This window comes from Choloepus didactylus, chromosome 15 (genome assembly GCF_015220235.1).
Source record: "Choloepus didactylus isolate mChoDid1 chromosome 15, mChoDid1.pri, whole genome shotgun sequence".
Taxonomy (NCBI): domain Eukaryota; kingdom Metazoa; phylum Chordata; class Mammalia; order Pilosa; family Megalonychidae; genus Choloepus; species Choloepus didactylus.
The window spans coordinates 79928219-79999959 of NC_051321.1; the positions used below are offsets into that span (position 1 = coordinate 79928219).

General features: G+C 42.6%; 2 protein-coding genes and 1 long non-coding RNA gene across 4 annotated transcripts; 2 read left to right on the forward strand and 1 right to left on the reverse strand.

The window, feature by feature from the left end:
• Positions 1–15054: 15054 nt before the first annotated feature.
• Positions 15055–37113, reverse strand: LOC119510621. The gene is made up of 4 exons (XR_005211985.1): positions 36807–37113; positions 30459–30566; positions 30072–30174; positions 15055–15961 (listed from the first exon to the last, which is right to left on the reverse strand). It is a non-coding gene; the product is annotated as an uncharacterized LOC119510621 (long non-coding RNA).
• A 168-nt stretch (positions 37114–37281) lies between these two features.
• On the forward strand, positions 37282–52835 carry GHITM (growth hormone inducible transmembrane protein). Of its 2 annotated transcripts, none has more exons than XM_037804964.1 (9): positions 37282–37399; positions 39611–39775; positions 40751–40850; positions 42108–42219; positions 42646–42787; positions 45677–45785; positions 49649–49837; positions 50298–50469; positions 51408–52835. In XM_037804964.1, exons 2-9 carry the CDS (start codon positions 39647–39649, stop codon positions 51490–51492), a joined length of 1038 nt encoding a protein of 345 aa, XP_037660892.1. In that variant the 5' UTR covers positions 37282–37399; positions 39611–39646; the 3' UTR covers positions 51493–52835. The 2 variants fall into 2 exon arrangements, with proteins under 2 accessions (XP_037660892.1, XP_037660893.1); XM_037804965.1 differs by lacking the exon at positions 37282–37399 and adding an exon at positions 38187–38260.
• Positions 52836–61130: 8295 nt separating this feature from the next.
• Positions 61131–69437, forward strand: C15H10orf99 (chromosome 15 C10orf99 homolog). The gene is made up of 3 exons (XM_037805386.1): positions 61131–61230; positions 62859–62939; positions 68552–69437. The coding sequence occupies exons 1-3, from the start codon at positions 61161–61163 to the stop codon at positions 68635–68637; spliced, it is 237 nt and encodes a 78-aa protein (XP_037661314.1). The 5' UTR covers positions 61131–61160; the 3' UTR covers positions 68638–69437.
• The last annotated feature ends 2304 nt before the right edge of the window (positions 69438–71741 follow it).

Consider the following 71741-nt stretch of genomic DNA (forward strand, 5'->3'; position numbering starts at 1 on the left):
AAAACTGATTGTGTTTTAAAACTTCAACTTTCATATGAGACCAAGGGAATAGATATGTATTTGGTACAGGATCTAAATTTTCTAAACGGTACAACTCTACAGTCGATTTGTTCAAACACCACAATTGCATGGAACTTTGAACAGGAAGTGAGATACGGTAGGTTAGTATAGGCTGGAGTGAAATAGTGACACATTCTAGAGTAATTTGGGCAGATAATAAAAAACATATTTACAGCCTCCCCCTCCCCAGCCCCGAGGATCTGGGGGAAGGTGCGGATGTGTTGGACATCCTCACCTGGACTGGTGTTGATGATGTCACAAACATTGGGACTGGCGGTTTGATGTGCTGAGCCCTCGAGCAAGGGACTTGCCCTTATGAAGCTCATTACCACAAAGGAGAGTCTAAACTCGCATATAATGGTGCCTAAGAGTCTCCCCCTGAGTACCTCTTTGTTGCTCAGATGTGACCCTCTCTCTCTCTAACTGAGCCATCTCGACAGGTGAACTCGCTGCCCTCCCCTCTACGTGGGACCCGACTCCCAGGGGTGTAAATCTCCCTGGCAACGCAGAGTATGACTCCCGGGGATGAATGTGGACCCGGCATCGTGGGACTGAGAGTATCTTCTTGACCAAAAGGGGGATGCAAAATGAGACGAAATAGTTTCAGTGGCTGAGAGATTCCAAATGGAGTCGAGAGGTCACTCTGGTGGACATTCTTATGCACTATATAGATAACACCTCTTAGGCTTTAATGTATTGGAATAGCTAGAAGTAAATACCTGAAACTACCAAACTCCAACCCAGCAGTCTGGACTCCTGAAGACAATTATATAATAATGTAGATTACAAGGGGTGACAGTGTGATTGTGAAGACCCTGTGGATCACACCCCCTTTATCTAGTGTATGGATGAGTGGAGGAATGGGAATAAAAACTAAAGGACAATGGGGTGGGATGGGGGGATGATTTGGGTGTTCTTTTTTTACTTTTATTTTTTATTCTTGTTCTGGTTCTTTCTGATGTAAGGAAAATGTTCAGAGATAGATTGTGGTGATGAACGCATAACTATGTTATCATACTGTGGACAGTGGATTGTATATCATGGATGATTGTATTGTGTGTGAATGTATTTCAATAAAACTGAATTTAATAAAAAAAAAATCAAAAAAAAAAGTAAAAAAAATAGACCTCTCTGAATACAGTTTATTGGACAATTTTGACTTAAGTACCTTGAAAATATTTTATGTGTTTTTTTAAAATAAGGAGCAAAACAAAATCAAAGCAACCCCTCAAAATACTGACTTAAGTATGAATCAGATATGTGGCTCAGCCACACAGAGAAGGCATTCTGGAGACAATCGGGAAAAATTAAATGCAGATTAAGCTGTGGCAAAATTTTTGTGAGGTGGGATAATAGAGCTGTGGGTAATTTTTCAAAAAAATTCTTTATCTGATAGCAAAAAAATCTGAAGTATTTACAGGCGACATAATAAGATATCTGGGATTGTTTCAAAATACTCCAGCAAAAAAAAATTAATTAAAAAATATGCTGGGGGACAGATTAAACAAGATTAGCACAATTGTAATAATCAGAGAATATAGGAATAGATACATGGAGGTTCGTTATACTCTTCTATTTTGGGGTATGCTTGAAATTTTTCACAAGAAGTTAAAATTTTAAAGGGAAAACAAACAGAGACCAAGAGTGTAGCAGGGAATGTCCCAGACCAGTGGTGACACAGGGGCAGTGGTGAATTCTGAGCAGACTCTTCCAGCTTTCTTCAGTTGCTGCCCATTTCCTGGGCCAGCTTCTCCAGTCTTCCCAGCCATTCAGGGAACTACCCAATGTCCTTCCAATACAGTTTTGTTTTCTGCTTAACTTCCTGTAATGCAACTAAGAACCTGAATGGAATTAGTTAATATGAAACTGAGCAAAAGATGGCAAACATGTTTGAGAAGGGCTGCCATTTTCCACTCCTAAACCCACGGCTGGCTTTAACAATTGCTCATTGTAATTGCTTTCCTATTATGCTTGTGTACAGACTCAGAATCCTTCTCAACACAGCTCTCCAGGCAGTCACTGGCTCCCATAGCTGCTCTGCTGGTTTGGATGTAGTATGTCCCCCAAAATGACATGTTCTTTAATGCAATCTAGTGGGGGCAGATGTATGAGTGTTGATTAGGCTGGAATCTTTGGTTTAGGTTGTCTCCATGGAGATGTGACCCACCCAACTGTGGTAATACCTTTGATTAGATTATTTCCATGGAGGTGTGGCCCCACCCATTCAGCGTGTGTCTTAGTTGAATCACTGGAGCCTTATAAGTGCTCAGACAGAAGGAGCTCGGAGCTGCAGCTTAGAGAGACATTTTGAAGATGGCCGTTGAAAGCTGAAGCTGACATTTTGGAGAATGCCATTTTGAAACGCAACCTGGGGGCAAGCAAATGCCAGCCATGAGCCTTCCCAGCTAACAGAGGTTTTCTGGATGCCAATGGCCTTTCTCCAATGTAGGTACCCTATTGTTGGTGCCTTACCTTGGCCTCTTTACGGCCTTAAGACTGTAACTCTGCAACCAAATAAACCCCCCTTTATAAAAGCCAATCCATTTCTGGTGTTTTGCAAAATGGCAGCATTAGCAAACTGGGACAGCTGCTGATAGGGGAATTGAAAAATATTCACCATCCCTAACCCAGGCAAAGCATAACAAACAGGAAAATCTGCCACTCCCCCTCTACAATGTAATGCATTTTCAAGCTGATTATAGATGAGTTTTAAATTATTGGGCCTGCCTACTCTCTTCTCCATCTTCTGTTTCCCAGTTGCAAAGTTATAAATGAAGTACACATTAAATCTGGTACGAATTAATATTGGTAATGCCTCAAAAGAAAATTGCATTGTAAGAGAATATCTGAAGGCTTTAAAATCCCTTTTGTTCCATCTTCTCTCTGCATCATCTAAATTGTTTGCCACAACCACAAACCATCCCCTAATACACACACACACACACACACACACACACACACACGCCCACAAACCCATGCCTCACTTATGTTTCACTGAGGGCTTTTTTAAAGCTGCTAGACATCAGCAGGGCCTTGCCTGTCCTCTCTGCATGTGTGGACAAAAAGGAAGATCAATGGTGATGACCAGTAGAAAGGATAGGAGAGCAACTTTGCCACCAGGAAAAACGGGTTCAGCACCAGTGCAGCAAGCACAGCAAAGGGATCGATGGTAGAGGAAATGTGAGAGAGAAGGCTGCTCCCCACACTCTTCTCGGGGCTGGAGAACAGGGTGCTCAGTCGTGGCTGCACACTTGAATCCCCAGGAAGCCCTTCAAACCCCAGGTCCCCCCCAGACCAATTACATCAGAATCTCTGCAGTAGGACCCAAGCATCAGGACTCTTTAAAGCTCTGCAGATGTTATCAACAAGCATCTAAGAGACTGTGTGTAAGCGTCTAAGAAGAAGAGACTGTAGAACTGACTGTGAGACTGAAGTTTTAAATGAATGGGAGTGGGTCCTAAAACTGGAATAAGATCTCTTAATCATCAAAAGTGGCTGAAAATTGATAAAATCAGGATGAAGGATGGTTCAAGAAATTTGGGGACACCCCCATCCCTAGATAGAAGTTACCAGATTTGGGAAAAATATAACTCTTTTGTGTTTATATCCCCCAAAGAGCCAAGACTCCTCGATTGCATTAGTTATGCATAAATGGTTGTTAAAAATTACATCTAAACTCACAGGGTGTAGTAAGGCTTCAAGAAATCAGTGGATGCTTTATGAGGGCAGAAATTCTGTTTTATTCAGTATCTAAAATCTTTGCCCAGCACACAGTAGGTTCTCGAAAGTATTTGTTGAATGAGTCGTCATGGGCAAGTGCTCATCAAATGTAAGCATACGTTAAAGATCGGCCTCCATAGTCCACCAAATTAATAATCAGCTCTTCTTAGTTTGGGTTCCTCCAAAGCAGAGGTGGAAGCTAAGGATTTGGGCTCAGGTAGTTTATTTGGGAGGTGTCTTCATTTCCACAAACTGGGTGGCTTCCGACAGAAATTTATCCTCTCACCATTCTGCAGGCTACAAATCCGAAGGCGAGGTGTCTGCAGGGCCACGTCTCTCCTTGCCAGTGGCCGGCAACCTCAGTGTTCCATGCTTGTGTCTGTGACTCCAGGTTCTGCCTCCATCTTCATGTGGCCTTTGGGCCATGTGTCTCTTCCCATCTTAGAAGACCATCAGACATGTTGGTTTTGGGGCCCACCCTGCTCCAGTATGAGCTCGTCTTAACTAATGACATCTGCAATGACCCTATTTCCAAATAATCTCACTTCTGAGGAACTGGGGGGGGGGGCGTTCAGATGTCCACATATCTTTTGGGGGGATGCAATTCACCCTAAGAGGTGATCCCAGGAAGCCACAGCAAGAAAGAGGGAAGAGTGAGACATGGAAGGAGAGAGACCCTATAAAGGCTGCTGGAGTGAGTGATGGAGGTTCGATGCTACTAGACGAGCCGTGCAGAAGCAAACCTTAGGACTGTCCATCCAGGCAGGAGGCCAGAGCTTTAGCCACAAACTCCCACCCCCACTGGCTGTTGGCTACCACGGTGTGCTGGTTTGGATGTATTATGTCCCCCAAAACGCCACTCTTTGATGCAGTCTTGTGTGGGCAGGAAACGTATTGGTGTTGATTGGGTTGGAGACTTTTGATTGGATGTTTCCGTGGAGATGTGATCACTCAATTGAGGGTGAGATCTTTCACTGGATAATTTCCATGGAGGTGTGGCCCCACCCATTCAGCATGGGCCTTGATTAGTTTACTGGAGCACTATATAAGCTCAGACAGAAGGAGCAAGCTTGCTACAGCCAAGAGGGACACTTTGAAGAATGCACAGGAACTGAGAGAGAAGCTGCAGATAAGAGACAGTTTGATGACAGCTGTTGAAAGCAGACTCTTGCTCCAGAGAAGCTAAGAGAGGACAAACACCCCAAGAGCAACTAAGATTGACATTTCTGGGGAACTGCAGCCTAAAGAGGAATGTCCTGGGAGAAAGCCATTTTGAAACCAGAACTTTGGAGCAGACGCCAGCCACGTGCCTTCCCAGCTGACAGAGGTTTTCCAGACACCATTGGCCATCCTCCAGTGAAGGTACCCAATTGTTGATGACTTACCTTGGACACTTTATGACCTCAAGACTGTAACTTTGTACCAAATAAACCCCCTTTTATAAAAGCCAATCCATTTCTAGTATTTTGCATTCTGGCAGCATTAGCAAACTAGAACACATGGGGACATTGTCGGAAATAAAGCGGTGCCTGTAAGGGAATAAACGCTCTCTCGGTTCTGGAGGAGAAAAGAATTTATTTACAATCTTGCAAGATGGGGCGTCCAGCCAAACACGCGGGAGGCTGGCGCGCCAGAGGAAGAGAATGGCGATGTTTAAATCCCCTACTCCTAATTCGCAAGTCCCTCCCCTGTTTCCCCATTGACTGGGTACTACAGAGGTTACAGCCTATCCGAGAACACTAACTAATTCATCTTTTGAGATTTTAATTTGTACAGCCAATCCCAGAGAGCCAACTAGCTCATTATTGAGATTTTGAACTGATTAGCCAATGCCCCCCCAAATTTTTATTTTTTGCTGTGAGTTCCCGCCTCTGATACTACCTCATGTCTCTTTACATCAGGCAGATTCTCTCTTCTCTTTGTCTGGGGCTTGTTTAAACTGGTTTTGCCTCCATTTCCCTTATTCCATGCTGTCTCTATGTGAAAACGAAACTTATTCCTTTCTTACAGATTCCCTCCTCTTTCTTTTTTAAACACTTTTAGTTTTCACATTTTAGATTCTCAAATTTGCTAAGGGCTTTTTCACATTCCTCATCATACGGATCTTTCTTATTTTTGATTCTAGTGGTTTTGATGGGTTTTTGAACTAGCCTTTGAGCACACAGGATTATGTAGCACCCAGCTGTTATAAACATTTTGGCTGGAATGATAAGGAAAATTAAAATAGATGTTGCAATTCCTTTCCATTTCTCGAATCAATTTTCCAACCATTCTATGAGTGGGTTGTTAATGCTAGAATTCTTTTCTAGTTTCTGAAATAAGGCTGTTAAGCCTTGTAGGGCTTTGGTGATAGTTCCATTAGGCGCGGTATTATAGGGGATGAATGTGCGACAATTTCCCCCAACTATAGCACAGATGCCTCCTTTTTCAGCTAGCATCATGTCTAGGGCCATTCTGTTTTCCCATGCCATTCGGCTAGTGGCATCTAACTGTTCTGCTATTTCTTTAATGACATCCCTGGTATAGTTGATAAATTTTAGCTGATGATTGACATTTTTATTGATGGTGACCCACCAGAATAAGGACGATTTAAATTCTGCAGCTACTTGATTTTTAGCTTTAAACTCATTAGGAACTTTCTGGGGAACCCCTATACTATCTACAAACATTTTTTTATTGAAGGAACTAGGTACACTTTGTACATTTTTCTTTTCTCCTTTGCCTTGGGTTGGTACTTTTTTATTACTTTCAAATGCCAGGGTAAATGAGATAGCCAATTGAACCAGAGCACAGGTTCCTCCCCACCTTTCAGGTAGTGTTGGCCAGAGGATGCCCTTCCCACAGTACCACCAGAGGTCTGCTCGGGGTATAGTTAGGCTGGAGAAGTTGCCAGTACTATCCTTGCTCACATTCCACACCTGTGTACACAGAGCCATGGTACCAAGATCCTGGAGCCCTTCTTCCCATCTGGAGAGACAGGCAGAGTGGTTTCCGGGACCGAGGTGAGACGCTGGTATGGCTTTGACACTTCCCTTCTGGACTGGAGGGAAAAGGGAGGACAACGTACTACAACTTTCACCAGGAGTAGCATTTTGAAAGAGGAGTGTTATACATTTAAACTCCCTTTCATGCTTTTTCATCCCCAAGGGGAAGGGCATAATCTGAACAGTGGGTTGTTTGGTTGTACAAGCATAACAGTCACTTCTGTTTAGACTCTGGATGGTATGTTTGCCCGATTCTACCCAGGCATTTGTATTTCCATAACCTGTCTCTATTTCTGTGGTTTGCTTTAAGTCTTTGGTCTTAAGTGTTCTAATGACCTTGGGGTCAATTTGAACTGGAGAGTTAAATTCCAGCCAAGTTTCCCTTAATGGTTTTTCCTCCAACCTGGGTAAGACCCATCCCTCATACTGTGTGGTCCACCAAGCAGTGTCCCAAGAATAACAGGGGTTAGGTGTCTCATAAGTTATACTCTCAAATGTTCGCCCCCCAACAATCTTGCTTTCTATTTGAACAGTCTGCTTACATAAATGCTTATATTCCTCACTCAGTTGTTGCTGACGTTTTAGATTTTTACAGCTCATTACTTGACAAACATCAAATTGTACAGTTTGAGACTTTAAGCCTTTGACTACACTTATAACCAGCTTAGCAGAACCTGTTACTCCTTGAATATAGAACATTATGATCAGTATAAGCAATTTCATCATTAAGCTATACACAGAGCACAATGCAAACATAGGGTTTAATTCAGCCCTTCCTCCCTCCTAGTATGTTCTTTCAACTGTTGCCTATTTAAAGTGATCCTTAGGGGATCTGAGGTAGGAGTCACTTTCCAGGATTCAGGTTGAGTTGCTGGATACTTATCGTCTGGTTCAGGCACCGGTCCCTTCACTCGTGTGTAATGAGTCCAGCCTCTTTCTGCCGTTCGGACTGCCGTCTCAGTTGTCAGCAAGACCTGATAGGGTCCTTCCCAGATCGGTTGAAGTTTGGATTCTTTCCACGACCGGATCAGAACCCAGCTGCCAGGCTGATGTCGATGGGCAGCAAATTCAAGAGGCGGGGTCTGAGCCAGCAGTCCACAGTGCCTGAGAGATGATAAAGTAGAAGACAAGGCCAGTATATAATTCTTAAGAAAAAGATCTTTTGTGTCTAGGGAGGGGAGCTCTCCAGTCCACCTGGGGAAAGGCAAACCAAAAAGCATTTCATAAGGGGAAATTCCCAGTTCTTTTCTAGGGGCAGTCCTGATTCTTAGTAGAGCTATAGGTAAGCACTTGATCCAAGGTAACTTTGTTTCCAAAACTAATTTAGAAAGATGTTTCTTTATGGTTTGATTCATTCTTTCCACTCTCCCAGAGGATGGTGGATGCCAGGGAGTGTGGAAGTCCCAAGTGACACCCAGGCTTCTCATGACATTCTGCAACACACAGGAGGTAAAGTGACTGCCATTATCAGAGTCTATATTTTCCACTAACCCATAACGGGGAATGATTTGTTCAAGGATAACTTTAGAAGTTCCCAATGCTGTAGCTGAGGATAGAGGGTAGGCTTCCACCCATCCAGTGAGGTGGTCGACAATTACCAAAATATATTTTAAACGACCGATTGGTGGCATTTCAGTATAATCAACTTGAATGCTCTGGAATGGTCTCAGGCCCGGCTCTCTTCCCCCTTGTACCTGTTTTCTTAAAACCTTTTTATTAATTTTTTGACAAATTATGCACCGCTCACAGATTTGTTTAGCAACTGTATAAAGGCCTACACATCCAAATTGTCTAAGTACTACATCACACATGGCTTGTACCCCCCAATGACTCCCCTGGTGTAGGACTGCTAATATCTCCCTCATTATTTGTTTATTTAACATTTGTCTGCCATCTGGGAGAAACCATTTCCCCTGATCATTTAAGGTTGCTCCTAACTGTTTCAACTCTTTTACTTCTTTGGCAGAGAATGTAGGGACCCCAAATTCCTTAGGGATAGAGGGTATTAGGATCATTATTTTTAAAGGGGGGTAGAGAGAGGCCTCCTTAGCCTTTTCATCAGCCAACCTATTGCCTTTTGCCTCAAAAGTAGGTCCCTTCTGGTGTCCATTTATATGCACCACTGATATTTCTCTAGGTAAGAGTAGATTGGTTAATACTTGTTTCACCAATTCCCCATGAACCAGTTCTTTTCCTTTGCTATTGATTAATCCCCTTTCTTCCCAGATCTTTCCAAAGGTGTGGACTACCCCAAAGGCATACTTAGAGTCAGTGTATATTGTACCATCCTTTCCTTCTAATAATTTGAGGGCTTGATTTAGTGCATACAATTCACAAGTTTGAGCTGACCACTTATTGGGCAATCGGCTAGCTTCTTTTACTTCACAAGTTATCCCATCCACAACTGCATAGCCATTGTGCCTTTCTCCTTCTAGGACTTTGGAGGATCCATCTATGAACAGTCTTTCCCCCGAGTGCAGGGGAAGATCCCTTAGGTCAGGTCGGACTCGAGTTTGGTATTCAATTAGGTCTAAACAGTCATGCTCAGGGGTCTCTACTTGCTCAGGCCCCTTCCAGAGGAAGGAGGCCGGGTTTAGGCTATGATCTGTTGTTAAGACCAAATCATCTTTTTCCATTAGGATTGCTTCATATTTTAAGATTCGAGAATCAGTTAACCATTTCCCTGCCCTTTGAGACAGAATAGTTCTCACTTGATGAGGAGTACTAACTACTAATGCCCCTCCAAAGGTTAATTTCCTGCTTTCTTCTACTAAAAGGGCAGTTGCTGCAATGGCTTGAACACACCCAGGCCACCCCCTAGAGACTGGATCTAAAACCTTCGAAAGGAAAGCCACCGGCCTTCTTTGGCCTCCCCAGATTTGGGTTAGGACCCCCAAAGCTGTTCCCTTATCTACTGTAACAAACAGGTGAAAGGGTTTTTCGAGGGAAGGAAGTGCTAGAACAGGAGCTTGCACCAGTGCCTGCTTGAGTTCATTTAATGCCTTTATTTCCACTTCCTCCCATTCTATCTTGTCAGGCTCTTCCTCTAGTAATTTTTGGTATAGCTCTTTAGTTCGAGATGCAAAAGAATCTATCCACAATCTACAGTACCCTACCAATCCCAGGAATTTTCTTAGCTCTCTTTTTGTTTGAGGAAGAGGCAACTCTACTATGGCCTGGATTCTTTCTGGATGGATTTTTCTTTTTCCTTCACTTATGAGGTGGCCTAGGTACTTAACTTCCCTTGCTACAAATTGCAGTTTACTTTTAGATACCCTTAATCCTTGTTCCCCTAAAAAGTTCAGTAGATTTTTCGTAGCTTGAGCCACCACTTGCCTTTCTTTACCTGATATTAATAGATCATCTACATATTGCAGAAGGGTGATTTCAGGTGGGACTGGAAATTTTTCCAGTACCCTCTCTAACTCTTGCCCAAAGAGATTGGGGGACTCCGTGAAACCCTGAGGTAAGACCGTCCATCTGTATTGCTGCTTTCGCCCATTGAAGGGATCTTCCCACTCAAAGGCAAACAGGTCTCTACTTTCTGGATCAAGGGGACAGGCCCAGAAGGCATCCTTTAAATCTACTACACTAAACCACTTATGATGGAAGGGAATTTTACTCAGGAGAGTGTAAGGATTAGGAACTACAGGGTGTCGAACCTGGACAATTTTATTAATGGCCCTTAGATCCTGCACCATTCTCCAGCTACCATCTGGTTTCTGAATGGGGAGAATGGGAGTATTAAAAGAGGACATACAGGTTTCCAAGAGTCCATCCCGAAGGAGACCCTCAATGATGGGTTGGAGTCCCTGTCTTCCTTTAAGAGGAATAGGATATTGTTTCTGGCACACGACCTCCCCTTCCTTTTTTAACTTGATTTTAATTGGGGGAATTTGCAACCCTCCCCTGTTTCCTTCTTTTACCCATACCTCCTCCTTAATGTCTCTTTCATCTTCTTCAGTGAGCAGGGCCAAAACCTCAATCCGTCCATTCCTTACCTCTAAATCCAGTCCCATAGGTATTATTAGGTCTCTTCCTAATAAATTACTCCCAGCTTCTGGGATGTGCAACAAGGGAGCTATGATTTGATTATTTTCCCAACAAATGTTAGTAGGTTCAAGAATGGGAACTTTAAATCCCTCCCCTTTTACCCCTGTGACGGTGAGGGAACTGCCAGAGAGCCTGGCCCCCTTTGGAAGATGATTTACAGAGGAGCAAGCTGCTCCAGTGTCTACCAAGAATGTAATTTCCTCTTGATATGGGCCCACCTTTAAATTTACTAAAGGCTCCCGGTGGGCTTCTGAGATGAGGAGCCTCTGACTCTCCTAGTCTTCAAAATTCATTAGCGGTATAACTCGACCCTCCTTCTGTAAGTCTGGGCACTCCCTTTTGAAATGGCCAGGCTTTTCACAATGATAACACCCTGCAGAGTTCTGCATTTTCCTTGCTCCTTTTTTTAAATCAGCCCAGCCCCCTCCCCTATCTCGCCTCTGTCTGCATCCCCCATTTCCTGTTTCTAATCTTTTCTTGACCAAGTGGTCAACAGTGGCTATCATGACTTTAGCCTGCTGCTTTTGTTTTTCGTCCTCCCTTCTTACAAATACTTTCTGTGCTTCCCTTAATAACTCCTCCAATGGCTTATTCATCCATCCATCTATTTTCTGAATCTTTTTCCGAATATCAGGCCAAGATCCCTTCACATAGCTGACCTTTAACATTCCCTGGGCTACAGGGTCATCAGGGTTCATACCTGAATATTTCCTTACTTGTTCTCTCAATCTTTGTAGATAAGCAGAGGGAGACTCATCTTTCTCTTGATTTACCTCAAAGGCCTTATCCAAATTTTGAGATTTGGGTACCGCCAATTTTATTCCCTCTACAATGAGGTCTCTGAGATCCTTCATTTGTGCCCTATCCTCTTTATCATTATTATCCCAATCAGGGTCAGTATTTGGAAATTTTTGCTCTGCTGCCATCACCCCTTGCCCTGGCGGGTGTTGCCTTTCCCATTCTTTCATAGCAGCCCCTCTTATCATTCCTATCTCCTCTTTTGTAAAGAGGATGTTTAATATGGACATAAGTTCAGACCACGTGTATAGGCTAGAGCCTAGGAACTGATCTATTTGCTCAGCCAGCCCCATTGGGTCCTCTATTAGCAATTTCATCTCCTTCTTAAAATTTCTTACTTCTGCACTCGTTAATGGGGCATTTACATACCCGACTTCCTTTGGCCCCATAGGCACCTCCCTCAAGGGGTAAAGGGATTTAACGGGGTGATGTTCCCTTACTCTCTTTCCTTCAAGAGTTTTTGGAAATGGAAAATTCTGTACATCCTTTTTGCACTGTATTAATTCTTTCCTCAACCATTGATGGGTCATATCTGGTGGGGCAGTTGGCGCCGATGGGCCTCCTGATTCCCCTGGAACCTGTGCGGACCTTATTAGGTCCTCAGACTCTAACAATCTCTGCCCTGGGGGAGGAGGGGAATAGTAGGGAGGAGGAAGGCTTAATAAGGGGTCCCAGGGTTTAGATTCTACCAACTCATCTTCCAAGTTTGGGTTTTTATCTTTCACAAGGTAAAGGGGAGTTTTTTTGTTCTTTAGCCAGCACGTGGCATAATCAGACTCCTCCTTAGAAAAGGGTTTCTTCTCATTAACATAAATTACAAGGTTGGCACAGAGCCAGTCCTCCTCTGACCCATACTTTGGCCAGAATACGTCTGGTGGTGAAATGCTTTCTTCAGTCCAAATGTAACAACAGTATTTAATCATTTTCTTTTTGTCCTTTCCCTTGGTCCGATCGCTATCGGTCCAATATTTTAACATCCTACCTAGTGGGCTATCTGGAGGGATGTCCCCGAGGGACTCTATAGGTGCCCCCTTTTCTTCTTCCCCGGCCGGCCAACTGCCTCTATTTCCCATCCTGAGTCTTGTCTGGGCTTCTTTCTCTCAGTTCCTTTCGCTTCGTCTGTCTCTGGCCCTTTCCCTCGCGGGAGAAGGGAACCGCAGATTGAGACTCCGCACTCGCTTCGTGCAGTATGTCGCACGTCTCAGTCACACACAAGCAGCTCCAGACTCATCAGGAATTCCCGACCACCAAGGCAATATATTACTTTCCTTACCTTGGTCCGTGCACGGAGTTGCCTGGTCAAACAGAGGCAAGCCCTTTCCCCCTTTTCTCATCCACAACCGGCAGATCCAAGCGTCTGGTCTCGGGCCCTTTAGCTGCCGGAGATGGGCCCCCAATGGCGGAGTCCGAGACCACTCAATCAGCGGGGCGCGCCTTCCCTTTGTCCACCTCGGGGGTCCCCCTCCGAAGCTTTGGATCCCGGACGAGCCCCCAAGTTGTCGGAAATAAAGCGGTGCCTGTAAGGGAATAAACGCTCTCTCGGTTCTGGAGGAGAAAAGAATTTATTTACAATCTTGCAAGATGGGGCGTCCAGCCAAACACGCGGGAGGCTGGCGCGCCAGAGGAAGAGAATGGCGATGTTTAAATCCCCTACTCCTAATTCGCAAGTCCCTCCCCTGTTTCCCCATTGACTGGGTACTACAGAGGTTACAGCCTATCCGAGAACACTAACTAATTCATCTTTTGAGATTTTAATTTGTACAGCCAATCCCAGAGAGCCAACTAGCTCATTATTGAGATTTTGAACTGATTAGCCAATGCCCCCCCAAATTTTTATTTTTTGCTGTGAGTTCCCGCCTCTGATACTACCTCATGTCTCTTTACATCAGGCAGATTCTCTCTTCTCTTTGTCTGGGGCTTGTTTAAACTGGTTTTGCCTCCATTTCCCTTATTCCATGCTGTCTCTATGTGAAAACGAAACTTATTCCTTTCTTACAGACATCAATTCTCACATTTCCAGGCCCAGGTGGAGATATACCCAGGGTAGAAATGGAAGGTGGTCTTCAGGAGAACCGCCCCTACCACTGCAGCTGAGAGCAGAAGTGGGCTGGAGGTACATAACTCGGGACTCTGACAGCATGTGGCCAGACCTCCTGAAAACTCAAGTGTTAACAAGTGTTAACTATTTATGAAGTTCTGCAAGCACCTCAGGAGACAGGAAGCAGATCTAATCACAGGAAAATTTTATAATTTAAAAGGGATTTGATTCTCTCCTCTGTCTAGACAGAAAATAAGCTGGGAGAATGGCTCAGGCCCTGTTTGTTTAAACAGAACATTCTGCGCACACCGTAAGTTAAGATACGTTAGTCTCCAGTGTGGAGAGTCAGATTAATACACATTACTTTGCAGGGAAACTAATTAAATTTTTCTATCTTCCTCCTTGGTCTCTATCAATTAACTGTAATTTAAACTTTACCTGGGTCTTTCCATAGGGGGAAAAAAAGCACACGGCCAAAATCCTGAAAAGCAAATATGGTATTCTTAGGGGGAAACTGTAAAGTATGAGATAAAAGCAGAGAATCTGGATAGTTTGGAGTTCAACTGATTTCAAACTCTATTCTTCAAGGAGAATAAAGACCAGAAGGAGCAAAGAATTCACCAAATACCCACATGATCCATTTCAAGGAGGTATTAATGAAATTCTTATTTCCCAAAATAAAGAAAAGCAGAGAGACAGATCAAATCATAATGCAAGCAAAACTATGCTCCATGATATTGCTTCCTAGGCTTTTTCTTGCATGAGTTTTCTGGATGTTTCTGCAGGCCTAACGAAGGGCTAGTTGAAGGAGTGGTCAGAATGGGAAAGGATGCAAAACTGTCTGTGAGAGGTACTCGGACTTTGCCCAGCCCTTCAGACCTCTGGGAGCTAACACGGTGACGCTGTGACGTTAGCAGAAAGATCCCGTTCTTCACTGGCTTGTGTACCTAAAGTGTTCCTTAAGGGTTACTGGAGTGCCCAGGTATATGACCATGTCTGCTCCGTCGGAATGCTGCTGTTGTCCCCCTGTCTACTGACAGATGTCCTTAGGGCGTGGCCCTCCCCCACTGCAGCTGAAATGCTGGACCCCAAAGTATCCACCCTGCATGGCTATCTCTCTCCTTTGTGTTATGCTCTGTTGGAGAAGTGTCAAAGCCACTCCTTGTGCCCCAGGGCTTAGAGAAACAGCCTTGCCTGAACACCTGTTCTCCAAGGGACTCCCAGGAGTAAAGGTTTGGACACAAACTAGAGTGACAAGCATTTCTACGCTTCCCAATCACCCTTGCCCTCCTCCCACATCCTCCTTGCTCTTTCCCAGGAGGCATCTTAGTCTCTCCAGTATGTCCTGAACCCCAACTGAAGGCCCCCATGACAAACACAAAGCATCCCCCCCCCCCACTTTACTCACATCTGTAATGCTTGTACTCCTCTATGAGGACTTCCACTACCCAAGTGCACAATTCGTTTTCACGAATCATAGTCAAGGGACCTTGTTGAAATGCAGATTCTGGTTCAGTAAGTCTGGCATGGGATCAAGACTGCATGTTTAACAAGCTCCTACATGAGGCTAATGCTCTGGTCTTAGACCAACCCTTGAAGGGAGAGGCTTACATGATTTAAAGATGCACATGGCCAGGCCCTCCAGGAGGATGTATTTTGAGTAGGAAAATGAATTTACCTATACACAGGCAGCAGTACTAAGGAGCATATGTCTATTCTTTACAATGTCCAGACTACGGCTGTGACCAAACTCACATGAGCATTCCCTCCAGCAGAAGTTCTCAGACTTGAGTGTGCCCAGATTGCTGGGCACCTCCCTCTTTCAGAGTTTCTGCTTTAGTAGGTCTGGGTTGAAGCCCAAAACTCTGCATTTCAAGCTAGTTCCTGGGTGATACTGATGCGGCTTCTTGAATTGAAAAATTGAACGTCTTCACTCAGTTTCACCCTGTCTAAATACTAATTTAAAATATGTTTACCCTGTGTCTGTGGGTACATTTTCCAAATGTATAAATGACCCTACCTTCCACTTCCTGATTCTTACGTTAAAAGTGTCTTGTTCAAATATTAATCCCTACTAAAAACCAAAGAAATACAGATTAAGGGAAGAATGAGGTAGATTTTTACCAACGCTACATTCGCACAATGAGAAACTCCTGGAGAGGAGAGAACACAGCAGGGCAAAGTGTAGACATCAGATCACCTGGATTTGTATCTCAGCTCCACAGCTGACCACTGTGTCACCTTAGGATGTCACTTAGCATCTCGAAGCCTTGGTGTCCTCCTCTGGAACTGGAAGCCATAATAGCACCTGTGAATGTTGTAAAGATGCCTGAATGAGATAATCCATGGAAAATGGTGCAAATGAAATGTTCTGCTACTGTCACGCTTTGTGTCACTGTGCATATCTGAAACCCTCCAAACAAGTGAGTCCCACACAGCAGAGCCCTTACCCAATAGATGTTTCAAACCTGTTGACTGAAATTGCCTTGTACCTCGCATACCTTTTGTCTCCTTTTGTGCTTCCTCTCCAGTCCTGTCGGTGTCTATCAGACTTTTGACCTTATTTGAGTTCCCATTTTTTTTTGGTTCCTCTTCCTTGGGCTTTCACCTCCAGCTTGGACTTCACAGCAGAATTTCAGCTTCAATAAGTTTTATTGTAAATCCTTTGACAGAACCAGTACTGCCTTCTGCCCCTTCCCACCCTGGAGACCCATCCCGCCTGGCCTCCTGGGCCCCACCCACTTGGCAAACTTTTGTCAGTGACATCACAATTGGTACAACTCTTCAAGAGAAGCAATATGAAAATATACATAAAGAGCTTAAATATTCATCCCCTCTGACTCAGTAATCCTACTTCTGAAAATGTATCTGACAAAGAATAGGGGAAAATAAAACATGGCATACAGCGTTGTTCAATACAGCCTTATTTATGATAGTGATAAATGAGAAGCAAACTAAATGTTCCCCTATAGAGGAATGCTTAATTTATGGCATATCCACTCTGTGGAATATTATGCGATCCTTAAGAAGAATAATCATAAAAACTACACAGCAACTCAGAATAATGCTTATGAGTCGAGCGAAAAAGCCAGTGATGAAACTACATATTGTGTGATTGCAATTATGTAAAAATATGGACACATGTAGAGAGAAATAATGGAATGCTCAAGAAGAATAGTTACTATGTTAATGTGAATACAGGCAGTTTTCTGCTTTTTAACTTTCTGTATAATTGTTATATAGTATTTACAATAAAAAGAAGTCTCTTACAGATGTAAACAAATGGTTATGGGGCCAAACTCCACTCCAGAATATCTTCTATGTGTAGCTCAAATGATTTATATTCCAGGTTTAATTTCTCATGCTCAAAGGATGTTCTGGAGGCAAATATGTTTCCTTCCAGAGAGAGAGAGAAATAAAAAAGAAGTAATGTAGATTGCGGAAGAAAACTTGACCTCTGTGTTGTAGTAATGGTATAGAAAGATAACGTTCTGGCTCTTCTGTGATCAGGGCATGTGTTCTGAATTGTTTTTCTCCCTCTTGGGGACAAATTTGAGCTGAGCTATCCACTCTCCTTTCACCTTGCTGTTTGTGCAACTGCTGAGGGAGTATTTGTATGCCTGGAGACTGGGGGCTGGGGGGCGCTTGAGAGCCTGACCGAGCAGAGCAAATTGGAGTGTCCAAGCTCAATCCAAATGAGCTCAATTGATATATAATAATGAAATGCTTATAGATAATTCTGTGCCAGCCAGGTGTAGTACATTCATTGACAGTGAAATGACAAATTATCTAGAATACCATCGGATAACATTGTGTGTGTGTTTGTGAGTTTTAATATGAAACACCTGGAGAAATAAGGGGACTAACCCATGCTAATCTCTGAAGAATAAATATCATACTTAAAATCATAGGCTCTGAGTATGAAAGGGGGAGTGGACATAATAATAAACTCTCACTTGGTACCCCCCTCTCCTCCTACGATCCTATCCCTTTCCCAGCTCTTTCAAACCAATTGAAAAAGTTATCTATACCTTCAGTCTCTCTTTCTTCACTTCCCACAGGAATCTATAGGGCCTGCTTATGGTTACATTGAAATTTCTCTAAGGTCACTAATGAATTCCTAGTTGCCATAGTCCTTTTCTTACTTCACTTTTCTATAATGCTAGAGACTACTAAGCATTCATTCCCTCTCCCTGACACTTTTAATCTCCAGGTTTGCATTTTCCTGTTTGTTGGTTTTCCTCCTACTGTTCCAGTGCATAAATGAATCAGGGTTCTCCAGGGAAACAGAAATGGATCACACAAGTCCAAATTCCATAGGGCACGTGGCAAGCGGAAATTCTCATGAAGGTGAAGTTGAATTCCCCAGGAGAAGCTGGCTGGCTGACAAGGATGCAGAAATTCTTCTTTCCGACTTCTGAAATCCTCAGTTCTGGCTTTAAGACCTCCAACTGATTGGATGAGCAGACCCCCCTCATTGCTGACGGCAATCTCCTTTGTTGATTGTAGATGCAATCAGCCATAGATGCATTTAACTAGCTGTGTAAATCTGCCTACTAAATACTCACACTAACAATCAGGCCAGCACTTGCTTGAGCAAACAAGTGGATACCATAACCTAGCCAAGTTGACCCACAAAATTAACCATCACAGTGCACATTTGTATTTTCTTTACGTGAGGTTCCTTTTCTTTCCCCTGCCTTTAAATGTTGGTGCTCCTTAGTGTTCCATGACTTTTCTGATTCCACATTATTTTTCTAGGTAACTTCATGCATCTCCGTGATTTCAACTGCCAACCACACACTGAAGATCAACAGACATATAATTCTATACAAGATTTCTCTTCTAAGCTCCAGCTTTTTCTACAACCAACACATTAGATAAGCCTCACTAGATAGCCCATGGGAGGACCTCAAACTCTGTATGTCTATAGCTGAATTAATCTTAGCTCTTTTTCTCCAAAACCATTTTTCCTCCAACATTCCTTATCACCAAGAACTGCATGCCATCCTTGATGTCTTCCTTTCTCACATCTAATAAATCACTATGTTCTCTTGATTCTGTATCTTAAATATTTATCATATCAAATACCCATGTCTCCATTTTCCCCTCCTAAGTTATGGCCCTTGTCTTCTCTCCTAAGTTATTTAAACAGTCTCCTAACTTTTAGTCTCTCTGACTCCAGTCTTGCTTCCTTCCAGGCGACCATCCATAATAAGATCAGAGCAATTGTGTCATTCCTCAAAATAATTCAGTGACTCTTCCTTACAGAAGAATTCCACTAAAAACATGCAGAAGAAGTGATGGAAATAGAAAACCCCCATTAGAGCATCCCAGAAATAATTACTGCAGTGAAGATCCATGGAAAAATGCTAAAACTAGTAGGGGAAAAGTTAAGGAGAAACAGGAAATTTGTAGTCTCAAAAACTATCCCCTCAAATATTTAGCAATTGCAGAGAAAAACAAAACAAGCGTCCCAGTGCCCAATCCTGGCAGACACCACCCTAACCAAGTGATCAAGGTTAGCATCCCCAGTGATAAGCAATTTTGACCCTACTACCACTGGCTTTGATGTGCTGAGAAGGGCACATGGCTTCTCTGGTATTCTCATCTAAAAATCATAACCTCCTTCTAATCATGAGAAAACTTCAGGCAAACCCAAATTGAGGTACAGTCTATAAATACCTGACCAGGACTCTTCAAACATATGAAGGTCAAGAAAGACAAGGAGAAGCTGAGAAACTGTCAAAGACTAAAGGATACTAAGGAGACATGACAACTAAATATATAGTGGTGCCCTGGATTGGATCCTGGAAAAGAAAAAGGAAGTTAGTGGGAATGAAAGGTAAAAATCTGAATAAAGTCTATAATTTGGTTACAACTATTGTGCCAATGTTGATTTCTTTGAGTTGGTCATTGTTCTATGGTTATATAAGATACTGGCACTAGAGAAAGCTGGTGGGGACTCTCTGTACTGGTTGAACAATTCTTATGTAATTCTACAATTATTTTAAACAAAAAAGTTAAAAACATTCCATGTGTCCCTAATACCTATAGGATAAAATCCAGCTTCTTTGGCATGATGAATTGGCCCTTATGATGTGACCTGCAGTTACCTGTCCTCTTCTGTCTCCCTCCCCAGCTCATGGCATATCCAGTATTTCCACTCTGCTAAACCTCTTTCCTTACACCTTCATTTATAAACACTGTTGAGGATTGAATGTGTCCCCCATAAGAACCTGTTCAAGCTTTAATCCGCATTTCTGTTGGAGTGAACATATTTGTAAATAGAACATTTGAAGATGTTATTATCAGAGAAGGTGAGGATTCATTTGTGAATAGGGTCTTTGAAGACCCTTTTTAGATGAGAGCAAATTGAATGAGGGTGGGCCTTACTCCATATGGCTGAAGTCCTTAAAAGCAAAGGAAATTCAGACACGGGCAATCAGAGAAAGCTACAAGATGAGACTGAAGGGACAGATTGTCATCTGGTGGAAGAAGAGATGCCAGCCAAGGAACCCCAAGGATTGCAACAAGCCAGCACCAGAACACGACAGACTCTGGAAAAAGCACGGCCCTGTTGAGTTTTGAACTTCTAGCCTCCAAAACCATAAGACAATAATTCCCAGTTGTCTAAGCCAACCAATGTAAGGTATTTGTCATAGCAGCCCTGGCAAACTAAGACACACACACAGTCACATCACACAAATGCATGAGGCCTAGAGACAATTGCCCAATTTTGTTATGAATGGACCTAGAACTAAAATCCAGGTTCACTGACTCCTAAACCACTGGTCTTTACTGAATTGATATAATTCCAATCCATTCATTGTGTTTCCCAATTTATGACCTATAACTTATAGCTAAGTCAAGGTAGTTAAGTCAATCTTACCATCAACTTAATTGGATCTTTTGACTAGGAGTAATATCCTTTAATGGTATATGTCACACATATAAACAAGGATTCTGAATTCACTTCTCTCAAATGCAAACATCACATTTACAAAGTACCTAGTCTTGCTTTTACCAATCCCATCACAATCCCAACTAAATCCTAAAGTGAAAATGAATGTCACAGTGAAAAAATTACTAGTGCATATGAAACAGCCTGGTCCAACTTTTTAATATATTCGCAAACAGGGATTTGATTCTTTTATTAGTAGTTAGGAAAGGTTGCATTAATATTCAGCAGCTTAAAATGTGCCATTCTAAATTTTTCATAATTTCCCATGGGAGAATAAATTTTTTAAAAAATACTCCCAGTAGGTGAATGACTTTTAATAGCATGGTGACTATGAGGATGGCATATAAAACGACTCAGAAAACGTTCATACTTTGGCATACATTCAGAAAAAACTCTTCTTGATAGACAAGTGTTGGTCCTACTGATTTGAGGTTGTTTGAGACTGGTCAACTCCAGTATACAAGTATGTTGACAATTCTTTGTGTCCTACATACTTTTGGGTCCCCAAATCCTTTCCTGCAGGCTTGATTAGTTAATGCCTTTCCAGATAGGAGAGAGACAGAGAGAGAGATCAAGATTAAGAGAGAGAGAGAGAGAGAACAAAAAGGAAGGCCTGGACATAGCTGAAGGGTTCTAAAATAAAAGATCAAGAGTGCTTAAATGAAATTCTGTATTTCTCCATCTCTCTCTCTCAGTCTCAAAGACCGAGAGGACCTCTCTTTAACAACAGCAACAACAACAAAAAAGCAACTCAAAGTGGCAGAAGGGGAAAGAAACTTCTTACCGAAATGAGGGAAAGAGCAGCTACAAGCCACAGGAGCAGCCCAGCAATTGTAGCAGGAGAGAAAGGATGGCCACCCCAGCTTTTCCTCCCCGGGTGCTGGAGAGCAGAGCGCGGCCGAGCATTCTGCAATTCACAGGCAGGAGGAGACAGGAAGTGCCCAGACAGAAAGAATCACAGCAAGCACACACAGGCTAGGGATTGACTCCCTGCTAGAAATTGTTCAGAATCAGGTAAACAACCCTTTTTCTTGAGAGCATCAGGTCTGGAGTTTCCCATCTCTTGTAGCAGGAGCTACTCTTCAGGCTCCCAAAGTCCTGAGGTAGATTTGTGGACGTGGATGTGAGGGGCGGTCAGTCCCCAGGCAGGATCACATTCAGGTGAAAAAACACCCAATACAGTGGGGACAAGAAGAAGATTTGGGGAAGCACAGAGCCCCCTCCCAAGGGAGAGCATAGCAACCGTCCCAAAGGTACTTTCTGGATCCATATATATTGGGGGAAATATAGATGGATAAATAAAAGAGACAGACGGATGATGGTGACAGAGAGATAGATAACAGAGATTAATCGAGAGTCATAGAAAAATGTTCTGGAAGTCCATAACCATTGTTTTAACCGTGGTTATCTATGTGCAGTGAGATTATGGGTTATTTTCCTTTTTCTTATTTTTGCTGCTTTATAAAATTTACTTTTTCCAAGTTTCTGGGATAACCTTGGTCACTCATTGGAGGCCAGTTCCGTGCAGCATCCTTTCTAGGAAAAAGTAAACTAAATGACCAGATATTTGTCCTGGATATAGAATATTGTAACAGAGAACAAAAGTGGGAGCAAAAAAAATCAAGTGAGAATCCAGGCACTTTACTGCGTGCTTTTAATATAAAAATCCCAATTTTATTTGGCAATTACCTCCCAAAATTTCTGTATTACTTTCCTTTAATATTTTAAAAAATAAAAGTTATGACTAAATCACTTAACTAGAAGAACAGCATTATACCTTACATTAACAGAACTCTAAATGCAGAAGAAAATATTAACCCGTAATTTGACACACACCCATCCCCACATACCCACAAAGCAACTGTTTCCCTCCTAGTTTTTAGTTTGGAGTTATTTGTTTGGTGAATTCACTGAAATCAACAGGTTGTTCCAAGTTGTCTTTACTGACAGCAAACTCTAAAACATATATAATTAGATAACATGACCTCCCGAGGAAACGGTAAAATGAAGAATTGCTTTGTGGTAAAGTGATCTAGAGATCTGACTCCTCACAAACAGTATTTGTCATTAGGAGGCCTCTGGCTTCTCAATAAAGAAGCTCACGTGTGCCAGTGGAAGGCACTGGTTCCTGGGCACCCACCACCTGGCTCCTCCTGAATAACTCAGATTTTATGGCAAATGTGCAAATTTTTGACTCCCATCTACAGTAGACAGCTTGAGAGTTCTGAAATATATGCTGACTCTTTTCTTGAAAATAGCCTCAAACGAGGTTGAGTATTTCAAGAGAGTACTAATAAACCTTCAATTTTGGACAAATTCCTTCCTTTATTTGGAAGTTTCACAATAGAGAATATCTAAGATCTCTTTTCACTCCAATTGTCAGTGGCTTTAACCTGAGAGTTTTGGTCCAGTGAAAACCTTCTGGCTTCAAATTCATATTCATTTCTAAAGCAAGAACCAAAACTAAAGAGAAAATGGATGAACAGCAATGCTTCTATATAAACAGATTTGGACATAAGTATTATTCTGGTTTTTTCTAAGGATAAGGCTCAAGAACCCCAACACACTAAATATTCAGGACTGTTCTCAGAAAACTACCAAGCCACATCCACGGTGACCGGGTTCTAACTACCTATTAAAATATCTATTATAAAGGCTATAACAGATAAGCCTCTCTTATTAAATAGACACAATAATATAAATATAGATAGCTGCAAAAGATAAGCCCCTGAAGCCCTGTGCAATACATCAGGAGAAGTATCTAGAATGCAGAGCAAGAGGCAAAGCTATGGTAGATCTAATTTGAAAAATTTCAGTGCAAGCTCCCTCCAAAGAGAAATTGTATTAAGCACAAACTCAGTTATTATGACTGATGAACCCAGTCATGTAAACAGCTGATAAAGACATCTCTCTCTCTGCAAAAGGGGGACAGGCCCTGAGGAACTGGGGGCAAAATGCAGAAATACTAAATTTCCCCACCTGGGTTATTACTGACATTCTTGCAACCATTGAGGACTACAAGCCCTCAATCTTGGGGCTTGCTCTTATGAAGCTTGTTACTGCAAAGGGGAGGCTAAGCCTACTTGTAATTGTGCCTGAGAGTTTCCCCCACAGAACCTCTTTTGTTGTTCAGATGTGACCTCTCTCTCTCTCTCTAAATCCACTTGGCAGGTAAACCCACTGCCCTCCCGCCAATGTGGGACATGACTCCCAGGAGTGTAAATCCCCCTGGCAACGCGGGACATGACTCCTGGCAGTGAGCCTGGACCCAGCATCATGGGGTTGAGAAAATCTTCTCAACCAAAAGGGGGAAGCAAAATGAAACAAAATGAAGTTTCAGTAGCTGAGAGACTTCAAATGGAGTCAAGGTCACTCTGGAGATTATTCTTATGCTCTATATAGATATCCCTTCTTAGTCTACAGTGCATTGGAATAACTAGAAGGAAATACCTGAAACTGTTGAACTGCAACACAGTAACTTTGGTTCTTGAAGACGATTATGTTAACTATGTAGCTTATATCATATGACTCTGTGATTGCGAAAACCTTGTGGCTCACACTCCCTTTATCCAATGTATGGACAGATAAGTAGAAAAATGGGGACAAAAATTAAAAGAAAAATAGGGTGGGATGGAGGATGGAATGTTTTGGGTGTTCTTTAACATTTTTATTTTTATTCTTATTTTTGTCTTTTTTTGGAGCAATGAAAATGTTTAGAAATTGACTGTGGTGATGAATGCACAACTATACTATGGTACAGTGAACAATCAATTATACACTGGATTGTATGGTATGTGAATATATCTCAATAAAAAAATGGGAGGCAGAAAAGTAGCTATGAGTTTCAACTCCAAATTTTGTAATCACCCTATTTACTAATGCAGTTATAGACTTGTTGCTGTGGCACTAGGCTAAATATATAGTGACTTGATTCTATCTTTTTACCAGCAGCACTGGTAAGGAAAGGTGCTCTACCAGAAAATATCATCCATACAGCGCCCATTTCGGAAGTGAATGCAATGGAAGGTGAGATGAGTATTTCTGGAAAAGTGTCACAAGCCCTTAAGCCTGAGCACTACAGAGAAGGCCACTTGATCCGTGGCTCATTGACAATGACCAAATAGCCAGTGATAGGGCCATTTTCAGGGAATTTCTTAATAAGTCTCCATTTCATTTCACTTCAAAGTCTTGAAGACAGTTACACAGAGAATGGCATCTATTAAAATTCACAACTCTAGTCCTGCAATGTGTTTGTAAAGCCATTAAGCCTATAGAGTGGACCAGATTCACAATTTGTGGAGCCCAGTGCAATATGAAAATATAGGACCCATTGTTTCAAAATTATTAAGAATTCCAAATGGCAACAACAGAGCATTTAACTAGGCATGTTTCCTCCAAGTGCAATTGTACATGTTGCACACCCATGAAAACAGCCAGCCCATAGAAAGGCTACTCACCCTCTTCCCCACTTGGTGCCATGTATACCGGCTGTACTTCTCTCAGTGAATCCAGTTTGATTTCCCAGATTTTGGTCTAGTCTCACTAAGCTACTAAGCTACTATGATCAACTTTTTACATATAGATAATGTAAGTGCATGCACGTGTGTGTGTGTGTGCACATGCGTATGCATCCCAACCCTAGGAGTTCATTCTGAAAAGATAGACTGATTCGTCTCATTGAGCTCACTACCAGGTTTATTTTTTTTTTTTTTTTATTGTAGTAACACATATACAACTCAAAATTTCCCATTTTAACCATTTTCAAGTGTACAACTCAGTACTACCAGGTTTCTTTAGGCTTTGGACTCAGGGGCCAAAGGACAAGATGTTGACCTTTAAATCCTGGCTCTGAGTTATTTTTCAAACATAAAATATTGCCTTAAGCATAATAATATTGATGCTAACACTCATAACACAAAAATCATATTCAAAGGAGAAAGATCAGAATTTTTACTCAGAGATATAATCAAAAGGCTTCAGGGAGATTCGGCATGGAATATTACAAAATATGAAATGCTAGAATAGGAGTACTTCTAATATTTATAATTAGCATTCTGCATTTAACCAGGTATAATTTGTACATGATTTGTTTAAATTAATCCTATGACTAACAGATTCAGAATTACTATAAATAAAGTAAGTTTTTCATTATTCATATCTTCTTTTTTTAAAAGTCTGAATTACCCAGAGCTGTTGAAGGTGGTCCCACGTTAATAGACATAGTTTTAATGGCCTGTCTTAGTACAGGGTCTCCAGAACACAGCTTAGGGAAATTCTCTAAGAGTAAATAAATACAAAGAAGCAAAAAGCTGGAGAAAAAGAATGAAAAGCTAATGGCCAAACACTTCTAGGTAAGGTTAATTTTAGCCAATTTGTGGCATTAGTACGCACAGCTAGCGCCACCTATAGGAATAAGAATGAAAAATTCTGCTGACAGCAGACACTTACTGCAACAGCTGAACTGAATTACATGCCCAAAGGAATGAGTCAGCATTTCAGCGGAAAGCTGTAGTCTTTGTTCAGTAAACAATGACGACATACCCTAATGAGCCTCAGTGCTGAGCTACTGAGGATTTATTGGATATGGAAAAACGTGGTTTATTATCAAGGCCACTTCTAAATCTTGTTCTAAGAAAAAAACACAAAAGAAACAAGCATAACAATTATAGCAGACAGAGAAAGAGTAGTCAGCCTTTTATTTTGGCTAAAATACCACATTGCCTATGCTTTCCTCTTTAACTTGTTAATATGAATTAAAAATACATTTTAGGTGTGCTGCTACAAGAAAGAATGAAGTTGTGAGGCACGCAACTAGGTGACTGAACACTGAGGACAGTATGTTGAGTGAAATAAACAAGAAATGAAAAGACAAAAAAATGCATTTTAGGGACTCATACTTTCATCTAGGTACTTGAAAATAAAATACTCTGTCCTCTAGAAGCATCTGATCTAATAGGAGAAAAAAATATACGTGTGTGTGTGTATAAATATAAATAATAAAATACAAGGTAGGAAATATAAAGAACTAAAATAAAGGCTGTGGCATATAGAGGAGGGAGAAAGTATTTCTAGCTGGACAGATCAGAGAAAGTTAAACGAAGTGGTATTTCAGCTGGACTTTGAAGAAAGAGTTGGATTTGGAAATGAAGAAACTGGGATAGAGAAGGGCAAACGGGAAAATAAAATTTGTGTCTGGAGAACAGCCAACAGTTCAAAAAGAAAGCAGAGAGAGAGAGAGAGAGACACCTTTGGAAGGTTAACCTGGAACCTGATCACGTAGGGTCTTGAACAGCGAGGTAATAAATCCTAAGCACTTACAGGGTGTTGGCAATGAGCCGGGCAGCGTGCTACATGGCTCCGATGGATTAACCCATGTCATCCTGGGAACAGCTTGCTCCTAGGGAGGAACTCTACTTTCAGATCTCAGCTTACAGGTAAGAAGCTGAAGCACAGAAAGTTTAAGTCATCTGCCCCACAGCTGGTAAGAGTCACACCACACTCATACCCACTCCCCACGACTGTGTCTTGATAATAAAAGGAGATTAGACTTCATTCTCTCCAAGACAAAGAAAAGCAGAACAGTTTTTCTAGTTCTTTAAAGTAAACAGATGCTTCCACGAAAAAAGGAAATGAATGCCCATTAAAGATAACTGAAAATACAATAAAGCAAAAAGAAGGGAGGAAATACAGCTTCAATTTCCATAGACAAACACTGTTAACATTTTATTCTGTTTCATTCTGATGTGATTTTAAACACCTCCATGGTTAAGTGTTAAAGTAATACACACACTTAGTAACAAATCAGAGTAACAAAGAGCTAACAATAAAAGAAAAGTAGACAACCCCATCCTCCCCACTTCCCAGCTCCTGCCCTGGAGGCAGCCTCTTTCTCCATCCAACAATTGGAGGCAATTTCTATAGAGTCCTGCTATGGACAGTGAGGATTCACATATGCTTAACACTGCGATATTATTTTTAATTCTACTATTGATTACTTTAATGGTTTTAAATAATACTGCCATCCTCTACTTGCTCCTTCTTCCCTTTGTAAAATGGGACTATTAATACCACAGCCTTCCCTCCAACTTTCCTCCCTCCCTCTTCTGCAACTGCACTTTTACTTTTAGAGCATAGAGGCTTAGGTTTCTATTCTCTTCGGCAACCACAATCAAGTCTTCCATTTTTGGTACTTAGGTTGACTCTAACAGCTAAAAACCAGCACTTACATTAATATGACCCTAATTATTTTTTACTACAAGGTCAGTTATGATGCTAGGACTACACTTCCTTTTTTACAAGTCCAGTAGCACATCCCCTGGGCCATGGAGAGGAAAACAATCCTAGCAACGAAATGAAATGGATTCTCTTATATTCTATTAATTGTGCTTAAAATCATTGCATATTTCATTTTGCTTCAAGTTTGGATCACAACGTTCTTGTATGGGTTTAATTTTTTCTGCAGTTTAAATTGACTTTTTAGAGCCTTCTCTACTCCAGTTTCAAGCTAGAATGTCCATGCTCCAAGCTTTTCCTGGGCTTTCCTTCACCGCCATCTTGGACTGGAGCCAATGCTCCCCCTTGCCCTCTTGGACTGATCCGCTTTCTTGAATGCCTCCCTTGCTTTTCTAGAGTATATTGTCATGAAACTTCCAAAGAAGGAGTATGTCAAAGAAAAGCTTTCTGATTCCATGAATGTATGAAAATGACTTTATCTTGCTGTATCAGTCAGAGTCCAAACAGGAAAACTGAAACTATTATAAGTATTTAAACAGAGAGAATTCATTGGAGGAAATCAGTTACATAAATAATGGAAGCACTGAAGAACCAAACAGGGGGCAGAAAGAAAATGCAGGGATTACAAAACAGCAGCCATTCACAATCACCCTTAGACTGAACCAACAAAGGAGGAGGTGGTGTTGGCAGATCCCGGGAGCCGTGGTGGTGGGAGTGGAGTAGGGTGGAGAGGGAGGTGTGTCTTCATTCTCCTGCACTCCCATTTACCTGAACTCCCCCAGAAGCCAACTGAAACAGGAGCCTGAGAAATGCAGCCTACCCTTGCAACACAAAGGTGAGCAAAGGAAGGATAAGGAATCCATCCAAAAGCAAATAGGCCAAGACCAGCACTCCTGCTCTACTACTTGATTTATATCCTTGCTTGGTATAGAACTCTAGGCCCTCAATTATATTCCTAGAGCTTTGAAGTCTTTGCTCCACTGACTTGTAGCTTCCAATGTTGCAGATAAGAAATCTGATGCTAGTCTGATTCTTCCTCCAATTTAGGTGACTTTAAGTCTTTTTCGCCTGAACTTCAAGCCACAAGAGAAAAGTAGAAGTCCCATTCTTCCTATCCAAAGGAAGATACCATTCCCTCCAACATTCTTTCCTTCCCATCCCTCCTCCGCATACCACTTTGCCTCCAGAATAGAGTGAGAAAGTTTTGGAGCAACTGAAACCCCCAGGGTTCAAGAGAACAGTCCCCAGGAGGATGCAATCACTTAACCTTTGACCACCAAGTCACTCATGCCTAAATCAGAGCCTCCTCATGGTAGGTCTTCAGTAAATATGTGTTGAATAAATAAACAAAACTTCCTAGAGCTGAAAGACCCTCAGGAGTCTCACCTCCTGTGCCAGTTTGGATGTATTATGTCCCCCAGAAAAAGCCATATTCGTTATTGCAATCTTGTGGGGGCAGACATGTTAGTGTTGATTAGGTTGGAATCCTTTGATTGAGTGTTTTCATGGAGATGTACCTAAACCAACTGTGGGTGAAAACTTTGCTTGGATAATTTCCATGGAGGTGTTACCCCACCCATTTAGGGTGGGTCGTAATTGAAGCACTGAAGTCCTGTAAAACTGTTCACAAACAGAAGGAGGTGCTGCAGCCAAGAGAGACACTTTGAAGAACACACAGGAGCTGAGAATGGAGCTGGAACACAACCTGGGATCAACAGATGCCAGCCACATGCCTTCCCAGCTAAGAGAGGTTTTCCAGATGCCATTGATCTTCCTTCATTGAAGTTATACTTGTATTGATGCCTTCATTTGGACATTTTCATGGCCTTCAGACTGTAACTTTGTAACCAAATAAACCCTGTTTATAAAAGCCAGTCCATGTCTGGTATTTTGCATAATGGCAGCATTAGAACACCGGAAACCCTCCCTTCCTTATTTATCCAGGTACCACCAGAAACTCAAACTCCCTAGGTTATCCTTTACCATCTGGGTACTGCTCTGTACCCATTCTAATCTGATCCATCTTCCCACCCTTCCCAAGAGAAATTGGGCTCACCAGGATAATCTCTCTATCTCAAGATCCTGAATTTAATCATATCTGCAAAGCCCCTTTTGTCATGTGCGGTAACACCACCACAGTTTCCCGGGTCTAGACCGTGGACATCTTTGCGGGCCCATTAGCATTCCTACCATGCCCACCTCCTGTCCCACCCCTACTCACCATTCTCAGTGCTTCAGCATCCATTGGATGATCCATCCACCACCTGGACCTCTCAGTTCTTTGCCACCTGGAACCATCTTTTCTTCAATCATACCTCAGCCACCTATATCACAGTCATATTCATGACCTTGTCACTGCCAATAACCACACCCCCTCCCAAATCTGAATTTCACACACCCAATTCTTTTACTCCAACCTCCTGTCATTGAAGTTACCAACTCTAGCGATTATATACCTTCAAAAGCCACCAGTCCATTAACCATACCAGTTCCTCACCTTCTCTCATCCCCTTCACATCCATCCATTATATTATTATAATCCATCATAATAATCCCTACCTTGAAAACTTCTAATTCCCTTGCCCTGCTCACCCTTCTGCACACTCACCTGGGAAAGTCTCATCCCTGGTTAAATCCAGTCCAACTATTTAAATTCTTCTCCCGACCATGTAGATAAGCAGCAAGGGGTGAGATAGGTCAAGCCCCTGAGACCATCCTGCAAGAGTATGCAATATAAAAATGCATTTTACAAATATAATAGAATATAATATACACATAAATATTATATATACACATATATACATATATAATATACAATATAATAATTCATTTTACAAATGATTAACATATGAGTAATGCCTGACCATGGTAGACCTCAATAGATGTAGCTATTATTGAACTATTCTTTGGTCTACTTCCTGTACTATTGTTAAAAGAGTATAATTTTGACAACTTACATACTATTTTGCCGTTGTTATCCATTTTTAAGACATCCACGCAGGACTTATACCTTAGGATTTCTGATCATGTGGCCCAGTACAGAACTGTCTGGAGTAAATCTAAATAAGCCAAAGTGCTAAAATATGAAACTTTTTACCTGGAAGGATTTTCATGATGTTTTTTCAAAATGGTCAGTGTGTTTGATGCTTGAAACTGACATCTAAAATGACATAAAATGAGTACTTTCTGTCTATATGCATTTATGTACTAAAAAGACAAGCAAGGTAAGACGTAAAGCATAGAAGATAAAAATGAAAATAGTGTTGGGTCTGCTGCTCGACAAGAACATTTTGAAACGTGGCAAGTGAGCTTCATCAAGTACTGATACAAAGTAATTCACTCAGAAATAAAGAATAGTCTATATTTATAGAATAATGAGCTCAGAACCATCTGCTGTAAACCAGTAAAGAAGACATTATAAACTGTCAAAAAGAGGCACTAATCCAAAGTGCTGCATAGAGAGAGAGAATGTGAGGCTATTAAAACCAGAGATTACAAATGGAATGCAAAAAGTTGACCTAAACCACATAGTATATATAATGTTCAAAGGCCTATTTGGTTCAGCTCAAGAAAGTTAATTGATGCTCAATAAAACGTAGAGACTAGTAACCAAATCACAAAATGAAACTCTCAGTTTATAACACAATACTGGTAATAAAAATAATAAAAAGCCCTTACATTTTGTTCATGAACTCTGCTCAAAAATTAAAAGACTGTTGCTTCATTTGATCTTCGTTGGAACCCCATGAGATAGGTATTATAATCTTCATTTTATAGATGGGAACACTGAGATTGGTGAAGAAACTGATTTCTGGAGCTTCCTGCTCTGCTACCTTCTGGGTTGTTATCACCTAACGACCACCCCTTTTGAATTCCCTTAACCCATCCCCCACCCACACTTTGGTACAAAAGCATTTTCATTAAACTCTCTTCCACTACCCCTTCTAAGCATGCCATATGTCTTGTTAGGATGCTGACAGATATACCTACCAGGTGGCAGAGTCAGGATCTGAACTTAGATCTGCCTGATTCTACGCTATGGATGTCTTTATAACATCTCGAAGTTGAACTTGATCTTAAAAGTCATTTAGTGCAATCCCTCAGTCTCTAATACTTGAAACAAAATCTTAGGTAAGTGGTCGGTACAGGCTATACCTAAACACTTCAGTTATAAACTATTCTGCCTCTGGAGTATTTCACCCAATAAAAGCTCTTCCTCATATAAGCCATTGTTTCCCTCTTTATGTTTTCCCTCCATTGAGTCTACTACTTGCAATCATATACAACAGTTCCCATCCCCCTTTAAACACTTGAAGGCAGCCATAATGTACCTCCCAAGTCATCTCTTTTTTCAGGTTCAACATTTCCAGTTCCTGCACCATATTAAACAGGAGATAGCTTCAAGTCTCTTGCTGTAGAAGACACATTTTCGTGTGCCTGCTGAGCCCATGGCTCCTTTTCTGAGAACTGATGGAAAGTTGGACCTAGCCCTTATGTCCATCTGACTCCCAGCCCTGCTCCAGCTGTCCGGATCACAGATGGACCCACTTGGATACCTTCTCTCAGATGGCATTGGTATTTAACAGTTCTAGTTTTAGACAACAATGATTATTGGAGCCAAGAGATGTTTAAGTAGCATAGTGCTTAAGCTACATGCATGTTGAAACAGAGAAAGCATATCTGCAGAGAAAGAAACAAATGAAGCAGACACACTGAAAAACAAACACAAGAGACCATTTGGCAGCAGAGAAATGGAGGAAGTGTGATGGTTTGTACTGTCAACTTAGCTAAACTGGAAAAGCATTTTCCATAAATCTCTTTTATATATGGTTCCAAGTAAAGGTTGGCCACAAGAGAAGGTTGATGAAGTTTGGGAGGCTGAAGTAAAGCAAGAGGAGATGAGACCCTGAAGGTCATCATTGTTTAAGGGTGGTAAGGGAAACACGCAGGGGCACTGGTGGTTTCCAATCCATCCCTGCTTGTTCCCACACCAGCTCACCTTCCTGACTGTCAGCCTTGCTGACTAATGTGGACTCTGGGCTCACCACCAGCTGCTTCACGGCAAATTTACAGAGGCAGAAGCCACCAAGAGTCACAACCTGACACTGACTTCTACACTGGCCTCCTTTGTGATTATCTTCCATTAGCTGAATGATTCTAGCTTCCAATGATTCTGGCACATTTGATAGCACCAGGCTAGTTAGTGACTTTGCTCTGATCCATTCTGGATTTTGCTTCCTCAGATCCTTTCATAATAATGTAAGGTCTAATTTCTAGAATATATTCCTTATTCTATAATACTCATTTCTACTTCCCTGATTATTTTTACAGGGATTATGCTTGTCTCCTGACTTTCCAATTCTTGGCTTGACAATTTGGGACAATCAGCTGAACTTCCTACCCTTGGATTCTGTCAAATTTCCCAGTAATAAATCATTTATAACCCATTTCATAATCTTGGCTATAATCTGGTTTTCAATATTTTGGGTGGAGATGCCCCAATGAAGTTAGAAGCATATTAGAATACCAAGAATATAGTTATGGAATTTTTTATCAAGAAATCATAAGGTGACCTCAAATAACAACTCACTAAGAGAATCACAGAGGGAAACACCAAAACATTTTATGCTGAACAGGCATCAGATCATTACAGACCAGTATTTCTTGACCTGTTTTTCATTATACTCTCACCCTTAGGAGCCTCTTTGGACATTTTTTTTCCTGGTTGCTCCTCCATGAAATTTTAATACCACAGATATACTATATACATGTTTATGTACTCTAGGTATATATGTGCTTTATACATAAAATAGTAAGATTATTTTAGCCCCCAAGAAGAGGTTTTACCACCATTGAGAATGTATGTTCTAGACCCAAATCTGCCATAACCTAACTACATTTTCTTAAGAAAAGCTATTATCCTTTCTCAGTGCTTGTTTCCTCTTTGTAAACTGTCTAGGAAGTGTGAAATTATTCTCAAGATTCCTCCAGTGTTCTGTTCTTCTACAGAACAGAAAGTTCCTTAATGAACTTTCCCTTTGACCCACATAAGACATCTGGTTGCACAAATGTGAGGGGTATATATATATTAAAGAGTTGCCAGTTGCATCAGCCAAAAAATGAGCTACATTTTTCCCTAAACTGCTATCAACATTGCCTTTGAAACTTCAGTCAGCCCCGACCCAACAGCTTAGTTTGACCCATTCTGGTAAATTTAGTATAGTCTGACAATCTGTGGGTCAGATTCAGGACTTTCATTTAAACCATTAATCACATTGAAGTTCAAAGACATTTCTCCTCTCCTGGGACCCACATGGCTTAGAAGTATCTGCATTTAACAAGAGGGAAGGCTGTGTTCTGCTCTGTATCCCTCCCTCTACTTCCTGGTCAGTGCACTGTGATGCTTTCATGATGCTTTCATGGGGTTCCAGAAGAAGCAGATCCCTACTCAGCCACAGTTTCACTTTCCTTCATTTGCTGGCAGGATTTAACATCTGAGGATGGCACAGTTTGGTCAGAGACAGACGCTGGCCTGTCACCTAACATGCTAAATGGTCTGTTGGTGCTTGTAGTTGGAAGCTGTATGTACCCCAGAAAAACACGTTCTTCAATTTAATCCATTCCTGTCATGTGAACCCATTATAAGTAGGACCTTTTGAGGTTATTTCAGTTAAGGTATGGCCCACCTCAATCAGGGTGGGTCTTAATCCTATTGCTGAAGTTCTTTTTAAGAGGAGTGAAATTCAGACAGAGAGAAAGCCTTAGGAGGCAAGAAGTTGAACATCAAGGGATACTGAAAGAGAAGGAAATGCCAGGAGATGCCACCATGTGCCTTGCCATGTGGCAAGCTAAGGACAAAGGGTCGCAGGCAGCCAGCCCCAGAACACTACAGTCTTTGGGGAGAAAGCATCACCTTAATGATGCCTTGATTTGGGTTCTCTCTTCACCTCAAAACCATGAGCGAATAAGTTCCTGTCGTTTAAGCTGACCCACTGATGGGATTTGCTTGAGCAGCCAAGGAAACTAGAGCAGTGCCCATCTGAGAAATCTGTCCACAATACTTTTGGTGTTACCCTCACTACTGGGCAGCATCTTGAAGGGTGCTGACAAGCTGTCTCTTGCTTTCAGGTACATTCTTGGGTTTGTCTAGGCTTCTGGAGTTCTGGGAAAGTCTGACATGGCAACTAAGAGAAAACAAAGCTTGACCCCTTCCTTAGCAAACACCAGATAAGAAGCAAATGCCAATTGGTCCCTCTGGTCAGAACAATTCCCAGCCTTTCAGGGAGGAGAAACTTCTCTTTATTGGGAGACAAGGTAGCACATAAGACCCTTTGGGGAGTACATAGGCTAAAGCTCTTGCAAACTCCCTTTTCCAATACCCAAAACACTTCTCCCAATGGAAAAGTCTAGTGGGGCAGGGCGGGGACATTTTTTATAACTAAAACAAAATAAGGTATTTTCTCTTTTGTCCTCAGCCCTGATTCTTCTCCACCTGAACCCAGTACTTTTTGCTTAGCCACTAGATGGAAGAAGATCAGGAACCAGTGAGAAGCCTGAATAAAATTCAAGATGTATATACAGTATTGGCATTCATGATTCATGTATTTTTCTGTCATCTGTCCTAGAAGCACTTTAGAAGCAGAGAACTGACAATTTAACACTTCAGGCTGAGTTTTACTTACCTACTCCCACATCTGTATCTCTTTCCGTATTCTATGTCAAATTAATGGTGTAATTATCCATCCAATTGTACTCAATTCAGAAATGAGGGATTATCCCAGGTTCCCTCCTCATCCTGATCAACTATTCAATCATTAAATCCTGTAAATTCCACCTCAGTGATATATCTGCCATAAACCCCTTCTCTGTGCCCCTCCACTGCCTTAATTCCAACCTTCATCACCTTTTGTTTGAATTGCAATAAATTCCTAAGTGGCCTCCCACCAGGCCATAAGAGCAAATCTTTCAAGATTTGCTTCACAAGAGCAAGTGCTTCTAGGACAGATGATAGAAAAAGACACGAATCAAGAGCAAATCTTCCAAAATTTGACCAGATCATTCTCTGCTTCAAAACACTTGATGCCTGTGGAAACAACAATAAAAGCCCCATACTTAGGAGAGACAGATATGAAATCAGAAATTTGTTTCCTTTATAAAGAAAAAAAGCTTTAATTAATAGCACTCTTGAAGCAAATCACTTGGACTTGAAAGTCGTTTGTTTACTGTGTTGTGAAACCCTTCGTTGATAACAGAAGCTCTAAGAAAAAGAGTATCTATCATTGTGGGAGTTAAACAGAGAACCTTTTGCTAGCTAATCAAATTGGGAGAAGATCTAAAGTAAGATTAAATTATCACCCTTGATCTGTTCACTATCTTAAGTGACAGTATTTTCCTGCCATTTTCAGAGTCAAGAGATTAGGACTCTGTTGTTGTCAAACTGTTGTATTAGCTACATAAAACGCAAGCTTTTATTTGTCAAGATTTACATGGGTAGGAGATTATCATAAATTACAATTAACAAAAGCTTAGGAGATAAGGGTTCATGAATTTCACATGATAATCATTTTATCTAAAATAATATCCCTCCAGGGCTTTACCCTGTTTTTTTCCAAAGTACTTATCACTACCTATCATTATATTCGTTTATTTTCTGTCTCCACCAGAAAGTAAAGGCCATTGTCAAAACAGTGGTACCCCATGCGGAAATACTCATTTGTATATATCCCTAGAACAGTGCTCGGTTCCAAGTGAGCCTTCAGTAAATATTTAATAGTAAGAAACCAAAAGAGAAAGAGTAAGTGAAAAAACTCTCTCATGTAGCCCAGAAATGGCTTTTCACTTTGCAAATTTCATGCCACAAACATCTTCAAAGCCCTCAGAATGATCCTGGCTGAGAGGCAGAGACAGTTTCATCAACCCTGTACCTACAGGTATAAACACAGGCTTGAAAACGTACCGTGGCAAGGTCACAGGGCAATGAAAATGTCCGTTAAGTCCCGGCAGGTCCCTCTCCGTCCTTTTCTAAATTTAAAGTTTAACCTTTGGTGTCAGACCCCAGAAACCGGTTGGCTCCGGTCTGACACTGCTACATTTGGAATAAATTGCTGAGACAACTCAAAGGGCGACAACAACTGAGGGACAAGACCAGGAGGTAATTTCTAACTCTAATATTATTCTTTCTCAATTTTCTTATACTCTTCGTAACCGCTACAAACGAAAAGCTGAGACAAAAGCGAAGGTGAGCTCTGCAGTCCAGAGTTAACATGGCGGACACAGCTTCTCTGCCCATACCCAAAACGGACGCTGACTATGACGTTCCCAATAACACTCTTCTATAGACCCCGCCCCACCAACCCAGAACCCCGCCTCCCCTACTGGGCCCGCCCTTCCGCCATAATCCTGCTCGTGATTGGCTGCCCATACTATTTGCCTCCTTTCCGGATGTGCGTCATGCAGTGAGCATACGGGATTGCGTGCGCGGCAGCAGTGAATAGTAGGCGGAAGACCGGGGAGGGGTCCGTGGACTGGAAGGGGAGCTGCGCTGTGGAGGTGACCGGGGACCGACGTGCGGCTCCCCGGGCTGGTGGGGACTTGGGATTCCCGTACTGCTGACCTCCAGCCCCGCGGGGCAGCTGGGCGCGGCTGAGGAGGGCTGGGGGCGGCGGCGCTGATGGCTGCGTCAGGGTCAGGCTGCGCGTCAGGGTCGTCTCCTGCGGGTGACCGGTGAAGGGGGCGGCGGCCACGGGGATCGGGCAGGCAGGAGCTCGCCCTTGTTGGCCTCCTTTCCTGGGGCAGCGAGGTGCCGAGTCATCTACGCAACACAGCCGCGGCCTTGGAAGATAAGAGGGGCCCTAAGGACGGAAGGAGGGTGTTTGTACAGTGATGCGTGGAGGTTGTGGGGTTGGAGTTTTGCTGCAGGTTCTCATCCGAGTATTGTGGGCTGGATGAACTTTCTCAGTAGACCGGGCCCACAGACCTGTAAGGGGTCGGTAGTAGTTCCTCCGTTTCATAACTAAGGTATCTAATAGCGTGTGGCGTAAGCAGGATTCCCACCCTGGTCTGTGACGTGATGTACCGGCCACTGTGTTTGAGTTGGGCCTCGGCCCCAGTTAGTGGGCTGATTGACGGAGATTCGGGTCAGTATAGGCTGAGTAAGATGATGTAATGGCATGAAAGTGCCAGCAGTGCCCGGTATTTTCCTAAAGGGCAGGTGCACCGTGTTACACCCTCCATAGATCTATTGGCAGAATTGGAAGAACACACAGATATTTTTAAACAAGGTTTCTCAGCTTTTGGAGTGCTAGTTAAAAGACGTATTTCTGGACCCCATTCCTAGAGGTTGAATCACAAGGCCAAAGTAAGACCCAGGAATTGACAGTTGAAGATTCATCCCAGGTGTTTGCAAAGCAGGTAATCCGAGGGTTGGTACTGAAGTCTGAACGCTGCTTTAACTGAGTTCCCTTATGTTACACGCTGGGAAAATTAGACCCAGAAGGATAATCACTTGCCGAGGATTCACTACAAATCATTGGCAGAGATGGGCCTGTAGCCCAGGGTGCCTTACACTTGTCATCCACTTCTCATCTGTCATAGTCACCTTAGCATTATAAGAAGATGTTCAGCTGACTTCCGGTTGACCAGCCTTCTGGTTTTGTCTGCCCTGGAGCTAAAAGAATCCAGTTTTTAGCATGTTATTCTTTTGAGGACACCACCAAAGGAGCCTAACCTGAGGGAAGCTTGGTAATAGAGTTTACTTTGAAAAATTGAATATCCTTTATGGAAGGCATGTGGAGTAGGTTAATTTACCTTGAATATTTTTATACATGGAATTTATTGTGCTTGGTTTCTGTTGATGTCTCTTAGCCTCGTATTGCAATTTGTCCTTAAAGAGTTAAGTCATCTCTTCTTCATTGACATTTTTCTTCTGGTCAAAGATAATAAAGAATCCTCTTTTAAATTTAACCACTCTACACTGATATAAATATTAAGCCAGAACCATATTTGTAAAGTCACATTAAATATTTAGTTTTCTAGGCAGCTGAAGCAAATACGATGCAATGGATCAGCTTAAACAATAGAAATATAGAAACTTATTTGCTCCAGGTTTTGAGGCTAAGAGAAAGTCCAAATTGAGGCATCGTGAAGATGCTGCTTTCTTTGTGAAATGTGATGTTCTGGGGCTGGCTGCCTGTGACCTTGGCTCTGGGTTCCTCTGTCATATGTCAGTGCACAGGGCGGCCTCTCCATTTTCTTCCGGTTCCATTGAATTTCACCTTCTTGCTGCCTGAGGCTTTTTCTCTGTCTGAATTTCATTCCGCTTTTAAAGGACTCCAGTAATAGGATTAACACCCATCCTGATTGAGGTAGGCCACAACTTAAGTGAAGTAACCTCATCAAAAGTTCCTACCTACTGTGGGTTCACACCCACAGGAATGGATTCAATTTAAGAACATGTTTTTCTGGGGCACATGCAGCTCCAAACCACCACAGGTATTAATCTGCATTCTATATTAGACATACAATTTTTGCAAAGTCATATATCCTAGAATTGGTCAAACTGGGATTTAAAAATAATTTGGTGGCTCCATCCATCAAATTCTGTGGAATGGGTTTCTTGAATTACAGGGGACAAATAGGAGATTCATCATTGAAATTTTAAAAGGCCACTTTATTCCATTTAATCTACTAAAAAAGTAACTGGCTCCTTCCTGTCTGTCTCCTCTATGTTAATTAGTTATTGGGTTATGTGTTTCTCCCTAGCATTTCAGATCTGCTTGGTAAACCTGGTGTAACATCATGCTGGCTGCAAAGTTGGTGTGTCTCCGGACACTGCCTTCCAGGGTCTTCCATCCAGCTTTCACCAAGGCCTCCCCTGGTCTGAGGAATTCCATCACAAAGAATCAGTGGCTCTTAACACCTAGCAGGGTAAAGACAATCTGAATGTTTTTATATTGTCTCTCTTTTTGCCCCCCAAGACCATTTCTTGACAAAGTCTGAAACTTGCTACTCAGCCTTTAGTGATTTATTGAAACAATTAGCCCTAATAATACTCCAAATCAGCTTTCACTCCCCATTGTCATGGTCCATCCTTCTTGCTTATAAAAGAGAAAAGGAGTTCCTATAACTTTTCCTTTACTCACAGCTCTTTTAATTTATCATTTAGAGTAACTTGGGAGGAATTGAGAGCTGTATGGTGTAACAAAGATCTTGAGGTCTACAGTCAAGAGCTTAAGAACCCAGACAAATTACCATTTGACCAGTAGCTTATTGATAAGTTACTATAGCTATATTTTATTTCAGCTCTTGTTTAGAGAATGATAAAATCTGTCTGGTTAGAGAGAAGCTCATGTCCTTTCACTATAGATTTCCTCTGTAATATTGATATTAGAAGGAGTATGCATTTTGAAATGTGAGGTAAATAAGACAATACGCAGAAGAGAAAAGAAAAACACCTTTCCTCTTAAATAAACTGCTCCACTGCTAAAAATGAGCTAAAATAGTAGTCATCTTTCCCCTTGGCTTAGTAGTAAGGAAAAATATCTTTTTGAACCCATTTCCCAGATGACAATATTTATTGAATAATGAAGTTTCATCTTGATGTTTGATTGTATTTAAAATATAATTCTATGAATGTAATAAGATCTACAGTTTATTAAAACGATTACTCTAAAACTTTAGAGGCTAAAAGTTAAAATGTATAATGAATTAGTCACTTATGTAAAACAGAAGTAGTCTGTTTACTTTGTGGATTGGCTAGCATACTTTCATAGTGACATTATGCATATAGAGAGTGCGAGATTTCTTTAAATAAAGTTTTCTAATGTAGCGAGATCCTCAATTTTATTCTTAACATTCTGTTTTGGTGTGGGTGGTGTGTGTCTTTGTTTGCATGTCTATCAGGAATATGCCAGCAAGACAAGAATTGGGATCCGGCGTGGGAAAACTGGCCAGGAACTCAAAGATGCAGCATTGGAGCCATCGATAGAAAAAATATTTAAAAGTAGGTGGCAGTCTTTAGTTTTTAACTTAGAGTCCACAGTTGTGTTTTAAGAGGTCCATGAACAGCCTCCTGAATATATATACAAACTTATATATAAATATGTATTTTCTGGGAAGAAAAACTATAATTCTTAGCATTCACAGGGATCTGATGACCCAAAAAAGATTGGTGCTTTGCACTGGGTTTAATGTTTCCCAGTCATGTTTCTTCCAATAAAAGTTTTACTTTCATCACTTTTTTTTTAAAGGATTACTAATTCATTTGCCGTGACTAAAAGATATAGCCTGTTAAGGAAGTTCACCTGAATTTGTGTAGAATCTTCATTCAAGCATCTAGTTTGAATGTGTGTGTTTCAGTTCAAGAGTAAATCACCAAAACATTGATGTTAATAAAAACAGCTATTCAAGAGGGGCCTTTGTGGCTGCCATTGTAGAGCCTGTCAGAGGCAATACGCTAATACAATCAGTTTGGCTTATAGTTTGGATTTCAGCTCTGCAAGTTCAGAAACTAGATTGTTAATTTACCCAAGTTCATAGAATGCCACTGCTCCCCCAGCTTTATAAAATGTCTGTATATTACAGTGGGAGAAAGCCCTAATCAGTATCCCTCAGGGTATTTCCTTCTGATTAGTAAATTGACCCTAGAGACCAAATTATATGAATTACATAGTGACAACATAGTAACATTCTGAGAACAAATTTAGACTAAAGGGATTAAGTTGAAAAGTTAATCGCCTCTCTCAGTACCCTAGAACACGAGTGCCCTCTCCCTTGATTCTGCTGCATAAACACTGATCTCATTTTTTTTCTCTGGTTCCCCTTTTTCTTGACCGCACGTGAAGCATCATCTTTGTTGATAGCACTTTATACACAGTGTGGTATGACTGTTAACCATTTCCTTCTCTTTACTCTTTAATTGTCATGGGAACACGTTAATAAAATAATGTATATCACAGAAATTATCTCCACGTCTACAGATACACTGTCCTCCTCAAATCTCTTGTTAAAGTGAGGTTGAAGGTTCATCACTTAAGTCAGGTCTTTCCCTTTTTGTACAGATTACTTTTTGCCTTTGTTGCAGGGGTGTTCTTTTCTACTGGTTCCCTGATTTTGAGGGCATTTCTATATCCCCATGTGTACTAACTATGGCTGTTCTTAAGTATAGTATACAAGTTGATTAGCTACATATAAATATTGTCAAGGGCTTACCCTATAAAGCCACGACAGTATTAACTTGCATTGTTCCCTGTGTTTGCAGTTGATCAGATGGGAAGATGGTTTGTTGCTGGAGGAGCTGCTGTTGGTCTTGGAGCACTGTGCTACTATGGCTTGGGAATGTCTAATGAGATTGGAGCTATTGAAAAGGCTGTGTAAGTAAATGTTTCACAAACAATTCCAGCCTTAAAACAAAGGTCCCAATTTTCTTCTTTTTAGCCAATTTTGGTTTATCTTATGTCTAGTCTCAACTGTGTAGACATATACATGAATAACAATAGAATTTCTTCTTGCTTTCTTGGCATTTATTTATTCAAACTTAAATAAAAATATTTTTACTAAGGTTACATATGTTTAAGCAAGGAGCAAATGTGTTGCTTTTAATATGTGCCAAGTGCTTAGATGTTTTAATCTCATTTAATTTTTACGGTAACCCCAAATGCAAAAGTATTTCCATGACAAATGAGGTGAGTAAGATTGAGTGGTACAGTGATTAGTCCCAAGGTCGCCCAGCTAGTAAATGATTAAAACAGAATTCAAATCCAGAACCCCATAAATTAACCATGTCCTGTTTCTTACAGAATTTGGCCTCAATATGTGAAGGACAGAATTCATTCTACCTATAAGTACTTAGCAGGAAGTATTGGTTTAACAGCTTTGTCTGCCTTGGCATTGAGCAGATCTCCTGTCCTCATGAACTTCATGATGAGAGGCTCTTGGGTGGTAAGTCGGCTTGTGTTTGTTTTCCTTTTTCATCTAAGGATCAAAAGATTAGATGAATTTTTGAACAGGTTTCTATTAGAATAATTACGAATTACTGGTGCAGCTGAGACAAAGTAGGGAATAGTTTTGAAATAAGTCAGCTGTTATTTTGTGTTAAATATTTAATCATGCCAAAGGGGTTGGAAATCAAACTTATAGGGACATCCCAGTTAACTAGCAAGAGATCTCAAACAACTTCTCTTTTGTAGTAATTTACTAAAAATAAGGCAGATGCAAAACCATCTTCAAGGTCAGTGGGGAATACCTGCTACAAAAAGCCTCCAAACATCCCTAGCTATTAAAACTAGATTCGTGCTGCCGCAACTATTAGTCCTGCACTTCTGGAGTCTATTTAAGGTTTTAAATTCAGTGAGTATTTCTTGAGCCCTTGTTATTTTGCTAGGTAACAAAAAGTGATTTCAGATGTGGTACCTGTTTTTGTACTATCCGGTACCACCCATTTCCTTACTATCTGGAGTAAATGGTAAAGGATATGCAATAAGAAGTAGGAAGTGCACAATCAGTTGTAAGACTATTGCTGTCTTGTACTATTAGAGAAGTTCCATGAAGGAGAGACATTTATATCAGGGTCACGGAAGGCTAGCATTTTTTATTGTCAGAGAGGACAAGGACAGTCCAAGTTTATAAAACATCTTGAGCAAAGGAGAGGAGGTAGGAAAACCTAATTTTAAAAGTGACTTACAGTATCCTTGAAGTGAAGTTTGCATGTCTGAGCTCGGGCATGTGAAAAAGACATGTTTAGAAAGGGGATGTTTGATGACCAAGTTAAAAGAGTGCCTGAGCAGTGGGAAGGCATTGAAGGGATTGGAACAACAAAAAAAAGATTTGTGTTTTAGTTTTGAGAACTACCGTGGAAGAGACAAGCAAGGATACCAGCTGTGTTTTTGCACGATCTGAAATAAGGTATGATGAGAACCTGAACTAGAGCAGTGAGAGTGAGAATGGAGGGGAATGAGAGATGGAAGATTCGATATAACACTGACTTCCCACAGCAAACTGGTTCTGCTTATAGGTAACCCAAACCCATCTAACTTCCAAATCCATGTGTTTTCCACTGTGTTGTACTTTACAAAAGAAGAACCAGTTGCAGTAGCATAGCTGTTTGGATACTTTGCTATTTTTAGAATCATGCTTCTCAAATGTGTATCATCAGTCTACTAGCCTAGAGGTTCATGAAGCCATAGAATAAGCATGGTGCATTCTCATCAGGAATATCAGTTTTCTTAGAGGTAAATGAAATTTTAAAAAATGCTTTTGTAATAAAACATGGCTATGAAAGATTAAAATGTACAGGACATTTTAGCCCTTAAAATAAGACTACAAAGAAGTTTTGTGCTTGAACCATATCTTCAGCCCCTCTGGCAGAAAGTCACTCCTCTTCTTAGGGATATTTAAGTAACAGTTTCAAAAATCAAAGACAACTGCTACAGAGATGAAGATGTAGACTTTTGGGGGTGACAGATGTGTGCTTAGACACTATGTCAAGGAGGTTTATCCTGAGTGCTTTTGGAACAGAGGAGAAGTATTTAGTGCTGCCCAAGGACAGCCAGCCTAACTACCAGAAAAAGCTTCCGAGATGAGGAGGTAATGCATGAGCAAGTCAACCAGACAGGAAGGTTTTCTTTGGCATCATTGACAGGATTAAAAAGCATGAAACTTTAGGACATATTTGCAGCCCAACCTGTTTATTGTAGCTGGAGTGTAGAGTGTTCAAAGGTAGGAGACAAAAGTAAGACTGGATCACAAAGAGCCTTAAAAGAAAAATACACAATTGCAACACATGTCCTGAAAATAATTAATATAGCAAAAATGTCCCTAAAATCTGCACAGGATGTTTGAAGTAGTTTTAGTAATTTTTTCTCCATTGGAAAATGACATAGCAGAACCCAGTGCGCTTTTCTGTTATTAATATTAGTGATGAAGACTTTCCCATTCCCAACCAAAAACAGCTGTTCTGATTACCTCAACTTTGTGTCAGAGCTTAAATATTCAGATGTCGATGTGTCAGATAGATAATGCAGATGGGTTAGGCAGGCCTCATATGTCACAGAGGGGATTATTGACATGTAGAGAAAGCCTGCCCCAGCTAAAAACATTCACATTCAATTGTTATTTGAATCAGCCAAACAAAACATACCTGCTGCCTGATTCTGTCCAGGTGCTGCAAGTTTGCAACCTCTGCTTTAAATTTTCTAATAATTTCTTGTCGTTATCTTCCATTATACACAGTTCTTCCTTGTTATAAACAAGGAATATTTAAATGACAGTGGAAATATAAGCTAGGCAAAAAAAAGGGATGAGACCATGTCAGCCATAAAACTGGAAGGATAGAAGTGTAGAATCTTATTTTTATCTTTTCTGTTTGCTGTGATACTTAACCTTTTTCAGGTTTTCATTTAGCAAATAGGGAGTTAAAAGGCCTGTGCTATATAATTTCTTCTAATTTTCTGAGTTTAAAGGAAATCCTATGTGTGCTATACCAAAATATATTTTTAATTAATAATTATTCTGGGGTTCTTCAAGGGGTTTTGTAACACTTCTGTCGAACAAGAATAGCATTTTTAGGAGATAATGGTGTCAGTCCAAGCTCAGCCCATGCCACGTGAAGTTGTCTGCAAAACCTCATATATGGCAGTAGGGGGCACTCTTGCTAACTTTTAGCCAGAATTTCAAGTTCGAAATAAACTCAAAGCCTGTAATTTACCAGGAAAATACAGTATTCTGTTCATTATCCTTTATCATTTTAAAGCTGTTATTTTAGACATAGCTGGTTGTACTTGGAACTTGTGGATTTCTGATTTATTGTAAAATATGGATCGATTCTTTCAGACAATTGGTGCAACCTTTGTAGCCATGATTGGAGCTGGAATGCTGGTACGATCAATACCGTATGACCAGAGTCCTGGCCCGAAGCATCTTGCATGGTTGCTACATTCTGGTATGTTCTAATTTTAAATTGTTACTAAACACAATCTTGAATGCTACCTTTTTTTGGTGGCTTTTTACAGTTGTGAATGATGTATACATAGTTTAATTAAACCTTGTGTTTAGAAACATTTATAATTTTTGCCAGTTATTTACTGGCACTATTATCTGACCTCTGCTCTAAAAAGTTGATTTTTTTGATACTAAGATTATAACATCCCCAATGTTGAACTTACCTCCTGTGACATTCTAGTATGTGTAGAGATTTACTTTGATGTATTTTGTCCAACAGCAGGATTTCAGATCTGATGTATTTCACTTGAGAGTTCTCCTTGGATATCTTTAGAAAAATTAAAAAAAAGCACAAGGTAGAGAAAAGAAAAGGGAGATAAGATGTGAAAGAAAGGGAGTAGAAATTTCTGCCATGGAACATTGGGAGAAAGAAAGCACAGATGAAAGTTCCTTGGAAACGCACATTTGTGTGTGAAGGACAGTTAGTAGAGCCAAAGCTGGGTCGGTGTTTAAGTAGTCCCAGGTACAGAGTTACCATGAGCAGGGCTAAGGCTGTCTTACCTGGCTTTGAGATGTATGTTGTGATATCTCCCTGAACTACGGAAATAAATGTTTTAAAGTTTAGAAAAATATTTTTCATCTCAGGTATCTCAGAATATGTCTCTAGGTTGAATGAAGATCAAACCAGACCCAGAAAAAAAAAAATCCTTCTTATATGTATGTTTTCTACAACAAAGCAAGATAGATTTTCTTTGAAACTTCTAAGGAGAGAGACTCTGAAATGTTCGAACATGACAGGTTCCTAATGTGATATATACCATTTATATTCTTCGTGTGCTGTCTGTGTTTCAGTAAACATGAAACATCTTGGGTTTCCGTCCTTGGTTTTCACCTCTCTCTTCTCTTAGGTCTTAGATTACTTTTCATGGAGTTTTATAGGATAAAGTCCTTGTGGTTGGGAGGAAGTACACCGTTGGTACTTCTAGTACATCTGCTTTTAAGAAAAATTGCTTGCAATGCTTCTACCTTACCATCCACATTTACTATAACATTTAATATCTCAGTGACATCTGTTAATACCTAAAGCAAGGTGATTCACCTTAGGGATAACTACATACCATAGTAGTTACACAGTGCTTTTTTCCCCCTCTTTAAACCTTATATAAGTAGGTCCAAAAATAAAGTAATGAATCACTTCTCCTGGCCAGAAATATTGATATCCATGTCAACTGTGAGAATAAATTTTATTTTGCTTTAAGTAACATTCATTCCTATAACTACACAGTATTAGTTAGGGTTCTCTAGGAAAACAGAACCAACAAGTGGTATCTGTAAATATAAGATTCTATAAAAATGTCTCACGCAGCTGTGGGGATGCACGAGTCTAAATTGCATAAGGCAGACAGCAAACTGACAACTCCAGTGAAGGTGTTCAGTAACTCCTCAAGAAACTCTTCGCTGACTAGCCAAAGAAGTGAAGGTTCTCTTTTCTCCCTTACGTGTCTTCAACTGATTGGATTAAATCCAGCTGATTGAATTCTCTCGTTGAGGAAGAAACGCCCTTCATTGATGTAATCAGTACAGGTGCAGTCAGTTGACTGATGATTTAATAAACCAGTCCTTACAGTAATGGTTAGGCCAGTGCTTGCTTGACCAGACATCTGGACACCATCACCTGGCCAAGTTGACACATGAATCCAACCATCACATACACCTTAAGTGATTCATATTTCAACATATTTTACAACAACCCTACATTTGTTTGATTTTTATCCAAAAATTATTTCTTAGGAAGTCTAGGTATTCTCTCTAGCCTCAGAACTAAGAGTATTGCATTTTGTTAGATGAGAACTTAGGAATGGGGATGGGGTTATGAAATGTGTATCTTTTTAAAGTACCAGTCCTTTCACTAAAATGCCAAAATCCTCCACCATCTAAGTTTTTGCCTTTTCATTTATGTTTCTAATTCTTTGGATTGTAATATCTTGACCAATAAATAGTATTGAGCCTCTTTCCCATTTTAGACTAGGAGTTCCTTGAGAAGACAGGTTCAGTGTCTTTGCCTCTCTCTAACAAATAGCAGACACTTAGCCACTTGTTGGGTTCTGTTAATTCAGACTTAGGCTAAGCCTTTCTACCTGGCTTGCTTAGAAAATTCCTTTTAATCTGATATTATTGTAGCCTATAAATTACTTGAGTCAGGGTATTGTGTATGTGTGTGGCGTGGGGGGAGTCCCCGAGACCGCCTACACGTTCAGCGATTTGCTAGGAATTATGGGACTCAGCATACAGTGATATTCATGACCAAAGTTCATTACAGCAAAAGGGTGCACAACAGGATCAGTGGGGTAAAAAGACCCAGGCAGAGTCTGGAGAAATCCATGCACAGGATTCAGGCATGTTCCTTTCTCCAGCAGCGAAAAGTGCAAGAATGTGTGCAGTGTTTCTCCCCAGGGAAGCCCATTAGAGACTTGGTACTCAGGGTTTTTATTGAGGGCTGTTGATGTAGCACTCTCCTGCTAACAACTACTAAAATGCAGACTCTCAGAAAGAAAGCAGGTATTTAGTATAAATCCCATTGTTAGCACAAATAGCTGAGGCATGGTGCACCACCCTCATTAGGAAAAGGTTCAAGTGCCAAGTTCCCAGATGAGCCAAAGTCTAAGCTTGAAAAAAGGCAGCCTCAGACCTGCTATGTTAACTCTTTCCTAACAGTATGAATACCAGTTTTCATTCACAATAATAATGTTGAGCTATCCTTGTTTGTTTTATACTTGAACTGTCCTTGAGCAGCAAGTATCTACTACCATTTAAGGTTTTTAACAAAAATAATTGAAAAGCTTTTGTACAGTTTCCTTAAAAGTTTTGCCAAAAATTTTTCTGCCAGTTGCAAAACTGATAGGAATACTGATAGAATTGTCATACAGAGAAATTGTTACCTAGTTTCTTTCTTACAGCAAAAAATATTTTTTATTTATCATCACAAGGTACGGTAAACCTTATTATTTGCTCTAGTAATGTTACTCTTGCAAAAGAGACATACTGGTATTGAAATTTTTATATGAAAATAGCCCTGTGCCTATTCTGTGAGTTAAACTATGCACATTTAATGTTTAAGAAAAGGGTAACTTGTTCTTCTCACCACTGAAATAATGCAGTAATGCCCCCACCACCACCACCAGCACGGTCCCTCACCCTCAGGGTAGAAAGGCCCCGAGCAAGGCAGAAGCATGTAAGTCAAATGTCAGGAAAGGCTTTCCAAGGAAATTTTTTTTAAATGAAGAGTTTCTTTTGCCTTTGCTAATTAAATTATTGATACCTTTTCTCTGCAATTTTTATGAAGATGTTTATATATATCTGATAACTAACAAGCTGTGATAGCATTCGATATACAAGATAGCAGCAGAGTCCGTACTTGAAGTTTCTACAATTTAATATTAGCATCATTTCTCTAATTTTACTTTATTCCCTTTTGGGAGCAATAGGTTTAACCTTGTGTTATTCATTTTAAGCCTTTTATCTCAATTCTTGCATGTATGCATATTGCTATAAAAACCAGTGTTAGGCTCAGATCCAGATAAAGAGCTACATGGAATTTGACAAAGTTAACAAAATGTCTAGTTTAGTATTTGTGTTTTACAGCTCTGAGTTGTTCAACTTGGTGTACTGTTAATGTGGTACAGAGTTTGTATAGCCTCAGGTTTTGGTTGTAGAATTTTGAGGGTAGTGTTCTCTAAATAAGGGAAACCTTTTCATAATTACATTGTTTATCAAAAGGGTATATGATATGTTCAGTTGGCATGTCAGTTAGAAGTGCTGCTTTCCTTTTGGCTGTTCTTTAGTAAGTACTTGCCCTTTTTCTAGGTGTGATGGGTGCAGTGGTGGCTCCTCTGGCGATTCTTGGGGGCCCTCTTCTCATCCGAGCTGCTTGGTACACAGCCGGCATTGTGGGCGGCCTCTCCACTGTGGCCATGTGTGCGCCCAGCGAGAAGTTTATGAACATGGGCGCACCCCTGGGAGTGGGCCTGGGTCTCGTCTTTGTGTCCTCACTGGGTAAGCCTCTCTGCTTTGACACTTGGTTCAGGATGTCCTAAATTCATCTGAACTACTCAAGTATTATCCTAATAAAGGGATTATTAAGAATCATTTTTAGAGGTTATTTAAAAGCTATATACTGATTTGATTGGTTTTATTTGGCGTCATAAAACTCTTAGCATTGTGGCAAATTATTATCATTGGTTTTACCAATAATAATTGGTCTGGAGAACGTGAAAATTCCTCAGAGGCAAGAGCCTTTCTGTGATGTGGGCAAGAGACCCATTGGAGGAAGGACTGTCGCGGGTGTTGACTGAATTTATGTAAGATTAAATAGTGCATATACTTACTTATACGTTTCTTATCTGCACAGAGGAAGAACATCAGAGTTTTTTTAAAAAGTCACATAAGTTATCAACCCAGGGGTAGGAAAGTACCTTCTTAAAGAAAATCCTAATTTTTCCCCTTCTGCTTTCAGGATCTATGTTTCTTCCACCTACCACGGTGGCTGGTGCCACTCTGTACTCAGTGGCGATTTACGGTGGATTGGTTCTTTTCAGCATGTTCCTCCTATACGACACCCAGAAAGTAATCAGGCGTGCCGAAGTAACACCGTTATATGGAGGTCAAAAATACGATCCCATCAATTCGTAAGTATTCTTTAGTGTCTTCACTTTATTAGGAAGGATGTTTGTGCAGTTTTGGTCAAATTAATTTCATGGCTTTGTCAAAATTTTCTATTTCGTTTCTGTTGCAGTTTGGTGTATTCTCTCTCTTTAGTAAACTATATATCCTATTTCTCCAGGGAACTTTTGATCATATTACAACTAAGTGTAATATTTAGGTGTTCACTCAATTAATTCAGAGTATTTTACCCATTTTTGTTAACTTGGCTTCATGGTGCTATCATATGTGCTTGTTGGTCAGTTAATTTTTTTGGTGAACTTTAAAAGATTTGTTTTTGTTAAGTTTTATTTATTGGAAGGTGTACATGACTGGCTAGAAATTTTTAATAGAAAAGCCTATTTTAGACTTCTACAAGTGGAAAACATTTCAGTGTGAACAATTTTCTTGAGTTTCGGAGTGTCTGTCACATTTTTTTTAAAGTGATTTGTTTTTTCTTTATCTAAAAATAAAACTTAATTTAATTAACTTTAAAAAAGTTCTGCTGTAAAACTTAGATTTGCAGCAGGGAAGAGGGGGGCAGGGGCATTTTATATTTAAAAATGCCGGACTCGTTCCTCTCAAGTTTTTGTAAAGGTGTTTCTTTGGTTTTGTTTTCATTATTTCATTGTCTTTCACCCAGTTTTCTTTGCAAGAAACTATACTAAGAGTAGAGTACTAGAGGATAAAGTTAGTATTTTAAACACTGCCCTTAACATTTAAAAGTTCATCTGTCAGAAGGAAAACCTTGATTGTTTTCTAGGATAGGACTTCCTTAATTGGCAATTAAGCATTTTATTTTTCATTTTCATTTCATATAGCTTGGACAAATAATTGGTATTGTTTCTTTTTTCTAGATTATAAATAGTTTATCATCTTTGTTAGAATTGCATCATATTATAATGGACATAATCTTCTTTTCTAGGATGATGGCAATCTACATGGATACATTAAATATATTTATGCGAGTTGCCAGTATGCTAGCAACTGGAGGCAACAGAAAGAAATGAAAGGACTTCACTTCTGGCTTCTCTAATACATCAAATATCTTGCTTGTTTAATAGGGGCAGATAGTCATTAAATAGTTTGTACAAGCAGCTTACATTGACATTTAGAAGATAAGAGCATGTCAACATACTTAAAATGTTCCAGTATAATGTGAAACTTCAGGTCTGGTTTTTCTTCTGGAGAATAAATTCAGTAGTTCTCTTCCAAATAAGCACACACATTTCCAGTTCTCATGTTTGAGTTATTAAAAATGTTTTAATGAATATGAAAAGTAAGATTGTGTTATCAAAATTCAAGTATTTTATCTGTTTTTAATTTTATTTGGTTAAGTAAAAATTAGCAAACTTGTGTTAACCTGCCTGTTATGGGATTGCAGAATATAGTGTAAGTAATGTCATAAGTGACATAGAGATTTGGTAAAGGGACCAGAAGAGAAGGGTCACCACAATTTCCCTTCGAATATTTAGGACTCAGAATTTGTATAAATGCTGGGAAGCCAGTGAGAGTTGTCTGGCTATTTGGAAACAAACAAGTGATCACTGTTTTTCATCTGCTGGACTTGGCGGAAGCAGAAAGTGTAAGACAGAGAGTCTCCCCACACTCCTCAGCGCCCTCCTTATAAGGGAGATGTGGTCGTGTCTGGCCTCTTAATTATTGTTACAGTAGTCCAGCATGTTTATCATGGGGAACCCCTAATAACAGTATATATGTAAATTTTTACTTTTGGACTTCTAGAATAAAATATTCTTAAAATTATCAAGGTAATATATGCAAAGCATGAAGTTTGTTGCATATTCGGGTATACCATAATGTGTTCATAATTGTTGAGTTTTTTTGCCTGTTTATTGAAATGTGTAATAGAATACGTGCTTACCTTTCTCATCTCTTCAAGATTTATTACAAAACATTTATCACAAGCCTTCATCACAAAAGCCTGTTTGAGGCTTACACTTGAAAACGTGGAAGCAGTTTTTCTCCTGAGACTGTTGATTTCTTGGTTTCCTTTACAATTAAGCAGTAAAAAGCAAGGCAAAACTAGTTCTGTCTTTGTGAACTCTATCAGTAAAAAGTGGAGTGGGGAAAGTGCTGCCTTAGGGTTTCTCCTAGCAACATTTTCCTTCTCCTGCATAGACCATTATTTAACTTTCTTGTGACATTTGTAAATTTTTTGATACAGAGGAGTTATTTTTGGAAGTCTTTAATGAGTGAAACAAGTCTGTGTGATTATTGAGATGATTGCTATTTTTGACAAATACTTATTACAGTAATCCAGAAATAACTATTCTAACCATCTCAAATTATGTAGGATGCTTATTTCTGAAATAAAGTTCTAGCCAGATGGTGATTGGTCTGTAATTTTTCCAACTGAACCACATGCGTACCATTGACTATCTTAGGGGATTTGTTCAAGAAAACAACTTTGTCTCTTATCCGTGTAGTATGAGGTAGGTAAGACCATGGCACATGTATCTGCAGTGCCTCTATTTGAATCCCAACTGGTCCACTCATTTCTGACCTTTAGCAAGTTATTTAACCCCTCTGTGCCCAGTTTTCTCATTTTTACAATGGAGATAAGGAACGCATCTACCTCAGAAGGTTAAGATGGAGTATGCAGCCCCTCAGTAAGTACTAGGCAAGTTTTAGCTGCTGTTCTTGGTAGTTGTTAGGGGTTTTCCCCCTAAGTAAAATTGTAAGTGCTTTTCTTCTATTTTTCCCTTCCCTACCCTGGTGCTATACAGTATCAAGTGTGAGCTTAAAATGAAATTTTAAGGTCGTATTCTGATGTTACGGTCCTTTAATAACTTTTTAGAGCCCTAAGTTTAGATGCTGATTTTTGGGTAGTAGCAAATCAAACAAAGAACATGAGCAATTTTGATGGTGGCTATTAGGCAGAAGTTTATCTAGATAACATAGGGTTGTTTTCTAACTTAATGGCTTAGTGTCATTTTATTGTAGCACTTAAACTTTTCTAACTTTCTAAGACAATGAAGACTTCATCATAAAAGGAGTTAATAAACTATAACTTATAAAGTATTATAATTGTTCCAAAATGTTAGAAAAAAAATCACCTGTTCCCTTGGCTCCCTTTAATATAGCAGTATTTTTTTTTTTCTCTCATCATCATTCACAGGGAAAAGTGAAGACCTGCCAATTAATACACTTTGGGCAAAAAAGAAAAAAATACTGATTTCTCGTTTTCTGAAATGTCATCTGACGTGTTAGAGGGTAACTGAGTTTGTGGTTAAAAATAATCACAAAAAATAAAGGCCCTTGTGCTGCTCAGAATGGTATCCAGTGGACATTTAATCAGAAAACATGATGCCTGTACAGGATAGCAAGCCTCATGTGCTAGCTGGACCCAGGATAGATGGCAAGTAAGAGATAATTGTCTTCTAAAGCGAAGCAGCTCCCAGATAAATAGCCATAATGCAGTGTGATGAGTGTCTTAAGAGAGAAGTGAGCCAAGTGTTGACAGCAGAGAGAGGGAGTACTAAGTTTCCAAGATGTCCCAGGAAGATGTCTTCAAGAGTAAATACAGGAAACAGGTCTGAGTAACTGCTCACAAATGTATGGGCTGTGATCTTGACTCATGACAATTTTTGGAATGCTTTTCTAAGTGTCAAATCCTGAGGAGAAAGGCAAACTTGTTTCACTTAAAATTGTTCCCCTGTGTTAAGATGTGTCCATAATAGAGGTCCTGAAACTGGATGATATTCAAAATTAATTCCGGTGGGGTAGGAGGTCCTAGGTAACCTGGTGGTAAATAGTAATTGTTTGAGTTAAATGTTTTGCTTATTATGTGCTAATCCCCTTAGGTAAATTACAGCATTCCTGTGAGATAGGTACTGCTCTTACCCCATTTTACAGGAGAGGAAACTGAAGCCCAGTTCAATCTTGACATGAAGTCCCATGGCTGGGGAGAATAAACTGTAAAGTGGAGCCTCCCAGCCAATTACACTGTGAGATTAGGAACTGGTATTCTCAGTTAATGAAAAGAAATACCTAGAGCATTAGAATTTTAGTGTTTATTGGAAGGGACTGATGTGTGTCTGAAAGATAAATACTAATCATGTTTTACTTCCCCGAATCCTATTTCTTATATAAAGTACCCAAAAGTCCTCTTCTATATTGCCTAATTAACTCAGCTACAAATCAAAAAAAATTTTAAAGGTTGGTGTAATTGCTAAGATGGAAACCTTCCAAAAAGAACTCCATTTAGCTAGCATTCAAAATGGAAGCCATTTTTCTCAAGGAAAGTTATGAAAGCTACACCTTTGTACCTTAAAGCATTCTGTTGTGAAACAATTCAGGAAGATAAAGGGAGAACGTTCCCTTAGTATTAACATTTGAGAACAACAGAAGAATTTTGTACCAGCAGTAAGGATGTAACTAAAGAAAAGGCTGATTGGGTGGGAGGGTGGAGTGGGTGAGGCTACATCACTTTTCCTTTTTTTGCCTTCAACTACAAGGCTGATGATTAGTGGGGGTGCTGCAACTTCAGTGGATGCAGATAGAAGCCTAAAGGACCCCTGTAGCTATGCCCAGAGATGCAAAAGTGATACTTTTTTGGCAGGGTCAATTTTGACTTTTATCCTCACAACTGGGCACACAAGTGCTTAAACACAAGTGCTTTCCACTGGGCCTTGTGAAAACTGCCTGATCACCTATAAGTAATGGTGTCAGCTTGGCTATCGTTAACTCCAGGTTTCCACTGCCTGGAACACGTGGACTAGATTCACCCAGGCGCTGCAGGAGTGGGTTTACGTAGTCATCAAAAGCTTCGTGAAACAAGGTTCATCTGAAAGTTTTCAATGGATGGTATATGCCTAATTTTATTTGCTCTTTAGTCATCTCAATTCTATGATGTGATATTTTTCACACTTCCAACAATTCTGAAATGTTCACTCAATTTCATGATTTTTCTGCAAAACTAGCATATCTTAAAGTCAGTGGCATTTTAGAATTGAGATACGGTATATTCTAGTGACTTGTTTTCCGTAATTTTCTAACTCATCATCCTGTAAGAGGACAATGAAGGATTATCTTGAGAAATGGCTGTAGCAATGAACTGTTACAATGATTCAGATGGGATCTTCCAAAAGATAGTACAAACACGCTGGCCCCACCCAGACAGGTACTTTTTTGCAGGTTGAATGGGCTAATTTCTCAGCAATGCAGAATAACTCCCAAATGAGAAGATGAGTGGAGGTTGAGAGAGAAAGCATTTCTAGTTTGGTAGGAGCTGACTGTTGCTGGGGTGGGGTGGGGAGTTATTTAATAGGTTTATTCAATTTGGCACCTCTTGAAGGAGTTAACTCTGGGGACCGAGGTGGGGAGAGGCTGGAAGACTCAGATCTTTCCTGCCACGCCCTCCCAGGCTGGCTAGAAGCTCGTCAGTCTACAACACGGTATCTGATGGGCAGTGGGTATGGGTGGTTGCCAGATGGTTCTGATACTGCGAGAAGGCCGCTGTCCCTGGTGACCCTCTGAGCAGGCATTTCCTTGGAGTGCTGGAGTCAAAAGGGAATTCAGGGCCCTAGCATAAGTTCGTCTTCAGGAGTCCCTCTTCTGAAACCAAATCAGATATTTACTGGGCACTCCAATCTGTGGCTTTGGGTCCAGTGAGGAAATTGTGCAACCTAACCCATAGCCTTCAAAATCCTTTTAGCCCTTCATGCTGTCTCTGCAGTGATGACCCCAACTCCATCAGGGGTCGAGTTTACCCCAGGACTGTGTAACTCCAGCCACACTTCACACCTCACACATCCCTCCCCTTCCTGACAGTGCTGAGTGGGGAAGTGGGGGTGGTGGGGGCGGTGGTGAGAATCGGGAGGGAAGGTGTCATGTCTCTTCTGGGAAGCCTGCTGCCAAACCTGCAAGTCGCAGAACAGACGCTGACAAACAGGATCCATCCCAACCCTGCCTGCAGTTCTGCAGCTCTAAGTACTGCCCAGAGCCGGGAAGTTGGCTCTCCCGAGTTCCTTTCTGCACCCCCTCCCTCCTGCCCGAGGCTCTGCACTCGTTTTCCTGGCTGTCTCACTCTATCAAAATCTACATTTGGAAATGGATCTGGTGTCAGCCATTTAGGCCTGAATTTCCATGTGGGTTTTTTTTCTCCGTTTGCCTCTATTTTTGTCAAAAAAGACCATCATTGTTCCCCATTAAAGAAGCATCAGATATCCTTAAGCACCTGTGGGATGCTGGGTATTTTTGGGAGACAGGTTGTTGATGTTGAAAAGGGGAATGAAAGCTATCTAACCCACTTCTGGAAAGTGACCACTTAATATAAGAAAAACTTATTCATTTTCGTGTAGCATGACACATCAGCATTATACACTCACCAGACTGACCTGTTCCTCTCCTGCTTCCACCTCTGTATTGCATTGAAAGAAACGGAAGCACAGAGACGTTGAGCAACTTGCCCAGGGTCACACAGCAAAAACGTAGCAGAGGTCTGCCTAGAGCCTGGGTTGCGTGGCTCTAGAGAGGGAAACAGAAATTGGATACAAGGGTGGAACCAACATCGAGAAAACCTCAGCTTTGGAGTCAGACAGACCTGGTTCCAGTTGAGGAATTCCAGTAACATGTTTGAAGTGCACTTTACCTTGTTTAGTAAAATGAGAAATGAATGCCTATTTCCCTGAGGAGCGGGGAGAAGTCAATGAGAAGACAAAGGATCTTTACAGGGTCTGGCCACTCCCTCCATTTTAAGCTCATGGAAAATTTGCTAAGCAAATAAAGGAAAGTAATTTCCAGTCAACCATGGGACCCATAAAACACTTGAAAATAGTGTGGTGTGGCCAAGGGTGAGTTGTGGAACAGAAACCCAAACGGTGTTCGCCAAAGGGGTGCAGACACTTCCGGCACTTTCCCATTCGGTTTGGAGAGTACAAATCTGACGTGAAATCTTGTTCTTCCTTGTAAATTCCCTGGTGTGTTAGCTACAATCAGATTAGGGTGCGTCTCTGAAGACTTTTTCTCAAGAAGGCTACCAAGTTTTTGAAAATCATCTTTGGAAATTATTCAAAACTTCAAATTTGATTATTTTTGTACCAAAACTGCATCTGCTTGAAATAACAGGTGTCCCTGTTAAAGCGTTTCTCATTTTCACCTCTCTCAACTCAACATGAGATTTTGAATATTCTGAAGAGCCAGAGGTGTTTCTTCCTTTTTTAAATTGAGAAGTTGACAGCTATCTCTGAAATGTTAAAAAAAAAATTAAAAGCATGTGAAAATATGTGAACCGTGTTAGCCCCAGGGAATGGAATTACGGGTGGAATTTATGTTTTACACCCCGTGTAATTTAAATTATTAATGCAGACATGGATTATTTCAAAAATTTTTTATAAGTATTTAAAAAGAAGGTGGAATTCTGACATCTGAATCTATTCTTCCTGCTAAACATATGGCCTCGGGAAAATCGGCAGATCTGTGAATAGTGAGTGTGTGTGAGTGTGTGAGCCAGCTCGGAGCCCCTGAGAGAGCCAACCCTCCCTGCTCCTTGCTATGGACTGTCTGTCCTTAAGCCTCTGTTCTGTGGTGAGGAAAAAAAAAAAAAAAAAAAAAAAAATCTGTGGCTGAGAACCCAAAGTCTATTTCTGCCTCCGTGGCTGAGGAATTCTGGAAGAAAGCCAGAAGTCCCAGAAGGACCAGACAAATCTCTCTTGCTGGCCTGAGCTTCCCCTCTTAATTTCTGTCCCATTGCTAAGGGATTCGAGTTCAGCTTTGATCTTTGGCCTAGTCCCTTCCTCCTCTGCTAGATAGGTCCTTCTCTTTCCCCTGAGGTTGATTTGCAAAAAATAAAAAGCAGAAAAAAAAAAAAAATCCAACTATTGACACATGCACAAAGGAAGTTTTATTTTCATTCACCCAAAGAGGACCTGTTACAACAGGTAGCAGCCAAGGGAAGGCTGCTGCTCAGAGAACTCAATCCCAAATCACCCTAGATAAAAATAAATACAATCGTGGACAAGTCCTTGATATGCACCATGAATGGAATCCCAATCCTAGTGCAAGCATCTTTGGGAAACATTGCTGAATGTGTTGACCTGTAACATGCAATCGGATTGCACGTGTCTTCCAGCAGATACAGCCCCAAGGCAAGCCCCATCCTCTTCCTCACCCTCCTTCCAACAATGGCCATCCCCTAGTCTCCCCTCACCACCAACTCTGGAGCTGGCCCTGGTGCTCCTGACCCTACCTTCGTCTGTGGCTGCTACCCCATCAGCACAGCCTGGAAGGGGGTTGAGTTTGGGGTGGCTGGGTGATTGACATAGCATGATGCATGGTCCTTAATCCCAGTGGCCCCAGCGGGATCAGTTTTAAAGTTTTTGCAAACATGTAAAAGGCATGCAGGCTGGCTGCCAAAATAACCCTCACCACTGACTTGCTTCCTCTGGGCAACCTGAGCTAGTGATCTAGATGGCTTCTCTAATCTCCAGCAAAGGGAGAAGACCAGTGAAGTAGGGCCATTGGTGAGTCTCAGGGCAGCAGGAGATGTCTGAATTGGCTGCCAGGAACTAAGGGGAGATCCTGGAGAGTGGAACCAGTTACTGGCATCTCCCCATGTCCCTTCCAAGGCTGGGAACTAGGGCCAGTAATTAAGGCGAAGAGAAGTGGTCATGGCATCCCAAAGGGCAAGTGCAGATCTGCAGATGTGCACATGGGCCTGACACGTATGTCTTCATTTGTTGGTTTCTAGAATAGAGCTCCTGCGTGCTGGTCCCTCTTTCTCTCTTGGCCTGCACAAAGTTCACTTTCTCCTTCAGCCAGAGACACCCCCCACCCCATGCTCAACAACATGGAAACCACCTCCACATGTTTTCCGTTAACTCTCATTGCTGGAACGGTGTTTGCAGGGCCCCCAATCCTTTAATCCTCCAAGGTTGGTGCAGGCTAGTGGATCCTGCTCTGTTTCTCTGGGGATTGGGGGAAGATTGTCTCCTCTTGCCTGGCCTTGCCTCCCACCATTTCCTGAAGACGGTTTCCCAGGTCCAGGTGAGCAGGTGCCACGGTGGACCCTCAGCACACCCACGGCCCTGTAGAGCCCTGCACTGCTGACCGCCGACCAGGAGGCACCTGCCAGGCCTAAAGGGACAACAGGTGCACCCCGCCCACCCAGTCCTCTGGGATCCTCTCCATCGTTCACCCTCCTGGGATCAGGACTCTCCACCCAATGGGAGACAGTGGGCTGAGTGCTGCAGACACCAGAGGCCAGGCCTGAGGGCAGCAGAGCCAAAGAGGGAGCAGGGCAGGGCAGCATAGTCCCCATAGAAGAGACAAGTCCCAAGCTGGGTCTAGAAAGATGAGCAGGAGCTGGGCTGGGAGTGGGGTCTGAGAGCAGCCCAGGCAGAGGCACTGGGTTCGTGGGAAGCACCCAAATCTCTCCAGGGGATCTTTTGCCCACCCTGTGCCCATCCCATAGAGACCAGGGAGCATTGGGTCCCCCGACGTCATCAGCATCTTGCACGTGCTCAGGCACCCACTCATGTGCTGTTACTAGAAGGCCACCCAGACACCCTCCCTGCCGGAAAAGGAGCCCAAAGCACTCGGGTCATCAGTCTTCTCCTGCTCAAGGCCACCCATGCCACCCTTTGTCATATCTTAGCCATTCTAAGCCCTCTGCTGGCCCAAGAAGCCCACCCTGACCTGACTTACCATAATACCCCACCTCCCCTCCACCCCACCCAGTCCCGGCCCAATCTGGGTAATGCCTTCCCTACTCCTGTAGCCCCAGACTGAGCAGTTCCATTTACCCTGCACTGACCTTTAGCCCAGACGGTGAGGCAGTTAGTTACCTGTCTACACAGCTGTCTCCACCAAGAGCAGGTCCCCGAGGCCAGGCACGGGCCAAGCCAGTGGAACATGCCCAAAGAATAGATGCCGACTGGGCCTCCTCCACCCATCGGAGCGCCTGCCCTTGCTGGATGTGTCCGGCCTCCTTGCCCGCATGCAGGCAGGTACCTGAGCGCATTCCATCCCCACCCCCACCACCCATCAAGGTCCAGCTGCAGTCCACCACCCTCAACAGCCGTGTAATCTTCTACCTGGTTGCAGATAGTTTCTCAGACAATTCCTCATTCAGTCTTGTGAGGTGGGGCACCACTGTGAAAGGGCCACGGATTCAGGGTCATTCAAGGTCAAGTTCAAAGTCACACCGCTCATAAGCGGCAGAGCGATGACTCAAGCCCAGGACATCTGACTCCAGGGGCTGTGCTCCCCACATTTCACCTGTTGTTTGAGACTCTTCCCCGAGGCTTTGCAACGGGTTTTATGGACTTTTCTCCCCAGCTGCATCCAGGGAATGAGCAAGAAGATCTGCAGATGATGGAATTATTACTGACACTAAAAGTTAACGTTCAACCCTGCAAAGCGGCTCTTCCCAGGCAGGAGTTTCCCGCTGTGACCACTAAAGCCAGAGATGGGCCTTCCCGGGGCTGGGCATTTACAGCTCTGGGTGACAGGTCACCAAATGCTCTTGACATCTCGAGGTCTCGAAAAGCTGGTTTTTTCCTCTTGGGAGGGGCCCTGTAGGAGAATTCTCAAGGCTGCCAGTGCCCTGCCCATTTGGAAACGCCTCTCCCCAGGACTCTATAAATGCGGAAGGTGGCCCCCAGGAAGGACTTCTGTGGCTCAGCTCCCATCCCAGGGCGTGAGACTGCTCCCCACCATGAGGCTTCTGGTCCTCTCCAGCCTGTTGTGCATCCTGCTTCTCTGCTTCTCCACCTTCTCGGCGGAAGGTAGGGCCGTGGTCCTGGGGTATTGGTGCCTGAGCAGGGATCCGGTGTCTGGGACGGCTTGAAACAGGAACTTAGGAAGTGCAGGTCCCTGGAAAAGCAGGTGCTTGTCGGAACCAGCCTCGTTCTTGCTCCTGAGTGGGTGTAGCTTCTCTCTCCACTGTGTCAGCACCAAGACGTGGCTTTTGGGGCTTTAGACTCCACAATCACCACCCACAGTCCCAGCACCCAGATTCAAACACAAGCTAAGTAAAAGCCGTGTGGTTACCATGCAAACACCCAACTCCCAGCTGGATTGCTGAATCCAAGCCCGACCTATATAGAAATTCTGGAGCCGCTTCTGTTGTAGTTGTGTCATGCTTAGAATGGAGTAAATTTATGTTGAATGGACAAATAAATCAATTGGTAGATCATCTGAATCTGAGCATCCCAAAACCTGTGTACTGAAAACACCCACAGCAGATGGGATGCGGGCATGACATGGTGGTGGCATCTGGTTGTGAGTGTTTAGACAGGGAGAACACGCTCCTTGCACCTCTAGGATATGAGTATTTAGCTCTCCTGACTTTCCTATTCAAGGAGCTGAGTCTTTGGAGCTTTATCTTTTGCCTAACCCTCTAGAAACTGCCTAATTTGATTTTTAGGTTTAGCAGTTATGGTTATTTTAACTTTAAAGAATGACATTTATTGGGGTTGGGGATATAGAAGTATAAAGGGGAGAGGAAAACACCCATAATTTGATGATCCAAGAATAGCCATGCTCAACATTATGTTTGTTTTTTCACTATTGCATGTCAACATTTTTTTTTACTTAGTTGAGATCCCTTTATGCATTCAATTTTGTACCATTGTTTTTATTTAATTCACCAAATATTATTCACTGTATTATTTATCACCAAAAATGCTTATGATTGAAATTATTCTGGAAGCATTTACACCAGAATGTCAGCAGCAGTATCTCTGAGTAGCGGGATTATAAGAGGTATTTTGTTTTCTGAAGTTTCTGCAATGAACATGTACCACATTTATAATAAAGAAAACAGTGGTTATAATTCCTCATGAACACTGTCCACAACAGGCAACTTAACAGACTTCTATTCATGGACATTTTAGAGGTTGCCAATGTCACCTAATGACAATGCAACGAAGGTAAATATCTTTCCCCATAAAGTTTCCTGTCCATTCAGGGCTATTTCTTGCAGATTCTCCAAAGTGTCCTTATCTAACTAATATTTTTAGATGTAAGTTGCCATCAAGTGAATGCACAGTGACAAATTCTCGTGCTTATGCATTTTGATGGTTTATAACTTTGCACCCATTACAAATATGTGGTCAAAAGCATATTTGTACATAAAACAGTTTCTGTATTTAGGGATTATTTTCTTAGGCTAGATTGCCAAGCTGAAAATTGCTGGGTCAAAAGGCCTGGATGTTTCAGAGTCATGGTGCTGAACTGTCTCTTGGAAAGGAGCATGAGGAAGGACATATTCTGGGAGCATAGCATCTCCCAACGTTGAATTCATTATTGCTGAAAAGTAAAACACACCAAGGCCCATCCTTCCCCGGGGTCTGCCCATCACCTGGCCTGGTCTGGGTTTCCTTGAACAAATCTTCATGATCTCCACCCCCAGGTAAGAAGCATGTTGTCAAGCCCGGGAGGGGCCGGCCCTGCTGCCCCAAGTCTCCTAACCCTGAGCAGGCCATCCTGAGAGGTAAGCACCCCAACCCTGCTGAGGTGGTGGGGAGGGACCCCAAGGTGGTGGTAGTGGGGATCTGCATTACCTGTGACTGCCGCAGGGTGCAGGTATGGACTGGCTCAAAGCAGGCATGGTGTTGGCCTCAGGAAATTTACAGCCTGATGAAGGAATGGAGCCCCCCGAGAAAAGAGTCAATCAGTGAATCCCGTCAAGGGAAAGAGCAGGAGGATGCAATTAGAAAATGGCAATTAGATGGGGAGCACACCTTGAATGCCTGGAATGGGAGGTGTCCGGGGAAGCCTCTTGGAGAAAGGGCCTTGGGTGGTGGTGGCTTAGTCACAGAGCTGCTGTGACAAAGTACCACAGACGACTTGGCTGACACAATGGGAATTTATTGCCTCATGGTTGTGGAGGCCAGAGGTCTGAAATCAGGGTGTCGGCACCCCACTTCCTTGGAAAGGGGAGAACTCGCTCCAAACCTCCCCCCAGACCATCTCTGTCTTTCCTTGGCTTGTGGCCGCATCCCTCAGCCTCTGCCCCCGTCACCTGGCCATCTCCATCTCAGGCTCTGTGACTGCGTGCAAGTGTTGCCCCCTTTTAAGGACACCAGTCGTATTGGATGATTGGACTAGAGTCCACCCTGATCCAGTTTGGCCTCATTTTAACAGATGACATCTCCAAAGATCCTATTTACAAATAAGTTCACCCATGACTTTGGGGGGTATGCGGTTCAATTCATAACAATGATCAAGGAGGATTTATTACAGAGATGCAAAGTTGGTTCAATATTCAAATATCAATCAATGTAATCCACCATATTAACAGGGTAATGAAGAAAAATTATGCTATCCTATGAGGAAAGTCCAGGCAGAGGACACAGCCAGCATAGAGGCAAGAGACAGGCAAGAAAGAGGGCAGCTGGGGGGATAGAAAGCAGGCAGGGGGGACTGGAGGGTGTGAGCAAGGAGAGCTGCGGCAGGGAGGGCTGGGGGGGCAGGAGGTGCTTATGGAAGCTACAGCCAAGGCTGCACGCAGTGTCACCCCTCAGCCCTGCAGGCCTGGTGGGCTCCCACGTGAGGTGGGTCAACATCTGGAGATGGGGCAATGCAAGTCCTGGGTCCCAGCCTGGTGGGGTAAGATGACCCCAGAGGTGCAGGGTGGCAGGATCCAGGCTGTGGGAGCCAGCCCCAGGCAGCAGGCTGGGGACATAGAGCCCAGCTCCGTGCCCAGTGCGAGGCCTGGACAAACAAGGCTGGGGCCAGCAGCAGTGAGGGAGACAGGCCCAGGCCCAGTGCAGGCTGCAGGGACCCGGCCCCCAGGCAGAGGACAGATTGTCACATCAGAGTTCCCTTGCCCTGGGGCTGGGGGTGAGGATAAGACTGCTGGGCCTCTGCTGACCGCTCCCCTCTCTGCTTTGGGGCTCCAGCCGGGCCCCCGGGGGAAAGCTGTGAAAGCCCAGAGCCAGTCAGGCCCAACACAAACTTAGGGCCTGCGGGCAGCCCCAGCAACCCCTCTCGGTGCATCTGAGAAAGCACCAGCCCTGTTTGCTCCTCTGCGGCCCTGGCCCAGGGACCCCAAGATCAGAGCAGGAGCTGCCACACCCCTCCCTACTGCCAAGCCATCCTCTCCTCCCCAGGAGCAGCTTCCGATGAGCATGAGAGGGAGGGAGGCGGGAGACCCAGATGGTTCCAGCCTCAGGCCACTTCTCTGGGAGCCGACAGCCCCTCCTTCTAAGCTGGCATCACACCCAGCCTGGGCCCGGTAAAAATAACCAGCTCTCACACACCTCGCTGAACTGGAGTGTGAGCCCCCCACAATGCACCAGGCAAGGGGGAGGGGGCCAGGGAGCCTGGCTGGCTGGTGCAGCTCTGCTCACTCCCTGGGGCCCCAACCTGGGGAGGAGGAGTGTCTCATAAAGTGAAGGTCCAGGGGAGGGAGGGAGGTGGAGTCCCAGACCCACCCCTTCCCCTGGGTGGACTTGCTCAGAGACAGAACAGGAAAGAGAATTTAAGGGTGTATACACACACCTCACTCACACACACACACAAACACACACATGCAGACACACAAACACATACAAACATACACACAAGCCTATAAAAAAACAGGTACACACACATGCATGCCGCCATACACACAAACACATACATGCAAAAACACATAAATACACCCAAGCACATGAACAAATGCATCTGCACACACACAAACATACACACTGACACATACAAATACATGTACATGCAAACACATCCACACATACACACAAGTCTATACAAACCCAGACACACACACATGCATGCCCATACACACACATGCACACAAAAACACATAAATATGCCCAAGCATATACGCAAACACATCTACACACACATAAACATACACACTGACACATAAACATACACACTGACACATAAAAATACATGTACACACAAACACATGCACACATACACAAAAACATACATGAACACATATACACAAATACATATACACACAAACATGGACAAATACATATACACATGTAAACAAATATATATACACGAGTGCACACATTTCACAGGAAACATGGCCAGGATTAACTTCCTGTGCATAGTAAAAGGGCAATCATTTTTTTAGTCACCCAGTACTCTGGGAGACTAATCTAGGCACGTGCTCTCCTCCCCCCCTCCCATGTTGAGGCTGGATTTCTTTTGATACATATATAAAAAATTCCACTGCAGAAACTGGCAAACAGCAACTCAAGAAGAGCAAAACAAAGTAACGTTTATGGGGTCCTTACCATGTGATCTCATTTAAAACCCTTGAAAACACCACCCCAGGTAGGTATGTTGTCACTTTACAGACTGGGAAACTGAGGCTCCAAAAGAAACTGAGGCAGAGTCAGGAACCCAGACCTACCCACCTCTTTCTTCTACAACAAACTGCCTCCTTGATAGAGAGGCTGCCAGCAGCCTGTGTATCAAGGCAAGCGTGAGCCCAAGGGGTGTCAGCCTTTCCTTTAGGAACACGACATCTGGGTTGGAATCCAGTGTCACTGCCCACTCACTGCGAGCCCTTGAGCCGGTCACCAACTTTGCTAAGCCTCAGCCTCCTCATCTGTGAAAGGGGAGAATAATAATACCCAGAGCACCCCATAAACGTAGCCCGCTGCAGCTGTGGAGGAAGGCCGAGCCCTGCCAGGGCAGCTGAGGCCAGAGACCAGCCATTCCAACCCCAGAAGCCCACAGGTTCTGGCCCAGGGCTTGGTGGTTACACCACCATCTTACCAGGCTGCTGCTGGCTCACTAAATGCTGTGCAATCGACAGCAGGATTACTGGGTGTACTGGGATTTCAGAGTTCAACCCCAGGTATTGGTGGTGGTTTACACATCCATGTGGCTTGCCCCTGTGTGTAAAAGCAGAAAATGAGGTATTAAATAATATCTTCTGGCTGCCTTGATGGTGCCCATGAGCTGACATTACCAGCCGAGACTACTTGCAGAATAGTTACTATTTCTTGAGCATTGCTCTAGATCTGCTCCTCTGTAGGCCTGGCCCAGGGGCCCTAAGATCAGAGCCAGAGCTCCATTACCCTTTGAGGACCATAAATGTAAAGACTTGAGGTTTTCTGCAGGTTGGCTGGTACCAGGGTGAACAGCCCACTCTGCCCAGCGGGCCAGTTAGAGGAGCCTCAGCTCCATGGTGCTGCTCCTTGTATATGTATCTGTTAGTCATAGCTGGGTAACACATCACCCCAAAGCTCGGTGCTCAAATTAATAAGCATTTATTATTTTCCATGAGCCTGCAGGTCAGCTGGGCAGTTCTAGGCTTGGCTGGGCTCATCTGTTCTAAGGGTTGGGTAGGCTAAGCTCTTGCACATGTTTGGGGGTCAGTTGTCTGTAAGGCTGGGATTGTCTCGCTTGGGACAAGTGGACTCTCCTCCATGTGGTCTGTTGCCCTCCAGCAGGAGAGTCTGCATCTGTGCACATGGCAGCAGCAGGTCCAAGAGTATAAGTGGGAAGCACAGACGACATCTTGAAGTATAGGCTCAGGACTGACCTACCATCATTTCCATTTTATTTTATTAGCCAAAGCTAATAGCCCAGCCCTAGACTCAAGGAGCAGGGAAGCAGACTCCATATCTGGATGGGAGAAGCAACAATGTCATGTTGCAAAGGAGGGAAGGAGAATGGCAATATTCGCAGTCAATCAACCACAGCATTTATTGTAGGAGCCAGACCAGAGAGTCTTGGGGTCTGAGGGTGTGAACGGGGGGTAGGGGAGAAGTGGTCAGGAGATATGGGCCTCCATCAGAAGAGCTGATGGAAAATTCTCACCACATGACATTAATAGGAAAGAGTAGGTTACACTGCATATGACTATGATTATCACTATGGGAAAATAAAAGTGCTTTTGAATAGAAATCAAAAAATAGAAGGGTAATCACACCAATGTTAGCACTTATGATGAAGATGTGAGATTGTGGACGAACTATGATAATATTTTTTTTGTATAGCTTAATGCTTGTTTAGCAATTACTAGGTAATGCGTTTTATATCTACCAACTCATTTAAGCTTTGCAACAATCCTCCAACATAGATGCTATTTTTATATTATCCCATTTTTACAGATGAGGGACTGATGCAGAGAGAGATTAAAGAACTTGTTGATGGTCACACAGTTAGTAAGTGGTAGAGCTAGGCCTTGAACCCAAATGATCTGGTTCCAAAATTATGCTCTTAACTACTACCACACATGGCAAAGAGTCATAATCTGGAAACAGAAGAAGGTAAAAAGAGTAATTTCTTTACCACAGCATAATGCTTTTCATTCATTTATGTCCCCTTTGTTTTTCCTTCATGCAAACATATTTACCTAGTTTCGTGTCTACTGTACCTGGTTCTTTTTTCATTTTTAAAATGAAGATAAGGTCATAAGCATTTTCTTCGTTTTGCTACATATTCTCCATACCCAGCAGTTTTTATCACCATGAAACGTTTCCAGCATCATGAGGTACCATTACTAACTAACCATTTCCCTACTGCAAGATATTGAGATTATGACAAAATTTTATTTTTGGCTATTAAAAACAAAACTAGGAAGCAGAGCTTCATGCATGCATTTTCATCTTTCTTATGGATTATTCCTCCCAGAAGCAGGACTGGATTTTCAAAAGATGCCAATGAGGCTTTGAGACACACACTGTCTGGCACATGCTGTTGGTTGGAGGGTGGGGTGGGGGTGGGGGGGATGGGGAATCTCGGGGGGGAGGGGCAGGGGCCTGTATATACACGTGAGCAGACTTTCCCACCATGACCATCAGAAATAGGCCCCCCAGACCCGAGTCAACTCAAGTGGACTCTGCTCTTGACAGCCAGTGTAGGATAAGCCACCTTATCTCCCTCCTCTGCCAGTAAATCAAATCTCTCCCGATGAGACTGAAATAGCTTGAGCTGGTCATGTGTTTGCCATGAAAGTCCCCTTCTGGGCCTCCAGGAAGGAAGGGAAACATCTGATTCTTGCTGTGATGTAAAAAAAAAAATTGTGTTTGAACATGAATCTTAATTGTGTTTTTCTCCTCTTTCCTGACCCCCGCTCTGACCCGGTCTCTGCCTTCCCATCCTTCTTGTCTGTCCCTCTCTCCATCCCAGGACGTCATGTGAAGTCTTGCAGACCGTGCAAGCCCAGGCAAGGGAACCCCATTTGGGTGGTGCCCGGGGCACTCCCACAAATGTAGTGCTCCCCAAACTAGGCTCCATCCAGCTGAGACCTCATGCCCAGTGCCTGCGGTTGCCCCAGGGTGCTCCCCCTGAAGCTGGAGCTGGTTTCAAAGGTCCCACGGGGCTCTGACCTATAGAAGCCTCCTCTTAAAGATGCAACACTTCTTCCCTGCCACGTGAATTGTGCTTGTGCTGCGTTTTAGAAAAGTCTGAACCAGAATCTTCTGAAAACCACAACATGGATTCAAAGATCGGAGCTCTGGAATGCCAGTCTTGCTGTGCGGTCTCAAACAAGTGACCTAGCCTCTCTGGGCTTATGTTGACTTCAGTGGTGTAAACTCCAGCAAGGGGAAACAACCAGGGAAGGCTCATTGGCCCTGATATCAGTGGACTTCATTCACCCCTTTGGAGCCTGCATGGCATAGCGAGCTGGGATGTTGGAGTTTTACTTCTCCAGCAGCACAGGTCTGATGGTCATGGTGGAAAAGTCTGCCCACGTGTATATACAGGTCCCCTGCCCCCCCCCCCGGGATTCCAGAACTCCAGATCCTGGCCCCAATCTTGCCACTGACCTTCAGAGATATTGCAAAGCAGGCTCAGCTCACCTGACCTCAGTCCCCACCTGCCTCCTCCAGCACTGAGAGTCTAGGAATCCACCATAACCTCTGGCAACCACAAACCCAGGGGCCCCCGTGCCTGCTAGGGTGTGGGGCAGCAGCCACCCCAGGATGGCAGGCTGGAGCTGCAGAAGCTCAGCTGTCTTCATATGCACACTGCATCCTGTCCTTAAACATCCCGGCAGCTCCCTAACTTCCCAAGACGAGCCTGCTGGCAAGAACATTAAAACCAACTAACCTACAAATAAATAAATGACATGGAGCATCCTTGTTTGAGAAAGTTGGTGATGGGGACAGAGCTACAACTTTCTGCTAAGAGAAACCAGGCACCAGAAGCCCCTCCTGCAGGCTTCCCCCTCAGCATGGCCAAATCTAAGTGTATGGGGGACAGTGCAGAGTAGTTACAATAGCAAGGACTTGGAGTACAACATCACAGGACTCAAATCCCAGCTCTGCCCAGCATTTTCCAGGTGACCCTGGGCAAGTCAGTTTCCTTTTCTATAAAATAGAGATCACAGGACCCAGTCTGAGGGCTGGCAGGCAGACCAGCCAGGAGGTAGATAGAAAGGGCCTGGCATATGGAAGGGCTTTGTTCCCTGAAGTCCCCACCTTCCCTGCACCCCCTCACCCTCCCTGGGGGGAGAGTTTATGTCCACTGGTGCAGAGCTGCAAAGCTGCAAAGCTGAGGCTCGGGGAGGACAGGTGGCCCGGGTCTAAGAGGCTTATGTCCCTTCTAATCTGATTCTCCCCAGCTGGGTGCGACTTCCCCTCCCGCTTCCTGCACAGCAGCACCTGAGAACACCGGGCCCACCAGGCTCAAGGCTGACAGGCAGGGGCTCCTTGGCGCAGGGCCTGGGGACAGTGGGACCAAGGGCAAGCCAGGGTCCTTACCTTGTCATAGGCCAGACTTTTCACATCCCTTTCATCAGCTTCATTCATGGGCTCTTTTACTCATTCGCTTATTCGTCATCCATTCCCTGGGTAGGTACCCAGCAGGCTCTGCTCTAGGTTCCAAGGCCTAGGGGCAAGATATGGTCAGTGTAGCAGGAGAGACAGATATGAGAGGCAATCATTGTGCCACAAAGTTGTGAGCATGGCTACAGAGGTAAGGACAGGACGGTGTGTGTAAATGAGGAGCTGACACTGGAACTGATTTAGTGGGAGCATGCCAGCTAGAGCAGGTGTGTGTGTGTGTGTGTGTGTTGGGGTGAAGTCGTTGTGCAACAAGGGTGAGGCAGGAAGACCTAAACATTTGCAGAGAATTCAGCACCTGGACAGCGACATTGGGGGGAAAACATGAAGCTAAATTTCAGTCTGGGGCCATGGAAGGAACCAGAATGGCATCAGGTATTTGGGATTTATCCTAAGGACCATGAAGAACCATAGATATCTAAGCAGCAGAGAATACGGGGTGGGGTGGGGGGAGGGGGGCATTAGGAAATGGAACGAGCTGGAACCCGGGCAGATACAGTGGGTGAGTCACAGAGGGGACGGATTAGAGGGGGGTTCTTAGGAACAGTGCATGGCCTTGGAGGCTCCTTAGCTGGAGGTGGGCTGGAGGGCGAGTTTGCAGTGAACTTTGTGCTGTCAGGTGCGCACCGGGAGCTCCCTTGCAAGGGGAAACCCTCATCCACCAACAATGCAAGAACTAGCCATCCCTGAATCCTTGTCCTTTACCCTTCTCCTCCCCCACACCAACAATAAAAAAAGTAAAAGGAAAAGAAAGGAAAAGGAAAGAAAGGAGGGAGGGAGGGAAAGAGGGGACAACGCAAACACGTGGACCTGAGAATCACCCAGGAGGAGCAACTTGAAGGGCGTGTATCCCACCACAGACCCAAGCCCCTCCTGGGAATGGCCGAAAGTACTGGAAAGAATAAGCCAAGGCACTTTATCCCAGAAGCCTCAGCTTCTTTGAAGGGTGGAGATGGGCAAGGCCAGGTATTTACTTTACACAAATCAAAGCAAGATGGAGCCTGGTTCTTGACCTGGAAGAAAAAGGGGGAAAAGGGGTGTGGTATCCAAGGAGCAGTTCTGTAGTGACAGCGGCTCTGAGCCACTGGCCCTCAGGGAAGGCGAGTGAAGACGCCGGCCTCGGGCAGGGAGGGCAGTGGCACAGTCCCAAGCTGGGAGAGTGTCCCTGCCCTCCTTCCTCTGAGGGGCGATGGGAAGCCCCGAGACTCATTCCTAAGCTGAGGAGAGGCCACCAAAGAGCTGTCGGCCCATGGACCCTTGGGAGACGGGCACCGCTTCCTATGTAGAGGCCTCCAACGTCCCTTTCTGCTCTCACCTGCATGCGGCTGCCCCCAGGACTTGCCACACAGGCTTTTTATTTTCCAATTTTTAAAATTCAATTTTATTAAGATATATATTCACATACCATACAATCATCCAAAGTGTACAATCAGTTGTTCACAGTACCATCGTATAGTTGTGCATTCCTCACCCCAATCTATTTTTTGAACATTTTCCTTGTACCAGAAAAAGTGAAAATAAGAATAAAAAAT

Coding starts and splice junctions, on each gene's coding strand:
- GHITM (XM_037804964.1), top strand. CDS start 39,647: ATGCTGGCTGCAAAGTTGGTGTGTCTCCGGACACTGCCTTCCAGGGTC. Junction 40,851..42,107: donor GATAGAAAAAATATTTAAAA/GTAGGTGGCAGT, acceptor CTGTGTTTGCAG/TTGATCAGATGGGAAGATGG. Junction 49,838..50,297: donor CGTCTTTGTGTCCTCACTGG/GTAAGCCTCTCT, acceptor TTCTGCTTTCAG/GATCTATGTTTCTTCCACCT.
- C15H10orf99 (XM_037805386.1), top strand. CDS start 61,161: ATGAGGCTTCTGGTCCTCTCCAGCCTGTTGTGCATCCTGCTTCTCTGC. Junction 61,231..62,858: donor CTCCACCTTCTCGGCGGAAG/GTAGGGCCGTGG, acceptor CTCCACCCCCAG/GTAAGAAGCATGTTGTCAAG. Junction 62,940..68,551: donor TGAGCAGGCCATCCTGAGAG/GTAAGCACCCCA, acceptor TCTCCATCCCAG/GACGTCATGTGAAGTCTTGC.